Source organism: Pseudorca crassidens, chromosome 3 (assembly GCF_039906515.1).
Source record: "Pseudorca crassidens isolate mPseCra1 chromosome 3, mPseCra1.hap1, whole genome shotgun sequence".
Taxonomy (NCBI): Eukaryota; Metazoa; Chordata; class Mammalia; order Artiodactyla; family Delphinidae; genus Pseudorca; species Pseudorca crassidens.
Window position 1 is genome coordinate 173,934,920 of NC_090298.1, and position 72,089 is coordinate 174,007,008.

Here is a 72,089-nt window from a genome sequence, read left to right on the forward strand (position 1 = left end):
CCGCTACAGCTAGTTTCTCACTGGTTCCCCCTATTCCCATTCATCCTCCGCACTAACTGCAGACTGTGCGATACCAGAACTTAAAGGCATTGACTCTCCATGTGGGGATATTTTTGGTAAAGCGGCTGGAATGTCGATCCGGAGCCCCAGGAGAGGAAAAATGAGGTGCGTTTTAGAAACCTTTCCCGATCATATGGTATACCAGTCGCTGGGTTTCCCAAGCATGGTTTAGCTGTAGGAAGATTCCCTTCAACCTGGAGTGTTGGGACCCTTGGAATGAGTAGCATGAAGTATTGCATTAAACTTTTGGCAGTTGCTCACCAAAGCTCATCAATCCTCTCAGCCCCAAGTGTCCAGCCTTATGTCTTATCCAGCTGTGGGTTTATATGTGGTCAATCCAGGTTGCATCACAGCCCCTGAGCGAATTTTGTAAGAATTTTTCTCTCTTTCATTGTTTCAGCGTTTTGTTTTTAAAATTTATTTCTATAATGGGGTTTAGCTCATTTTCACTGCTGTGTTTGTGCCACTCTGCACACACTTGATTCCCTTATGGAGATATATCAATACATGGGTTTTAAGATTCTTATTACTCAGATATATTTCTCTGCGGTGTATAGGGTGTGTTGAGGCCAGTTCATTGAGCAAGGTGTAGATCTTGTCTAATACCTATTTGGTTTATTGAACGGTATCTGTGCTAATTTCAAACTCTGGTTTTATGCATCACCCCACCTCTCCTTTCCCCTTAAGCTGAAATAAGTGTGTTTTCTAAATGTGAGACACTGTTCTGTTCTGTAATTCATTTCTTGTGCAGCCATATTTACCCTCCCTCTATAAGTGATATCTTATGATATGTTTCTTTTTCTGTTTGACTTATTTCAAGTAGTATTATCGGACCTAAATCCACTCTTTATCCTTCTACTAGCCTTATTACATTGATTTCATGGTGAAGAGATATTCCATTGTACATAAGTACCACATCTTCTTTATCCATTGTTCTCTTTCCTGGGATATTTAAGGTATACTGAAGTTGAGGTTCTTGTAAACAGAGTAGCCCTAAACTGTGGTGTGCTTGTGTCTTGTTGATTTTTAGACTTCCCTAGATATACTCCCATGATTGGAAGTGTCCTATGCTCTGTAGCTCTGTTTTTTAGATGATTTAGGAACCACCATACACTTCTCCAGAGTGGCTCTCGGCAGTTCACACACTGCCCATCAGCGTATAAAGGCTCCCTGTTCTCCATGGCCTGTCCTGCATTTCTGGTTTTTACAATTTTTTAGGATGGCCCTTTTGACCAGTGGGAAATGAGACTTCTTTGTTGTGCACATTTGCATTGCTTGCTTGCTTCGTTGCCCATAAAGTGCGTATGCGTTTTTTCCTGGATATAATCAGGAAAAAACGCATACGCCCTTTTGGGCCAACTGCATCATTGTCGAAATTCTGCCGCTTTTCATGTGCTTTAAAGACGAGTCCCATCTATCTCTTGAAATCTGTTTCTTGCAATTCTGTCTTGCATTCAGATCCTCTTCTTTGCCTTACCTCAACATATTTTTGGACGTTAGTTTTCATTTATAACTCTGCAGGTTTGTGAATTGCAGTGACCCTGAGCTCCATTTTTTAAGTTGCTCTTTTGTGAGCTGGCCTCAAACCCGCAGGATTGCTTCAGGCCCTATTTTGGCTCGGGCGAGGCGGGCTGAGCCTTTTTTCAATTCTTATTCTTAATGGGAAATTAGAGTGATATGTGCCCGTCCAAACCCCTACAACTATTCTCTCATTGGTTCCCCGTTCATCCTCCTCACAATTTGCAAAATGTGTGAAACAGAAGTTGAAATGTGCTGATTCTCCAAGTGGGGAGATTCTAAGTAATGTGGCTGGAATGGTGAACAGGAGCACCAGGAGAGGATAAATGAGCTGCATTTTAGACACATCTCCCGATCACATGGTGTACAGTCCTCTGGGTTTTCCATGCATGTTTTAGCTGTAGGAAGATCCCTTGAACCTGCATATTTGGGACCCATTGAATGGGTACCAGGTAGTATTACTTTAAAGGGTGTGCATTTCCTCACCCAACCTCACATTTCTCTTAGCGCAAACAGTTTCCAGCCTTATGTCTCATCCTGCTGTGGGTCTAGATGTGTTCAATCCATGTTGCATCACCGGCCCTGAGGAAAAGTTGTAAGAGGTTTTCTCTGTCTCTCTGTCGTTTATTTTTTTCAATTTATTACTATATTGGTTACAGCTGATTTTCAAAGCTCTGTTTCTTGCTGCTGTACATCCACTTGATTCACGTACAGAGAGACATCAGTAAATTCTTTTTCAGATTCTTACCAGTCGTATATATTCTTTTCCGGTGACTTGAGTGTGCTGAGTGCAGTTCTTTTAGCTACCGTGTAGGCCTTGTTGATTATCAGTTTGGTATTTGGAATGGTATCTTTGCTAATTTCAACCTCCTGGGTGATGCCTCACCCCTCCCCACCTTTCCCGTTTAGCAGCCTTATGCGTGTTTTCTACATATTTGACTATGTTTTTGTTTTGTAATTTATTTCATGTGTAGCCATTTTGGATTCCACCTTTAAGTGATATCTTATGATATGTGTCTTTTTCTTTTTGAATTCTGTCACTTAGAAAGATCATACGTAACTCCTCCAGAGTTGTTACAACTGGCCATATTTCATTGATTTCCAGGCTGAATAATATTCCACTCTACCTAAGTACCACATCTCTACCCATTTTTTCCCTCCAGAGACATTTAAGTTATATCCTAGTTGAGGATCTTTTAAACAGAGAGGGGGTAAACATTGGGGTGACTGTGTCCTCTCGATTTTTGTTTTTCTCAAGATATACGCCCATGAGTGCAAGTGCCCTATGCTCTGTAGCTCATTTTTTAGATGCTTTAGTAAACACAATACACTTCTCCAGAATGGCCGTTGGCAATATACATTTCCACTATAAGTCTCACAGGGCTCCCTCTTCTCCTTGCCCTGTCCTGCATTTCTGTTGTTTACGCTTTATGAGGATGGCTCTTCTGACTGATGCGAAGTGATATCTTTTGTAGTATTGACTTCCAGTGCCCACCTGTTTGGTTGGCTAAAAAAGTGTATGCCCTTTTCTTGAATATATACAGAAAAAAACGCATACACCCTTTTTGGCCAACTGCAATGTTGGCAATGTTCAGCTCCTTTTCTTGTGCTTAATGGCGAGTCCTTTCTACCTCCTCAAATCCCTTTCCTGCCATTCTCCCTTGCTTACAAGTCCTTTTCTCTGACTTTCCTCAAGACATTTTTCAGTGATGGATATTTTCAACTCTGCAGTTTTGTGAATTTTACTGCCCCTGAGTTCCATTGTTCAACTTGTGTTTATGGGAACTGCCCACAAAGCAGCGGGATTTCCTCAAGCCCTATACTGTTTCCATGGGCAACCCTAGCCTTTGGTCAATTCGTCTTCCTGATTGGAAATTAGAGTGACATGTGCCTGTCTGAACACCTAGGACTTGTCTCTCATTGTTCCTCATCCTTCCGCTTCATCCTCTGGACAAATTCCAAACTGTACGCAACAGGATGTTGACAGTGCTGACATCTCCAAGTGGGGAGACTGTTAGTAAAGACGCTGGAGGGGTGAACCCGAGCACCAGGAGATGAGGAGATGAGATGCCTTTTCCAAACTCTTCCCGATCAGACGGTATACCATCCTCTGGGTGTGACAGACATGTTTTAGCAGTAGGAAGAGTCCCATTCATGTAAGGAGAACACCAGGCTTTTTCAAAATCAGTGTCTCCCCGAAACCCAAACTGGGGAAGTTTTTAAGCTACGGCTACACATATGTTCATTAAGGGCCTTGGGAAGTAGGCAGAGTCCAAACTTTAGATGATTGAAGTCTTCAGGGTCAGAAGCACTCACCACCAGCTTCCCTTAGGTTACACTTTAACTGTCATTGATAGATGATGTCAATAAAAATATCTATTCTTTTTCAGATTATTTCCCCTTATAGGTTATTGCAAAATGTTGAGTGTAGTTCCCTGTGCTATACAGTAGTTCCTTGTTGATGATCTATTTTATACATAGCAGTGTGTATGTGTTAATCCCAAACTGTTAATTTATCCCTCCTCCCACCTTTCCCCTTTGGTAATAATAAATTATAAGATTTTATACTTCTCAGAAATGGGGGAGCTGAAAGAGAGGTATCATTTTCAATGGAAAAGCATTTAAAACAAGATTGAAGCTTTAACCAAGATTATTAGATGTACATCCTTGGAAAGAAATCACTTCGTTTCTCTAATATTGACCTGACAAATAAGACAAACCTTTTCACTGAACTTGCTTATAATAAAGTGATGGAAATATCAAATGGAAGTGTTAGAAACATCTTATTTTACCCGAGCCTTATACACTGTTCTATGTTAACTACAGTTTGGCTCACACATCTGTTCATTGAGGTTACAATAGTCTCAATTTCTGTTACTGATCCTCCAGAGTGGACCCCAACAAGTGTCCCCCTGCCCAGTGTCATTGGGGCCAACAGATCGAGACTGAGTTTGGTTCACAAGCAAAGGAAACTTTATATTTTGATCAGAGAATGGAGAGGTGAGAGCATGCACTACCCCGTGGGCTGTGGGCTGGGCTGCTGTGTAGAGATCCTGTCAGAGTCAGTGGGAGGGAGGGGGCGGAGCTCTCGAGGGCCAGGTTGGCTGCAGCTCAGGCTCTATATCGCGGAGTCTGCACTGGGCCCCAGGAGCTGAGGTGTCGACCCAGCCATTCTGCACTAGGAAATCTGGTCTGAAGTGCCGGGTGTGGAACCTCTGCATGCGGGACCCTAGGAGCACGTGAAATTAGACAAAGCACAAAGGATAAAAAAGGTTAGACTTGACTTTATTGCCCAGATTCTATTTTTATCTCCCAGGGATTTTTAATGGGCTTTGCTGGGGACAAACCCCTCCTCTGCCTTTTGTCCCGTTCCTCATTCTTGGAGTGCTGAGGGTGCAGACACTTCTTCTGTAACTGCTGAGTGCTGAGTTGGGAACCCTAATACCCGGGGGCGAGGGTCAGAGCTTCTCCCCAGCAGCCTCCAGGTGACGTTGATTGTCCCCAGGTCCCCTGCCTCCCTGCTCGTCCACCTGAGCACCAGCATTGGAAGTGTTATAGATTCTAATGACCTTTAAGGGTCCAGGAAAGAGATGTGCAGAGACGCTGTGGGGGCCGGTTTCACCCCACCCCACATTTGTTCGGCCACCTTAGGCTGACCGTTTCTGCCAGCCTAGATGCTCTGACCAGTAGTCTGCGCTTTCTTCAATTAGGCCCCTGAATTAACGTACAAACAGCACCAGGTGTCAGAGCCCTGCCCGCTCAACTCCCAGACAGTCCAGGGTCAGTGGTGATCAAGGACCATGATGACCACTGAGTCAACAGCCTTTTGAAGTAAACAGGAGTCCAGCTGGTCTTATTGGCCACCATCATCACGGTGTCTGTAGGCTTTTCTATGGTGACAGTGTGATATACGGTTCCCCCGCCAAGATTATTAGCTCCCTTCTGGGTGCAGTAAGTCCTGCAAACAGTAGTCTACTCTTTTGGGACACACTCTTGTTGTTTTATGAGAGAAACTCCAGGTCAAGTGATGTTCACACGAATCGTCATGGTGCCCTGTTGCCCCCGGTTATCTCTCTGGATGTTGGAGTTGGAGGGCCTCCTCACTCGAGGTCGGTGTGCCCACGGAGCGAACCCTGCAACTTCAGGGCATGGTTGGTGGTTAGGATCACCACGTGGGGTCCTTTTCCCTTAGGAGGGAGGTGGCCTTTTGGGCTGCTGATTTCCAGGTTTTTAGATACCGCCAGTATCTTGGCCAGATGCGGCAGTGGGCCAAGCCCCTTGGTGACCGTAGTTTATCCTACCTGGATGGCATTCTTGCATTGTTCCATTTCAAGTGGTCCCAGTTTTTGCACTAATTCTCCAATGGCGATTCACCTTTCACCGGGAATGTAAAGGTCAAAGGGTTTAGCTAAATTAGGGAGTTCCAGGGCAAGGGTCTGAATTGACTGCTCTTTCCATTCTTGAAAGGCCACTTCTGGATTCTATTCAAAAGGATCATCATCTTTTCCTTTCAGTGTTTCATATAGAGGCCCAGCTAGTAGACTGTAGTTAGGGATCCAGAAGCAGCAAACCCTGGCCTCCCCAGGAACCCCTAAGCTGTCTTCTAGTTTTAGAAAGGGGTAAGGCTGCAAATGGTTTCTTCCCTTTCCTGGGATGGGCTTCTCCGACCTTCTGTGAGAATGAAGCCCAGGCAGGTCACCGCAGTCTGTGATATTCGAGCTTTTTCTTGGACAACTTCTATCCTTTATTGGCTTGGTAGTTCAGAGGCCTCCTTAGTAGGGCTGGCGATCAGAATGTCGTCTGCGTACTGAAGGAGGGTTTCCTTTTCCAGAGGTAGAACTTTTAGGTCTTTAGCTAAGCTTTCCCCAAAGATGGTGTGGGAATTTTTGCACCCTTGGGGCAAGACGGCCCGGAAGTATTGTTTTAGTTGTATGTTGAGTCCTGCCACTCACAAGCCAAAATTTCTTGTGACTCTGGGACTAATGGAATACAAAAGAAGGCATCATTGAAGACTAATACAGAATACCATGTCCTGGTGGTTGGTAGAATGACCAGCAGGGTGTAGGAATTAGGAGCAACTGGAGGTATATCCTTGGTGGCTTCACTGACTGTCCTGACATCCTTTACCAGGTCCCCAGCAGCCCATGGGGCTCTCGTGGTCAGACCAATCCCAGAATATGGAGCTCACCTGGGCAGGTACCCCACCCCCACCCCAGCCCACGGGGCTCTCATGGTCAGGCCCTTCCCAGGATACAGAGCTACCCTTGCAGGTACCGTGGCAGGGCTGGGCACACAGGAACCGTGCACATAGCCCTCATTGCAGAGCACCCCCAGCTCACCTGTCACTCAGAGCTGACACAGAGCACCTCAGAGCAGGACTTGAACTAACAAACAGCAGCTGCGACAGGTCTGTGACCCTGGGCATCACTCTGTGCGGCCTCCCTCCACCTGGTCTTCCAGAGACTTCCACTGCACCCGGGGCACCAGGCCTCTGTCTCCAACCACCACCCACCCCTCCTCTCCCTGACTCCTGGGTTCCTCTCATAAGGAGAGGGTTTTCTTGAAGTTGTCTCCCACTCATGGGCCAGATAAAATGATTAGAAAACAAGCCAAAGCTGCAGACCCTTGTCTATCCTGACTCTCAGGAGCCCACACCTGTTCCTTGGACCTGGCCGGTTCAGCAAGTTCCATTTTCTGCAACTGTGAGCCCCTGAGGGGTGATGATTGGCTGACCTGGGCAGCCTTACCGTGCGGGCCAGCCCTCCCCAGGTGTGCCTGGGTTGAGATCAATATAAATACCACTCCAGGCAGCAAGAGCCCCTGCAGCCGTGCCTGACGCCATTTTCTCTGCCCTGTCAGCAGTCTCGGGGCTGGGCTGGTGGGAGGGAGTGAGAGGCCACGGCTTTGTGGGTGGCCCAGTGTGAGTGGGGCTCTGCTGGACTTTCTGCAGCAGTTGCCAGGCTGCCACCTGCTAAAGAAGAGGATGTGTCACCCATACCTGCTGCTGGAATTTCTCCCTGGGCAGAGGTGAGGAAGGAAAAAAGCAGTGGGGGCAGGGACAGGACGGGTATCTCAGGCAGGGAAATGGAAATCTTCCAGAAGAGCACCCAGGGCCAGGACCATCCTGGCTGGCCTGCAGGCACCAAGTCGGCCGGCATGCTGTCACTCGTGTGGCTCTATGGCCCTTCCTCTAGGCTTTCAAGTCCTTGTATATATTCAGGTGTTTTACCTGGGACGGGTGGGAATAGTTCAGCAGCAACTGGCCTGGGGCTCAGCTCACGTTTACTCACAGATGCCTCGGCACAGTGCCCCAGCTTTGCAATGAGGACGCTTGTTGCGTGGGGGCTGCTGGCTGAATGGGAGACGATTCCCCACCACTGGCCAACTTCAGAATTGTTTACAACTGGAGCAAGTGCCCTGATACGGTTTTCCTCTGTGGAACTGGTGGGTTCTGTGTTTTTTTTCTCTTTTTCGTTTTTGGTTCAAGGTAGATTTTATTCTTCTTTTTTGTATTTACAGATATAAGCATGGAAATAATTTATTCATATAAATACATGTATGTGAAGGGAATAATTGTTTTTTCTGTTTTATTTTTTAAATTTTATTTCTTTTTAATTTTGAATTTTATTTTATATTTTTATACAGCAGGTTCTTATTGGTTATCTATTTTATACATATAAATGTATACATGCCAATCCCAGTCTCTCAACTCCTCCCACCACCACCCCCCCAACAGCTTTCCCCCCTTGTTGTCCATACATTTGTTGTCTACATCTGTTGCTCTATTTATGCCTTGCAAAATGGTTAATCTGTACAGTTTTTCTAGGTTCCACATATATGCATGAATATACAAGATTTGTTTTTCTCTTTCTGACTTACTTCACTCTGTATGACAGTCTCTAGATCCATCGACGTCTCTACAAATGACCCAATTTCATTCCTTTTCATGGCTTAGTAATATTCCATTTTATATATGTACCACAGCTTTATGCATTCGTCTGTCTGTGGGCATTTAGGTTGCTTCCATTATCTCAATATTGTAAATAGTGATGCAATGAACATTGCGGTGAATGTCTCGTTTTGATTTATGGTTTTGTCTGGGTATATGTCCAGTACTGGGATTGCTGTATCATATGGTAATTCTATTGTTAGTTTCTTAAGAAACTCCATATTGTTCTCCGTAGTGACTGTATCAATTTATATTCCCAACAATAGTGGAAGAGGGTTCCTTTTCTCCACACCCTTTCCAGCATTATTGTTTGTAGATTTTCTCATGATGCCCATTCTATCAGGTGTGAGGTGATACCTCATTGTTGAGTCCATTTTGTTGAGCAAGGGGTAGGTCTTGTCTATTACATATTTGGCTTATTGAATGGTATCTGTGCTAATTTCAAACTCTGGTTTTATGCAGCACCCCAACTCACTTTCCCCCTTAAGCAAGCATAAGTTGGTTTTCTAAACTTGAGACCCTGTTCTGTTTTGTAATTCAGTTCATGTGTAGCCAAGTTCACATTCCGTGTATTAGTGATATCTTATGATGTTTCTTTTTCTGTGTGACTTATTTCAGTTAGAATCATCATACCTGAATCCACTCATTATGCTGCTACGGGCCTGATGACATAGATTTCATGGCTGAGTGATTTTGCTTTGTACATAAGTACCAGAACTTCTTTATCCATTTTTCACTTTCTGCGATATTGAACTTGTACCGTAAACGAGGTTCTTGTAAACAGAGGCGTCCCAAACTTTGGGGGGGCTGTGTCTTTTTGATTTTAATTTCCCTAAGCTATAGGACCATAAGTGGAAGTGCCCTAGGCTCTGTTGCTTTGTGTTTTAGATGTTTCAGGAAACACCATACACTTCTCCCTAGTGGCTGTTGGCAATTTACATCCCGCCCATCAGCATAACAAGGCTCCCAGTTCTCCATGGCCTGTCCTGCCTTTCTGGATTTTACACTTTTCTCAGATGGCCCTTTTGACCAGGGGGAAGTGAGATTTCATTGTAGTGCAGATTTCCTTTGCAAGCTTGCTTGGTTGGCCAAAAAGGGCGTATGTCAGGAAAAAACGCACACGCCCTTTTTGGCCAAGTGCATCATTGTGGACGTTCTCCCTCTTTTCCTATGCTTTCAATGCAATTCCACTCTACCTCCTGAAATCGGTTTCCTGCAATTCTGCCCCGCTTTCAAGTCCTCTTGGCAGCCTTACTTCAGTATATTTTTGGACGATAGCTGTCATTTATAAGTCTGCAGGTTTGTGAATTACAGTGCCCCTGGGCTCCTTTCTTCAACTCGCTTTCTTGTGAGCTGGCCGCAACACCGCATGATTGCTTCAAGCCCTAATCTGGTTCCGGCACGGCACACTGAGCCTTTGGTTAATTCCTCTTTCTGGTGGGAAATGAGAGTTAAATATGCCCATCCAGACACCTCCAGCTAGTCTCTCATTGGTTCTCCCTATTCCTGTTCATCTTCCGCAGAAATTGCAAACTGGGCCAAACAGGAGGTTAAAGGGACTGACTCTCCAAGTGGGGAGAGTGTTAGTAAAGCGTCTGGAATGTTGCACCCGAGTACCAGGGTACGAAAACTGAGACATATTTGAACACGTCTCCCCATCACATGGTTGATCATACTCTAGGTTCCACATGCATGTTTTAGCTGAAGGAAGAATACCTTAAACCTGGGTAGTTGAAACCCGTGGAATGGGTACCATGCAATATGACTTCAAAGGGTCTTCATTTGCTCACCGAACCTCTCCAATCCTATCACTGCTGCGTTTATGCCCCTGTACACATGCTTGATTCTCTTTCGGAGACATAGCAATCCATAGGTTTTAAGATACTTACTAGTCAGGTACATTCTTAGGCGTTTAATATGCGGTGTTGAGTCCATTTCGTTGAGCAAGGAGTAGCTCTTGTCTATTCCATATTTGGCTTAAGGAACTTTATCTGTGCTCATTTCAATCTCTGGTTTTATGCAGCACCCCAACTCACCTTTCCCCTTAAGCAAGCATAAGTTGGTTTTCTAAATTTGAGACCCTGTTCTGTTTTGGAATTCAGTTCCTGTGTAGCCAAGTTTACATTCCGTGTATTAGTGATATCTTATGATGTTTCTTTTTCTGTGTGCCTTATTTCAGTTGGAATCATCGTACCTGAATCCACTCATTATGCTGCTACGGGCCTGATGACATAGATTTCATTGCTGAGTGATACTGCATTGTACGTAAGTACCACAAGTTCTTTATCCATTTTTCACTTTCTGTGATATTGAACTTGTATGGTAAACGAGGTTCTTGTAAACAGAGGCGTCCCAAACTTTGGGGTGGCTGTGTCTTTTTGATTTCAATTTCCCTAAGCTATAGGACCATAAGTGGAAGTGCCCTAGGCTCTGTTGCTTTGTTTTTTAGATGTTTCAGGAAACACCATACACTTCTCCCGAGTGTCTGTTGGCAATTTACATCCCGCCCATCAGCATAACAAGGCTCCCAGTTCTCCATGGCCTGTCCTGCCTTTCTGGATTTTACACTTTTTTCAGATGGCCCTTTTGACCTGGGGGAAGTGAGACTTCATTGTAGTGCAGATTTCCTTTGCAAGCTTGCTTGGTTGGCCAAAAAGGGCGTATGCGTTTTTTCCTGAATATATTCAGGAAAAAACGCATACGCCCTTTTTGGCCAAGTGCATCATTGTGGACGTTCTGCCTCTTTTCCTATGTTTTCAATGCAATTCCAGTCTACCTCCTGAAATCGGTTTCCTGCAATTCTGCCCCGCTTTCAAGTCCTCTTGGCAGCCTTACTTCAGTATATTTTTGGATGATAGCTGTCATTTATAACTCTGCAGGTTTGTGAATTACAGTGCCCCTGAGCTCCTTTCTTCAACTCGCTTTCTTGTGACCTGGCCGCAACACCGCAGGATGACTTCAGGCCCTAATCTGGTTCCGGCTCGGCACGCTGAGCCTTTGGTTAATTCCTCTTCCTGGTGGGAAATGAGAGTTAAATTTGCCCGTCCAGACACCTCCAGCTAGTCTCTCATTGGTTCTCCCTATTCCTGTTCATCTTCCGCAGAAATTGCAAACTGGGCCAAACAGGAGGTTAAAGGGACTGACTCTCCAAGTCGGGAGAGTGTTAGTAAAGCGTCTGGAATGTTGCACCCGAGTACCAGGGTACGAAAACTGAGACATATTTGAACACGTCTCCCGATCACATGGTTGATCATACTCTAGGTTCCACATGCATGTTTTAGCTGAAGGAAGAATACCTTAAACCTGGGTAGTTGAAACCCGTGGAATGGGTACCATGCAATATGATTTCAAAGGGTCTTCATTTGCTCACAGAACCTCTCCAATCCTATCACTGCTGCGTTTATGTCACTGTACACATGCTTGATTCTCTTTCGGAGACATAGCAATCCATAGGTTTTAAGATACTTACTAGTCAGGTACATTCTTAGGCGTTTAATATGCGGTGTTGAGTCCATTTCGTTGAGCAAGGAGTAGCTCTTGTCTATTCCATATTTGGCTTAAGGAACTTTATCTGTGCTCATTTCAATCTCTGGTTTTATGCAGCACCCCAACTCACCTTTACCCTTAAGCAAGCATAAGTTGGTTTTCTAAATTTGAGACCCTGTTCTGTTCTGGAATTCAGTTCCTGTGTAGCCAAGTTTACATTCCGTGTATTAGTGATATCTTATGATGTTTCTTTTTCTGTGTGACTTATTTCAGTTAGAATCATCATACCTGAATCCACTCATTGTGCTGCTAAGGGCCTGATGACATAGATTTCATTGCTGAGTGATATTGCTTTGTAAGTAAATACCACAACTTCTTTATCCATTTTTCACTTTCTGCGATGTTGAACTTGTACTGTAAACGAGGTTCTTGTAAACAGAGGCGTCCCAAACTTTGAGAATGGCTGTGTCTTTTTGATTTTAATTTCCCTAAGCTATAGGACCATAAGTGGAAGTGCCCTAGGCTCTGTTGCTCTGTTTTTTAGATGTTTCAGGAAACACCATACACTTCTCCCGAGTGTCTGTTGGCAATTTACATCCCGCCCATCAGCATAACAAGGCTCCCAGTTCTCCATGGCCTGTCCTGCCTTTCTGGATTTTACACTTTTTTCAGATGGCCCTTTTGACCGGGGGGAAGTGAGACTTCATTGTAGTGCAGATTTCCTTTGCAAGCTTGCTTAGTTGGCCAAAAAGGGCGTATGCGTTTTTTCCTGAATATATTCAGGAAAAAACGCATACGCGCTTTTTGGCCAAGTGCATCATTGTGGACGTTCTGCCTCTTTTCCTATGCTTTCAATGCAATTCCAGTCTACCTCCTGAAATCGGTTTCCTGCAATTCTGCCCCGCTTTCAAGTCCTCTTGGCAGCCTTACTTCAGTATATTTTTGGACGATAGCTGTCATTTATAACTCTGCAGGTTTGTGAATTACAGTGCCCATGAGCTCCTTTCTTCAACTCGCTTTCTTGTGACCTGGCCGCAACACCGCAGGATGGCTTCAGGCCCTAATCTGGTTCCGGCACGGCACGCTGAGCCTTTGGTTATTTCCTCTTCCTGGTGGGAAATGAGAGTTAAATTTGCCCGTCCAGACACCTCCAGCTAGTCTCTCATTGGTTCTCGATATTCCTGTTCATCTTCCGCAGAAATTGCAAACTGGGCCAAACAGGAGGTTAAAGGCGCTGACTCTCCAAGTGGGGAGAGTGTTAGTAAAGCGTCTGGAATGTTGCACCCGAGTACCAGGGGAGGAAAACTGAGACATATTTGAACACGTCTCCCGTTCACACGGTTAATCATACTCTGGGTTCCACATGCATGTTTTAGCTGAAGGAAGAATACCTTAAACCTCTAGAGTTGAGACCTGTGTAATGGGTACCATGCAATATGACTTCAAAGGGTCTTCATTTGCTCACCAAACCTCTCCAATCCTATCACTGCTGCGTTTATGCCCCTGTACACATGCTTGATTCTCTTTCGGAGACATAGCAATCTATAGGTTTTAAGATACTTACTAGTCAGGTACATTCTTAGGCGTTTAATATGCGGTGTTGAGTCCATTTCGTTGAGCAAGGAGTAGCTCTTGTCTATTCCATATTTGGCTTAAGGAACTTTATCTGTGCTCATTTCAATCTCTGGTTTTATGCAGCACCCCAACTCACCTTTACCCTTAAGCAAGCATAAGTTGGTTTTCTAAATTTGAGACCCTGTTCTGTTCTGTAATTCAGTTCCTGTGTAGCCAAGTTTACATTCCGTGTATTAGTGATATCTTATGATGTTTCTTTTTCTGTGTGACTTATTTCAGTTAGAATCATCATACCTGAATCCACTCATTGTGCTGCTAAGGGCCTGATGACATAGATTTCATTGCTGAGTGATATTGCTTTGTAAGTAAATACCACAACTTCTTTATCCATTTTTCACTTTCTGCGATGTTGAACTTGTACTGTAAACGAGGTTCTTGTAAACAGAGGCGTCCCAAACTTTGGGGTGGCTGTTTCTTTTTGATTTTAATTTCCTTAAGCTATAGGACCATAAGTGGAAGTGCCCTAGGCTCTGTTGCTTTGTTTTTTAGATGTTTCAGGAAACACCATACACTTCTCCCGAGTGGCTGTTGGCAATTTACATCCCGCCCATCAGCATAACAAGGCTCCCAGTTCTCCATGGCCTGTCCTGCCTTTCTGGATTTTACACTTTTTTCAGATGGCCCTTTTGACCAGGGGGAAGTGAGACTTCATTGTAGTTCAGATTTCCTTTGCAAGCTTGCTTGGTTGGCCAAAAAGGGCGTATGCGTTTTTTCCTGAATATATTCAGGAAAAAACGCATACGCCCTTTTTGGCCAAGTGCATCATGGTGGACGTTCTGCCTCTTTTCCTATGCTTTCAATGCAATTCCAGTCTACCTCCTGAAATCGGTTTCCTGCAATTCTGCCCCGCTTTCAAGTCCTCTTGGCAGCCTTACTTCAGTATATTTTTGGACCATAGCTGTCATTTATAACTCTGCAGGTTTGTGAATTACAGTGCCCATGAGCTCCTTTCTTCAACTCGCTTTCTTGTGACCTGGCCGCAACACCGCAGGATGGCTTCAGGCCCTAATCTGGTTCCGGCACGGCACGCTGAGCCTTTGGTTATTTCCTCTTCCTGGTGGGAAATGAGAGTTAAATTTGCCCGTCCAGACACCTCCAGCTAGTCTCTCATTGGTTCTCCCTATTCCTGTTCATCTTCCGCAGAAATTGCAAACTGGGCCAAACAGGAGGTTAAAGGCGCTGACTCTCCAAGTGGGGAGAGTGTTAGTAAAGCGTCTGGAATGTTGCACCCGAGTACCAGGGGAGGAAAACTGAGACATATTTGAACACGTCTCCCGTTCACACGGTTAATCATACTCTGGGTTCCACATGCATGTTTTAGCTGAAGGAAGAATACCTTAAACCTGGAGAGTTGAGACCTGTGTAATGGGTACCATGCAATATGACTTCCAAGGGTCTTCATTTGCTCACCGAACCTCTCCAATCCTATCACTGCTGCGTTTATGCCCCTGTACACACGCTTGATTCTCTTTCGGAGACATAGCAATCCATAGGTTTTAAGATACTTACTAGTCAGGTACATTCTTAGGCGTTTAATATTGGGTGTTGAGTCCATTTCGTTGAGCAAGGAGTAGCTCTTGTCTATTCCATATTTGGCTTAAGGAACTTTATCTGTGCTCATTTCAATCTCTGGTTTTATGCAGCACCCCAACTCACCTTTCCCCTTAAGCAAGCATAAGTTGGTTTTCTAAATTTGAGACCCTGTTCTGTTTTGGAATTCAGTTCCTGTGTAGCCAAGTTTACATTCCGTGTATTAGTGATATCTTATGATGTTTCTTTTTCTGTGTGACTTATTTCAGTTAGAATCATCGTACCTGAATCCACTCATTATGCTGCTACGGGCCTGATGACATAGATTTCATTGCTGAGTGATACTGCATTGTACGTAAGTACCACAAGTTCTTTATCCATTTTTCACTTTCTGTGATATTGAACTTGTATGGTAAACGAGGTTCTTGTAAACAGAGCCGTCCCAAACTTTGGGGTGGCTGTGTCTTTTTGATTTTAATTTCCCTAAGCTATAGGACCATAAGTGGAAGTGCCCTAGGCTCTGTTGCTTTGTTTTTTAGATGTTTCAGGAAACACCATACACTTCTCCCGAGTGTCTGTTGGCAATTTACATCCCGCCCATCAGCATAACAAGGCTCCCAGTTCTCCATGGCCTGTCCTGCCTTTCTGGATTTTACACTTTTTTCAGATGGCCCTTTTGACCGGGGGGAAGTGAGACTTCATTGTAGTGCAGATTTCCTTTGCAAGCTTGCTTGGTTGGCCAAAAAGGGCGTATGCGTTTTTTCCTGAATATATTCAGGAAAAAACGCATACGCCCTTTTTGGCCAAGTGCATCATGGTGGACGTTCTGCCTCTTTTCCTATGCTTTCAATGCAATTCCAGTCTACCTCCTGAAATCGGTTTCCTGCAATTCTGCCCCGCTTTCAAGTCCTCTTGGCAGCCTTACTTCAGTATATTTTTGGACGATAGCTGTCATTTATAACTCTGCAGGTTTGTGAATTACAGTGCCCATGAGCTCCTTTCTTCAACTCGCTTTCTTGTGACCTGGCCGCAACACCGCAGGATGGCTTCAGGCCCTAATCTGGTTCCGGCACGGCACGCTGAGCCTTTGGTTATTTCCTCTTCCTGGTGGGAAATGAGAGTTAAATTTGCCCGTCCAGACACCTCCAGCTAGTCTCTCATTGGTTCTCCCTATTCCTGTTCATCTTCCGCAGAAATTGCAAACTGGGCCAAACAGGAGGTTAAAGGCGCTGACTCTCCAAGTGGGGAGAGTGTTAGTAAAGCATCTGGAAGGTTGCACCCGAGTACCAGGGGAGGAAAACTGAGACATATTTGAACACGTCTCCCGTTCACACGGTTAATCATACTCTGGGTTCCACATGCATGTTTTAGCTGAAGGAAGAATACCTTAAACCTGGAGAGTTGAGACCTGTGTAATGGGTACCATGCAATATGACTTCCAAGGGTCTTCATTTGCTCACCGAACCTCTCCAATCCTATCACTGCTGCGTTTATGCCCCTGTACACACGCTTGATTCTCTTTCGGAGACATAGCAATCCATAGGTTTTAAGATACTTACTAGTCAGGTACATTCTTAGGCGTTTAATATTGGGTGTTGAGTCCATTTCGTTGAGCAAGGAGTAGCTCTTGTCTATTCCATATTTGGCTTAAGGAACTTTAATCTGTGCTCATTTCAATCTCTGGTTTTATGCAGCACCCCAACTCACCTTTCCCCTTAAGCAAGCATAAGTTGGTTTTCTAAATTTGAGACCCTGTTCTGTTTTGGAATTCAGTTCCTGTGTAGCCAAGTTTACATTCCGTGTATTAGTGATATCTTATGATGTTTCTTTTTCTGTGTGACTTATTTCAGTTAGAATCATCGTACCTGAATCCACTCATTATGCTGCTACGGGCCTGATGACATAGATTTCATTGCTGAGTGATACTGCATTGTACGTAAGTACCACAAGTTCTTTATCCATTTTTCACTTTCTGTGATATTGAACTTGTATGGTAAACGAGGTTCTTGTAAACAGAGCCGTCCCAAACTTTGGGGTGGCTGTGTCTTTTTTATTTTAATTTCCCTAAGCTATAGGACCATAAGTGGAAGTGCCCTAGGCTCTGTTGCTTTGTTTTTTAGATGTTTCAGGAAACACCATACACTTCTCCCGAGTGTCTGTTGGCAATTTACATCCCGCCCATCAGCATAACAAGGCTCCCAGTTCTCCATGGCCTGTCCTGCCTTTCTGGATTTTACACTTTTTTCAGATGGCCCTTTTGACCGGGGGGAAGTGAGACTTCATTGTAGTGCAGATTTCCTTTGCAAGCTTGCTTGGTTGGCCAAAAAGGGCGTATGCGTGTTTTCCTGAATATATTCAGGAAAAAACGCATACGCCCTTTTTGGCCAAGTGCATCATGGTGGACGTTCTGCCTCTTTTCCTATGCTTTCAATGCAATTCCAGTCTACCTCCTGAAATCGGTTTCCTGCAATTCTGCCCCGCTTTCAAGTCCTCTTGGCAGCCTTACTTCAGTATATTTTTGGACGATAGCTGTCATTTATAACTCTGCAGGTTTGTGAATTACAGTGCCCATGAGCTCCTTTCTTCAACTCGCTTTCTTGTGACCTGGCCGCAACACCGCAGGATGGCTTCAGGCCCTAATCTGGTTCCGGCACGGCACGCTGAGCCTTTGGTTATTTCCTCTTCCTGGTGGGAAATGAGAGTTAAATTTGCCCGTCCAGACACCTCCAGCTAGTCTCTCATTGGTTCTCCCTATTCCTGTTCATCTTCCGCAGAAATTGCAAACTGGGCCAAACAGGAGGTTAAAGGCGCTGACTCTCCAAGTGGGGAGAGTGTTAGTAAAGCGTCTGGAAGGTTGCACCCGAGTACCAGGGGAGGAAAACTGAGACATATTTGAACACGTCTCCCGTTCACACGGTTAATCATACTCTGGGTTCCACATGCATGTTTTAGCTGAAGGAAGAATACCTTAAACCTGGAGAGTTGAGACCTGTGTAAAGGGTACCATGCAATATGACTTCCAAGGGTCTTCATTTGCTCACCGAACCTCTCCAATCCTATCACTGCTGCGTTTATGTCCCTGTACACACGCTTGATTCTCTTTCGGAGACATAGCAATCCATAGGTTTTAAGATACTTACTAGTCAGGTACATTCTTAGGCGTTTAATATGCGGTGTTGAGTCCATTTCGTTGAGCAAGGAGTAGCTCTTGTCTATTCCATATTTGGCTTAAGGAACTTTAATCTGTGCTCATTTCAATCTCTGGTTTTATGCAGCACCCCAACTCACCTTTCCCCTTAAGCAAGCATAAGTTGGTTTTCTAAATTTGAGACCCTGTTCTGTTCTGTAATTCAGTTCCTGTGTAGCCAAGTTTACATTCCGTGTATTAGTGATATCTTATGATGTTTCTTTTTCTGTGTGACTTATTTCAGTTAGAATCATCATACCTGAATCCACTCATTGTGCTGCTAAGGGCCTGATGACATAGATTTCATTGCTGAGTGATATTGCTTTGTAAGTAAATACCACAACTTCTTTATCCATTTTTCACTTTCTGCGATGTTGAACTTGTACTGTAAACGAGGTTCTTGTAAACAGAGGCGTCCCAAACTTTGAGAATGGCTGTGTCTTTTTGATTTTAATTTCCCTAAGCTATAGGACCATAAGTGGAAGTGCCCTAGGCTCTGTTGCTCTGTTTTTTAGATGTTTCAGGAAACACCATACACTTCTCCCGAGTGTCTGTTGGCAATTTACATCCCGCCCATCAGCATAACAAGGCTCCCAGTTCTCCATGGCCTGTCCTGCCTTTCTGGATTTTACACTTTTTTCAGATGGCCCTTTTGACCGGGGGGAAGTGAGACTTCATTGTAGTGCAGATTTCCTTTGCAAGCTTGCTTAGTTGGCCAAAAAGGGCGTATGCGTTTTTTCCTGAATATATTCAGGAAAAAACGCATACGCGCTTTTTGGCCAAGTGCATCATTGTGGACGTTCTGCCTCTTTTCCTATGCTTTCAATGCAATTCCAGTCTACCTCCTGAAATCGGTTTCCTGCAATTCTGCCCCGCTTTCAAGTCCTCTTGGCAGCCTTACTTCAGTATATTTTTGGACGATAGCTGTCATTTATAACTCTGCAGGTTTGTGAATTACAGTGCCCATGAGCTCCTTTCTTCAACTCGCTTTCTTGTGACCTGGCCGCAACACCGCAGGATGGCTTCAGGCCCTAATCTGGTTCCGGCACGGCACGCTGAGCCTTTGGTTATTTCCTCTTCCTGGTGGGAAATGAGAGTTAAATTTGCCCGTCCAGACACCTCCAGCTAGTCTCTCATTGGTTCTCGATATTCCTGTTCATCTTCCGCAGAAATTGCAAACTGGGCCAAACAGGAGGTTAAAGGCGCTGACTCTCCAAGTGGGGAGAGTGTTAGTAAAGCGTCTGGAATGTTGCACCCGAGTACCAGGGGAGGAAAACTGAGACATATTTGAACACGTCTCCCGTTCACACGGTTAATCATACTCTGGGTTCCACATGCATGTTTTAGCTGAAGGAAGAATACCTTAAACCTCTAGAGTTGAGACCTGTGTAATGGGTACCATGCAATATGACTTCAAAGGGTCTTCATTTGCTCACCAAACCTCTCCAATCCTATCACTGCTGCGTTTATGCCCCTGTACACATGCTTGATTGTCTTTCGGAGACATAGCAATCTATAGGTTTTAAGATACTTACTAGTCAGGTACATTCTTAGGCGTTTAATATGCGGTGTTGAGTCCATTTCGTTGAGCAAGGAGTAGCTCTTGTCTATTCCATATTTGGCTTAAGGAACTTTATCTGTGCTCATTTCAATCTCTGGTTTTATGCAGCACCCCAACTCACCTTTACCCTTAAGCAAGCATAAGTTGGTTTTCTAAATTTGAGACCCTGTTCTGTTCTGTAATTCAGTTCCTGTGTAGCCAAGTTTACATTCCGTGTATTAGTGATATCTTATGATGTTTCTTTTTCTGTGTGACTTATTTCAGTTAGAATCATCATACCTGAATCCACTCATTGTGCTGCTAAGGGCCTGATGACATAGATTTCATTGCTGAGTGATATTGCTTTGTAAGTAAATACCACAACTTCTTTATCCATTTTTCACTTTCTGCGATGTTGAACTTGTACTGTAAACGAGGTTCTTGTAAACAGAGGCGTCCCAAACTTTGGGGTGGCTGTTTCTTTTTGATTTTAATTTCCTTAAGCTATAGGACCATAAGTGGAAGTGCCCTAGGCTCTGTTGCTTTGTTTTTTAGATGTTTCAGGAAACACCATACACTTTTCCCGAGTGGCTGTTGGCAATTTACATCCCGCCCATCAGCATAACAAGGCTCCCAGTTCTCCATGGCCTGTCCTGCCTTTCTGGATTTTACACTTTTTTCAGATGGCCCTTTTGACCAGGGGGAAGTGAGACTTCATTGTAGTGCAGATTTCCTTTGCAAGCTTGCTTGGTTGGCCAAAAAGGGCGTATGCGTTTTTTCCTGAATATATTCAGGAAAAAACGCATACGCCCTTTTTGGCCAAGTGCATCATGGTGGACGTTCTGCCTCTTTTCCTATGCTTTCAATGCAATTCCAGTCTACCTCCTGAAATCGGTTTCCTGCAATTCTGCCCCGCTTTCAAGTCCTCTTGGCAGCCTTACTTCAGTATATTTTTGGACCATAGCTGTCATTTATAACTCTGCAGGTTTGTGAATTACAGTGCCCATGAGCTCCTTTCTTCAACTCGCTTTCTTGTGACCTGGCCGCAACACCGCAGGATGGCTTCAGGCCCTAATCTGGTTCCGGCACGGCACGCTGAGCCTTTGGTTATTTCCTCTTCCTGGTGGGAAATGAGAGTTAAATTTGCCCGTCCAGACACCTCCAGCTAGTCTCTCATTGGTTCTCGATATTCCTGTTCATCTTCCGCAGAAATTGCAAACTGGGCCAAACAGGAGGTTAAAGGCGCTGACTCTCCAAGTGGGGAGAGTGTTAGTAAAGCGTCTGGAATGTTGCACCCGAGTACCAGGGGAGGAAAACTGAGACATATTTGAACACGTCTCCCGTTCACACGGTTAATCATACTCTGGGTTCCACATGCATGTTTTAGCTGAAGGAAGAATACCTTAAACCTCTAGAGTTGAGACCTGTGTAATGGGTACCATGCAATATGACTTCAAAGGGTCTTCATTTGCTCACCAAACCTCTCCAATCCTATCACTGCTGCGTTTATGCCCCTGTACACATGCTTGATTATCTTTCGGAGACATAGCAATCTATAGGTTTTAAGATACTTACTAGTCAGGTACATTCTTAGGCGTTTAATATGCGGTGTTGAGTCCATTTCGTTGAGCAAGGAGTAGCTCTTGTCTATTCCATATTTGGCTTAAGGAACTTTATCTGTGCTCATTTCAATCTCTGGTTTTATGCAGCACCCCAACTCACCTTTACCCTTAAGCAAGCATAAGTTGGTTTTCTAAATTTGAGACCCTGTTCTGTTTTGGAATTCAGTTCCTGTGTAGCCAAGTTTACATTCCGTGTATTAGTGATATCTTATGATGTTTCTTTTTCTGTGTGACTTATTTCAGTTAGAATCATCGTACCTGAATCCACTCATTATGCTGCTACGGGCCTGATGACATAGATTTCATTGCTGAGTGATACTGCATTGTACGTAAGTACCACAAGTTCTTTATCCATTTTTCACTTTCTGTGATATTGAACTTGTATGGTAAACGAGGTTCTTGTAAACAGAGCCGTCCCAAACTTTGGGGTGGCTGTGTCTTTTTGATTTTAATTTCCCTAAGCTATAGGACCATAAGTGGAAGTGCCCTAGGCTCTGTTGCTTTGTTTTTTAGATGTTTCAGGAAACACCATACACTTCTCCCGAGTGTCTGTTGGCAATTTACATCCCGCCCATCAGCATAACAAGGCTCCCAGTTCTCCATGGCCTGTCCTGCCTTTCTGGATTTTACACTTTTTTCAGATGGCCCTTTTGACCGGGGGGAAGTGAGACTTCATTGTAGTGCAGATTTCCTTTGCAAGCTTGCTTGGTTGGCCAAAAAGGGCGTATGCGTTTTTTCCTGAATATATTCAGGAAAAAACGCATACGCCCTTTTTGGCCAAGTGCATCATGGTGGACGTTCTGCCTCTTTTCCTATGCTTTCAATGCAATTCCAGTCTACCTCCTGAAATCGGTTTCCTGCAATTCTGCCCCGCTTTCAAGTCCTCTTGGCAGCCTTACTTCAGTATATTTTTGGACGATAGCTGTCATTTATAACTCTGCAGGTTTGTGAATTACAGTGCCCATGAGCTCCTTTCTTCAACTCGCTTTCTTGTGACCTGGCCGCAACACCGCAGGATGGCTTCAGGCCCTAATCTGGTTCCGGCACGGCACGCTGAGCCTTTGGTTATTTCCTCTTCCTGGTGGGAAATGAGAGTTAAATTTGCCCGTCCAGACACCTCCAGCTAGTCTCTCATTGGTTCTCGCTATTCCTGTTCATCTTCCGCAGAAATTGCAAACTGGGCCAAACAGGAGGTTAAAGGCGCTGACTCTCCAAGTGGGGAGAGTGTTAGTAAAGCGTCTGGAAGGTTGCACCCGAGTACCAGGGGAGGAAAACTGAGACATATTTGAACACGTCTCCCGTTCACACGGTTAATCATACTCTGGGTTCCACATGCATGTTTTAGCTGAAGGAAGAATACCTTAAACCTGGAGAGTTGAGACCTGTGTAATGGGTACCATGCAATATGACTTCCAAGGGTCTTCATTTGCTCACCGAACCTCTCCAATCCTATCACTGCTGCGTTTATGTCCCTGTACACACGCTTGATTCTCTTTCGGAGACATAGCAATCCATAGGTTTTAAGATAGTTACTAGTCAGGTACATTCTTAGGCGTTTAATATGCGGTGTTGAGTCCATTTCGTTGAGCAAGGAGTAGCTCTTGTCTATTCCATATTTGGCTTAAGGAACTTTAATCTGTGCTCATTTCAATCTCTGGTTTTATGCAGCACCCCAACTCACCTTTCCCCTTAAGCAAGCATAAGTTGGTTTTCTAAATTTGAGACCCTGTTCTGTTCTGTAATTCAGTTCCTGTGTAGCCAAGTTTACATTCCGTGTATTAGTGATATCTTATGATGTTTCTTTTTCTGTGTGACTTATTTCAGTTAGAATCATCATACCTGAATCCACTCATTGTGCTGCTAAGGGCCTGATGACATAGATTTCATTGCTGAGTGATATTGCTTTGTAAGTAAATACCACAACTTCTTTATCCATTTTTCACTTTCTGTGATGTTGAACTTGTACTGTAAACGAGGTTCTTGTAAACAGAGGCGTCCCAAACTTTGTGGTGGCTGTTTCTTTTTGATTTTAATTTCCTTAAGCTATAGGACCATAAGTGGAAGTGCCCTAGGCTCTGTTGCTCTGTTTTTTAGATGTTTCAGGAAACACCATACACTTCTCCTGAGTGGCTGTTGGCAATTTACATCCCGCCCATCAGCATAACAAGGCTCCCAGTTCTCCATGGCCTGTCCTGCCTTTCTGGATTTTACACTTTTTTCAGATGGCCCTTTTGACCGGGGGGAAGTGAGACTTCATTGTAGTGCAGATTTCCTTTGCAAGCTTGCTTGGTTGGCCAAAAAGGGCGTATGCGTTTTTTCCTGAATATATTCAGGAAAAAACGCATACGCCCTTTTTGGCCAAGTGCATCATGGTGGACGTTCTGCCTCTTTTCCTATGCTTTCAATGCAATTCCAGTCTACCTCCTGAAATCGGTTTCCTGCAATTCTGCCCCGCTTTCAAGTCCTCTTGGCAGCCTTACTTCAGTATATTTTTGGACGATAGCTGTCATTTATAACTCTGCAGGTTTGTGAATTACAGTGCCCATGAGCTCCTTTCTTCAACTCGCTTTCTTGTGACCTGGCCGCAACACCGCAGGATGGCTTCAGGCCCTAATCTGGTTCCGGCACGGCACGCTGAGCCTTTGGTTATTTCCTCTTCCTGGTGGGAAATGAGAGTTAAATTTGCCCGTCCAGACACCTCCAGCTAGTCTCTCATTGGTTCTCCCTATTCCTGTTCATCTTCCGCAGAAATTGCAAACTGGGCCAAACAGGAGGTTAAAGGCGCTGACTCTCCAAGTGGGGAGAGTGTTAGTAAAGCGTCTGGAAGGTTGCACCCGAGTACCAGGGGAGGAAAACTGAGACATATTTGAACACGTCTCCCGTTCACACGGTTAATCATACTCTGGGTTCCACATGCATGTTTTAGCTGAAGGAAGAATACCTTAAACCTGGAGAGTTGAGACCTGTGTAATGGGTACCATGCAATATGACTTCCAAGGGTCTTCATTTGCTCACCGAACTTCTCCAATCCTATCACTGCTGCGTTTATGTCCCTGTACACACGCTTGATTCTCTTTCGGAGACATAGCAATCCATAGGTTTTAAGATACTTACTAGTCAGGTACATTCTTAGGCGTTTAATATGCGGTGTTGAGTCCATTTCGTTGAGCAAGGAGTAGCTCTTGTCTATTCCATATTTGGCTTAAGGAACTTTAATCTGTGCTCATTTCAATCTCTGGTTTTATGCAGCACCCCAACTCACCTTTCCCCTTAAGCAAGCATAAGTTGGTTTTCTAAATTTGAGACCCTGTTCTGTTTTGGAATTCAGTTCCTGTGTAGCCAAGTTTACATTCCGTGTATTAGTGATATCTTATGATGTTTCTTTTTCTGTGTGACTTATTTCAGTTAGAATCATCGTACCTGAATCCACTCATTATGCTGCTACGGGCCTGATGACATAGATTTCATTGCTGAGTGATACTGCATTGTACGTAAGTACCACAAGTTCTTTATCCATTTTTCACTTTCTGTGACATTGAACTTGTATGGTAAACGAGGTTCTTGTAAACAGAGCCGTCCCAAACTTTGGGGTGGCTGTGTCTTTTTGATTTTAATTTCCCTAAGCTATAGGACCATAAGTGGAAGTGCCCTAGGCTCTGTTGCTTTGTTTTTTAGATGTTTCAGGAAACACCATACACTTCTCCCGAGTGTCTGTTGGCAATTTACATCCCACCCATCAGCATAACAAGGCTCCCAGTTCTCCATGGCCTGTCCTGCCTTTCTGGATTTTACACTTTTTTCAGATGGCCCTTTTGACCGGGGGGAAGTGAGACTTCACTGTAGTGCAGATTTCCTTTGCAAGCTTGGTTGGTTGGCCAAAAAGGGCGTATGCGTTTTTTCCTGAATATATTCAGGAAAAAACGCATACGCCCTTTTTGGCCAAGTGCATCATTGTGGACGTTCTGCCTCTTTTCCTATGTTTTCAATGCAATTCCAGTCTACCTCCTGAAATCGGTTTCCTGCAATTCTGCCCCGCTTTCAAGTCCTCTTGGCAGCCTTACTTCAGTATATTTTTGGACGATAGCTGTCATTTATAAGTCTGCAGGTTTGTGAATTACAGTGCCCCTGAGCTCCTTTCTTCAACTCGCTTTCTTGTGACCTGGCCGCAACACCGCAGGATGGCTTCAGGCCCTAATCTGGTTCCGGCTCGGCACGCTGAGCCTTTGGTTAATTCCTCTTCCTGGTGGGAAATGAGAGTTAAATTTGCCCGTCCAGACACCTCCAGCTAGTCTCTCATTGGTTCTCGATATTCCTGTTCATCTTCCGCAGAAATTGCAAACTGGGCCAAACAGGAGGTTAAAGGGACTGACTCTCCAAGTGGGGAGAGTGTTAGTAAAGCGTCTGGAATGTTGCACCCGAGTACCAGGGTACGAAAACTGAGACATATTTGAACACGTCTCCCGATCACATGGTTGATCATACTCTAGGTTCCACATGCATGTTTTAGCTGAAGGAAGAATACCTTAAACCTGGGTAGTTGAAACCCGTGGAATGGGTACCATGCAATATGACTTCAAAGGGTCTTCATTTGCTCACAGAACCTCTACAATCCTATCACTGCTGCGTTTATGCCCCTGTACACATGCTTGATTCTCTTTCGGAGACATAGCAATCCATAGGTTTTAAGATACTTACTAGTCAGGTACATTCTTAGGCGTTTAATATGCGGTGTTGAGTCCATTTCGTTGAGCAAGGAGTAGCTCTTGTCTATTCCATATTTGGCTTAAGGAACTTTATCTGTGCTCATTTCAATCTCTGGTTTTATGCAGCACCCCAACTCACCTTTACCCTTAAGCAAGCATAAGTTGGTTTTCTAAATTTGAGACCCTGTTCTGTTCTGTAATTCAGTTCCTGTGTAGCCAAGTTTACATTCCGTGTATTAGTGATATCTTATGATGTTTCTTTTTCTGTGTGACTTATTTCAGTTAGAATCATCATACCTGAATCCACTCATTGTGCTGCTAAGGGCCTGATGACATAGATTTCATTGCTGAGTGATATTGCTTTGTAAGTAAATACCACAACTTCTTTATCCATTTTTCACTTTCTGCGATGTTGAACTTGTACTGTAAACGAGGTTCTTGTAAACAGAGGCGTCCCAAACTTTGGGGTGGCTGTTTCTTTTTGATTTTAATTTCCCTAAGCTATAGGACCATAAGTGGAAGTGCCCTAGGCTCTGTTGCTCTGTTTTTTAGATGTTTCAGGAAACACCATACACTTCTCCCGAGTGGCTGTTGGCAATTTACATCCCGCCCATCAGCATAACAAGGCTCCCAGTTCTCCATGGCCTGTCCTGCCTTTCTGGATTTTACACTTTTTTCAGATGGCCCTTTTGACCAGGGGGAAGTGAGACTTCATTGTAGTGCAGATTTCCTTTGCAAGCTTGCTTGGTTGGCCAAAAAGGGTGTATGCGTTTTTTCCTGAATATATTCAGGAAAAAACGCATACGCCCTTTTTGGCCAAGTGCATCATGGTGGACGTTCTGCCTCTTTTCCTATGCTTTCAATGCAATTCCAGTCTACCTCCTGAAATCGGTTTCCTGCAATTCTGCCCCGCTTTCAAGTCCTCTTGGCAGCCATACTTCAGTATATTTTTGGACGATAGCTGTCATTTATAACTCTGCAGGTTTGTGAATTACAGTGCCCCTGAGCTCCTTTCTTCAACTCGCTTTCTTGTGACCTGGCCGCAACACCGCAGGATGGCTTCAGGCCCTAATCTGGTTCCGGCACGGCACGCTGAGCCTTTGGTTATTTCCTCTTCCTGGTGGGAAATGAGAGTTAAATTTGCCCGTCCAGACACCTCCAGCTAGTCTCTCATTGTTTCTCCCTATTCCTGTTCATCTTCCGTAGAAATTGCAAACTGGGCCAAACAGGAGGTTAAAGGCGCTGACTCTCCAAGTGGGGAGAGTGTTAGTAAAGCGTCTGGAATGTTGCACCCGAGTACCAGGGGAGGAAAACTGAGACATATTTGAACACGTCTCCCGTTCACACGGTTGATCATACTCTGGGTTTCACATGCATGTTTTAGCTGAAGGAAGAATACCTTAAACCTGGAGAGTTGAGACCCGTGTAATGGGTACCATGCAATATGACTTCAAAGGGTCTTCATTTGCTCACCGAACCTCTCCAATCCTATCACTGCTGCGTTTATGCCCCTGTACACACGCTTGATTCTCTTTCGGAGACATAGCAATCCATAGGTTTTAAGATACTTACTAGTCAGGTACATTCTTCGGCGTTTAATATGGGGTGTTGAGTCCATTTCGTTGAACAAGGAGTAGCTCTTGTCTATTCCATATTTGGCTTAAGGAACTTTATCTGTGCTCATTTCAATCTCTGGTTTTATGCAGCACCCCAACTCACCTTTCCCCTTAAGCAAGCATAAGTTGTTTTTCTAAATTTGAGACCCTGTTCTGTTTTGGAATTCAGTTCCTGTGTAGCCAAGTTTACATTCCGTGTATTAGTGATATCTTATGATGTTTCTTTTTCTGTGTGACTTATTTCAGTTAGAATCATCGTACCTGAATCCACTCATTATGCTGCTACGGGCCTGATGACATAGATTTCATTGCTGAGTGATACTGCATTGTACGTAAGTACCACAAGTTCTTTATCCATTTTTCACTTTCTGTGATATTGAACTTGTACTGTAAACGAGGTTCTTGTAAACAGAGGCGTCCCAAATATTGGGGGTGGCTGTGTCTTTTTGATTTTAATTTCCCTAAGCTATAGGACCATAAGTGGAAGTGCCCTAGGCTCTGTTGCTTTGTTTTTTAGATGTTTCAGGAAACACCATACACTTCTCCCGAGTGTCTGTTGGCAATTTACATCCCGCCCATCAGCATAAAAAGGCTCCCAGTTCTCCATGGCCTGTCCTGCCTTTCTGGATTTTACACTTTTTTCAGATGGCCCTTTTGACCGGGGGGAAGTGAGACTTCATTGTAGTGCAGATTTCCTTTGCAAGCTTGCTTGGTTGGCCAAAAAGGGCGTATGCGTTTTTTCCTGAATATATTCAGGAAAAAACGCATACGCCCTTTTTGGCCAAGTGCATCATGGTGGACGTTCTGCCTCTTTTCCTATGCTTTCAATGCAATTCCAGTCTACCTCCTGAAATCGGTTTCCTGCAATTCTGCCCCGCTTTCAAGTCCTCTTGGCAGCCTTACTTCAGTATATTTTTGGACGATAGCTGTCATTTATAACTCTGCAGGTTTGTGAATTACAGTGCCCCTGAGCTCCTTTCTTCAACTCGCTTTCTTGTGACCTGGCCGCAATACCGCAGGATGGCTTCAGGCCCTAATCTGGTTCCGGCTTGGCACGCTGAGCCTTTGGTTAATTCCTCTCCCTGGTGGGAAATGAGAGTTAAATTTGCCCGTCCAGACACCTCCAGCTAGTCTCTCATTGGTTCTCGATATTCCTGTTCATCTTCCACAGAAATTGCAAACTGGGCCAAACAGGAGGTTAAAGGGACTGACTCTCCAAGTGGGGAGAGTGTTAGTAAAGCGTCTGGAATGTTGCACCCGAGTACCAGGGTACGGAAACTGAGACATATTTGAACACGTCTCCCGATCACATGGTTGATCATACTCTAGGTTCCACATGCATGTTTTAGCTGAAGGAAGAATACCTTAAACCTGGGTAGTTGAAACCCGTGGAATGGGTACCATGCAATATGACTTCAAAGGGTCTTCATTTGCTCACGGAACCTCTACAATCCTATCACTGCTGTGTTTTTGCCCCTGTACACATGCTTGATTCTCTTTCAGAGACATAGCAATCCATAGGTTTTAAGATACTTACTAGTCAGGTACATTCTTAGGCGTTTAATATGCGGTGTTGCGTCCATTTCGTTGAGCAAGGAGTAGCTCTTGTCTATTCCATATTTGGCTTAAGGAACTTTATCTGTGCTCATTTCAATCTCTGGTTTTATGCAGCACCCCAACTCACCTTTCCCCTTAAGCAAGCATAAGTTGGTTTTCTAAATTTGAGACCCTGTTCTGTTCTGTAATTCAGTTCCTGTGTAGCCAAGTTTACATTCCGTGTATTAGTGATATCTTATGATGTTTCTTTTTCTGTGTGACTTATTTCAGTTAGAATCATCATACCTGAATCCACTCATTGTGCTGCTAAGGGCCTGATGACATAGATTTCATTGCTGAGTGATATTGCTTTGTAAGTAAATACCACAACTTCTTTATCCATTTTTCACTTTCTGCGATGTTGAACTTGTACTGTAAACGAGGTTCTTGTAAACAGAGGCGTCCCAAACTTTGAGGTGGCTGTTTCTTTTTGATTTTAATTTCCTTAAGCTATAGGACCATAAGTGGAAGTGCCCTAGGCTCTGTTGCTCTGTTTTTTAGATGTTTCAGGAAACACCATACACTTCTCCTGAGTGGCTGTTGGCAATTTACATCCCGCCCATCAGCATAACAAGGCTCCCAGTTCTCCATGGCCTGTCCTGCCTTTCTGGATTTTACACTTTTTTCAGATGGCCCTTTTGACCGGGGGGAAGTGAGACTTCATTGTAGTGCAGATTTCCTTTGCAAGCTTGCTTGGTTGGCCAAAAAGGGCGTATGCGTTTTTTCCTGAATATATTCAGGAAAAAACGCATACGCCCTTTTTGGCCAAGTGCATCATGGTGGACGTTCTGCCTCTTTTCCTATGCTTTCAATGCAATTCCAGTCTACCTCCTGAAATCGGTTTCCTGCAATTCTGCCCCGCTTTCAAGTCCTCTTGGCAGCCTTACTTCAGTATATTTTTGGACGATAGCTGTCATTTATAACTCTGCAGGTTTGTGAATTACAGTGCCCATGAGCTACTTTCTTCAACTCGCTTTCTTGTGACCTGGCCGCAACACCGCAGGATGGCTTCAGGCCCTAATCTGGTTCCGGCACGGCACGCTGAGCCTTTGGTTATTTCCTCTTCCTGGTGGGAAATGAGAGTTAAATTTGCCCGTCCAGACACCTCCAGCTAGTCTCTCATTGGTTCTCGATATTCCTGTTCATATTCCGCAGAAATTGCAAACTGGGCCAAACAGGAGGTTAAAGGCGCTGACTCTCCAAGTGGGGAGAGTGTTAGTAAAGCGTCTGGAATGTTGCACCCGAGTACCAGGGGAGGAAAACTGAGACATATTTGAACACGTCTCCTGTTCACACGGTTAATCATACTCTGGGTTCCACATGCATGTATTAGCTGAAGGAAGAATACCTTAAACCTGGAGAGTTGAGACCTGTGTAATGGGTACCATGCAATATGACTTCCAAGGGTCTTCATTTGCTCACCGAACCTCTCCAATCCTATCACTGCTGCGTTTATGCCCCTGTACACACGCTTGATTCTCTTTCGGAGACATAGCAATCCATAGGTTTTAAGATACTTACTAGTCAGGTACATTCTTAGGCGTTTAATATTGGGTGTTGAGTCCATTTCGTTGAGCAAGGAGTAGCTCTTGTCTATTCCATATTTGGCTTAAGGAACTTTATCTGTGCTCATTTCAATCTCTGGTTTTATGCAGCACCCCAACTCACCTTTCCCCTTAAGCAAGCATAAGTTGGTTTTCTAAATTTGAGACCCTGTTCTGTTTTGGAATTCAGTTCCTGTGTAGCCAAGTTTACATTCCGTGTATTAGTGATATCTTATGATGTTTCTTTTTCTGTGTGACTTATTTCAGTTAGAATCATCGTACCTGAATCCACTCATTATGCTGCTACGGGCCTGATGACATAGATTTCATTGCTGAGTGATACTGCATTGTACGTAAGTACCACAAGTTCTTTATCCATTTTTCACTTTCTGTGATATTGAACTTGTATGGTAAACGAGGTTCTTGTAAACAGAGCCGTCCCAAACTTTGGGGTGGCTGTGTCTTTTTGATTTTAATTTCCCTAAGCTATAGGACCATAAGTGGAAGTGCCCTAGGCTCTGTTGCTTTGTTTTTTAGATGTTTCAGGAAACACCATACACTTCTCCCGAGTGTCTGTTGGCAATTTACATCCCACCCATCAGCATAACAAGGCTCCCAGTTCTCCATGGCCTGTCCTGCCTTTCTGGATTTTACACTTTTTTCAGATGGCCCTTTTGACCGGGGGGAAGTGAGACTTCACTGTAGTGCAGATTTCCTTTGCAAGCTTGGTTGGTTGGACAAAAAGGGCGTATGCGTTTTTTCCTGAATATATTCAGGAAAAAACGCATACGCCCTTTTTGGCCAAGTGCATCATTGTGGACGTTCTGCCTCTTTTCCTATGTTTTCAATGCAATTCCAGTCTACCTCCTGAAATCGGTTTCCTGCAATTCTGCCCCGCTTTCAAGTCCTCTTGGCAGCCTTACTTCAGTATATTTTTGGATGATAGCTGTCATTTATAACTCTGCAGGTTTGTGAATTACAGTGCCCCTGAGCTCCTTTCTTCAACTCGCTTTCTTGTGACCTGGCCGCAACACCGCAGGATGGCTTCAGGCCCTAATCTGGTTCCGGCTCGGCACGCTGAGCCTTTGGTTAATTCCTCTTCCTGGTGGGAAATGAGAGTTAAATTTGCCCGTCCAGACACCTCCAGCTAGTCTCTCATTGGTTCTCGATATTCCTGTTCATCTTCCACAGAAATTGCAAACTGGGCCAAACAGGAGGTTAAAGGGACTGACTCTCCAAGTGGGGAGAGTGTTAGTAAAGCGTCTGGAATGTTGCACCCGAGTACCAGGGTACGGAAACTGAGACATATTTGAACACGTCTCCCGATCACATGGTTGATCATACTCTAGGTTCCACATGCATGTTTTAGCTGAAGGAAGAATACCTTAAACCTGGGTAGTTGAAACCCGTGGAATGGGTACCATGCAATATGACTTCAAAGGGTCTTCATTTGCTCACGGAACCTCTACAATCCTATCACTGCTGTGTTTTTGCCCCTGTACACATGCTTGATTCTCTTTCAGAGACATAGCAATCCATAGGTTTTAAGATACTTACTAGTCAGGTACATTCTTAGGCGTTTAATATGCGGTGTTGCGTCCATTTCGTTGAGCAAGGAGTAGCTCTTGTCTATTCCATATTTGGCTTAAGGAACTTTATCTGTGCTCATTTCAATCTCTGGTTTTATGCAGCACCCCAACTCACCTTTCCCCTTAAGCAAGCATAAGTTGGTTTTCTAAATTTGAGACCCTGTTCTGTTCTGTAATTCAGTTCCTGTGTAGCCAAGTTTACATTCCGTGTATTAGTGATATCTTATGATGTTTCTTTTTCTGTGTGACTTATTTCAGTTAGAATCATCATACCTGAATCCACTCATTGTGCTGCTAAGGGCCTGATGACATAGATTTCATTGCTGAGTGATATTGCTTTGTAAGTAAATACCACAACTTCTTTATCCATTTTTCACTTTCTGCGATGTTGAACTTGTACTGTAAACGAGGTTCTTGTAAACAGAGGCGTCCCAAACTTTGAGGTGGCTGTTTCTTTTTGATTTTAATTTCCTTAAGCTATAGGACCATAAGTGGAAGTGCCCTAGGCTCTGTTGCTCTGTTTTTTAGATGTTTCAGGAAACACCATACACTTCTCCTGAGTGGCTGTTGGCAATTTACATCCCGCCCATCAGCATAACAAGGCTCCCAGTTCTCCATGGCCTGTCCTGCCTTTCTGGATTTTACACTTTTTTCAGATGGCCCTTTTGACCGGGGGGAAGTGAGACTTCATTGTAGTGCAGATTTCCTTTGCAAGCTTGCTTGGTTGGCCAAAAAGGGCGTATGCGTTTTTTCCTGAATATATTCAGGAAAAAACGCATACGCCCTTTTTGGCCAAGTGCATCATGGTGGACGTTCTGCCTCTTTTCCTATGCTTTCAATGCAATTCCAGTCTACCTCCTGAAATCGGTTTCCTGCAATTCTGCCCCGCTTTCAAGTCCTCTTGGCAGCCTTACTTCAGTATATTTTTGGACGATAGCTGTCATTTATAACTCTGCAGGTTTGTGAATTACAGTGCCCATGAGCTACTTTCTTCAACTCGCTTTCTTGTGACCTGGCCGCAACACCGCAGGATGGCTTCAGGCCCTAATCTGGTTCCGGCACGGCACGCTGAGCCTTTGGTTATTTCCTCTTCCTGGTGGGAAATGAGAGTTAAATTTGCCCGTCCAGACACCTCCAGCTAGTCTCTCATTGGTTCTCGATATTCCTGTTCATATTCCGCAGAAATTGCAAACTGGGCCAAACAGGAGGTTAAAGGCGCTGACTCTCCAAGTGGGGAGAGTGTTAGTAAAGCGTCTGGAATGTTGCACCCGAGTACCAGGGGAGGAAAACTGAGACATATTTGAACACGTCTCCTGTTCACACGGTTAATCATACTCTGGGTTCCACATGCATGTATTAGCTGAAGGAAGAATACCTTAAACCTGGAGAGTTGAGACCTGTGTAATGGGTACCATGCAATATGACTTCCAAGGGTCTTCATTTGCTCACCGAACCTCTCCAATCCTATCACTGCTGCGTTTATGCCCCTGTACACACGCTTGATTCTCTTTCGGAGACATAGCAATCCATAGGTTTTAAGATACTTACTAGTCAGGTACATTCTTAGGCGTTTAATATTGGGTGTTGAGTCCATTTCGTTGAGCAAGGAGTAGCTCTTGTCTATTCCATATTTGGCTTAAGGAACTTTATCTGTGCTCATTTCAATCTCTGGTTTTATGCAGCACCCCAACTCACCTTTCCCCTTAAGCAAGCATAAGTTGGTTTTCTAAATTTGAGACCCTGTTCTGTTTTGGAATTCAGTTCCTGTGTAGCCAAGTTTACATTCCGTGTATTAGTGATATCTTATGATGTTTCTTTTTCTGTGTGACTTATTTCAGTTAGAATCATCGTACCTGAATCCACTCATTATGCTGCTACGGGCCTGATGACATAGATTTCATTGCTGAGTGATACTGCATTGTACGTAAGTACCACAAGTTCTTTATCCATTTTTCACTTTCTGTGATATTGAACTTGTATGGTAAACGAGGTTCTTGTAAACAGAGCCGTCCCAAACTTTGGGGTGGCTGTGTCTTTTTGATTTTAATTTCCCTAAGCTATAGGACCATAAGTGGAAGTGCCCTAGGCTCTGTTGCTTTGTTTTTTAGATGTTTCAGGAAACACCATACACTTCTCCCGAGTGTCTGTTGGCAATTTACATCCCACCCATCAGCATAACAAGGCTCCCAGTTCTCCATGGCCTGTCCTGCCTTTCTGGATTTTACACTTTTTTCAGATGGCCCTTTTGACCGGGGGGAAGTGAGACTTCACTGTAGTGCAGATTTCCTTTGCAAGCTTGGTTGGTTGGACAAAAAGGGCGTATGCGTTTTTTCCTGAATATATTCAGGAAAAAACGCATACGCCCTTTTTGGCCAAGTGCATCATTGTGGACGTTCTGCCTCTTTTCCTATGTTTTCAATGCAATTCCAGTCTACCTCCTGAAATCGGTTTCCTGCAATTCTGCCCCGCTTTCAAGTCCTCTTGGCAGCCTTACTTCAGTATATTTTTGGATGATAGCTGTCATTTATAACTCTGCAGGTTTGTGAATTACAGTGCCCCTGAGCTCCTTTCTTCAACTCGCTTTCTTGTGACCTGGCCGCAACACCGCAGGATGGCTTCAGGCCCTAATCTGGTTCCGGCTCGGCACGCTGAGCCTTTGGTTAATTCCTCTTCCTGGTGGGAAATGAGAGTTAAATTTGCCCGTCCAGACACCTCCAGCTAGTCTCTCATTGGTTCTCGATATTCCTGTTCATCTTCCGCAGAAATTGCAAACTGGGCCAAACAGGAGGTTAAAGGCACTGACTCTCCAAGTGGGGAGAGTGTTAGTAAAGCGTCTGGAATGTTGCACCCGAGTACCAGGGTACGGAAACTGAGACATATTTGAACACGTCTCCCGATCACATGGTTGATCATACTCTAGGTTCCACATGCATGTTTTAGCTGAAGGAAGAATACCTTAAACCTGGGTAGTTGAAACCCGTGGAATGGGTACCATGCAATATGACTTCAAAGGGTCTTCATTTGCTCACAGAACCTCTACAATCCTATCACTGCTGCGTTTATGCCCCTGTACACATGCTTGATTCTCTTTCGGAGACATAGCAATCCATAGGTTTTAAGTTACTTACTAGTCAGGTACATTCTTAGGCGTTTAATATGCGGTGTTGAGTCCATTTCGTTGAGCAAGGAGTAGCTCTTGTCTATTCCATATTTGGCTTAAGGAACTTTATCTGTGCTCATTTCAATCTCTGGTTTTATGCAGCACCCCAACTCACCTTTACCCTTAAGCAAGCATAAGTTGGTTTTCTAAATTTGAGACCCTGTTCTGTTCTGTAATTCAGTTCCTGTGTAGCCAAGTTTACATTCCGTGTATTAGTGATATCTTATGATGTTTCTTTTTCTGTGTGACTTATTTCAGTTAGAATCATCATACCTGAATCCACTCATTGTGCTGCTAAGGGCCTGATGACATAGATTTCTTTGCTGAGTGATATTGCTTTGTAAGTAAATACCACAACTTCTTTATCCATTTTTCACTTTCTGCGATGTTGAACTTGTAGTGTAAACGAGGTTCTTGTAAACAGAGGCGTCCCAAACTTTGGGGTGGCTGTTTCTTTTTGATTTTAATTTCCCTAAGCTATAGGACCATAAGTGGAAGTGCCCTAGGCTCTGTTGCTCTGTTTTTTAGATGTTTCAGGAAACACCATACACTTCTCCCGAGTGGCTGTTGGCAATTTACATCCCGCCCATCAGCATAACAAGGCTCCCAGTTCTCCATGGCCTGTCCTGCCTTTCTGGATTTTACACTTTTTTCAGATGGCCCTTTTGACCGGGGGGAAGTGAGACTTCATTGTAGTGCAGATTTCCTTTGCAAGCTTGCTTGGTTGGCCAAAAAGGGCGTATGCGTTTTTTCCTGAATATATTCAGGAAAAAACGCATACGCCCTTTTTGGCCAAGTGCATCATGGTGGACGTTCTGCCTCTTTTCCTATGCTTTCAATGCAATTCCAGTCTACCTCCTGAAATCGGTTTCCTGCAATTCTGCCCCGCTTTCAAGTCCTCTTGGCAGCCATACTTCAGTATATTATTGGACGATAGCTGTCATTTATAACTCTGCAGGTTTGTGAATTACAGTGCCCCTGAGCTCCTTTCTTCAACTCGCTTTCTTGTGACCTGGCCGCAACACCGCATGATGGCTTCAGGCCCTAATCTGGTTCCGGCACGGCACGCTGAGCCTTTGGTTATTTCCTCTTCCTGGTGGGAAATGAGAGTTAAATTTGCCCGTCCAGACACCTCCAGCTAGTCTCTCATTGGTTCTCCCTATTCCTGTTCATCTTCCGCAGAAATTGCAAACTGGGCCAAACAGGAGGTTAAAGGCGCTGACTCTCCAAGTGGGGAGAGTGTTAGTAAAGCGTCTGGAATGTTGCACCCGAGTACCAGGGGAGGAAAACTGAGACATATTTGAACACGTCTCCCATTCACACGGTTGATCATGCTCTGGGTTCCACATGCATGTTTTAGCTGAAGGAAGAATACCTTAAACCTGGAGAGTTGAGACCCGTGTAATGGGTACCATGCAATATGACTTCAAAGGGTCTTCATTTGCTCACCGAACCTCTCCAATCCTATCACTGCTGCGTTTATGCCCCTGTACACACGCTTGATTCTCTTTCGGAGACATAGCAATCCATAGGTTTTAAGATACTTACTAGTCAGGTACATTCTTAGGCGTTTAATATGCGGTGTTGAGTCCATTTCGTTGAGCAAGGAGTAGCTCTTGTCTATTCCATATTTGGCTTAAGGAACTTTATCTGTGCTCATTTCAATCTCTGGTTTTATGCAGCACCCCAACTCACCTTTCCCCTTAAGCAAGCATAAGTTGCTTTTCTAAATTTGAGACCCTGTTCTGTTCTGTAATTCAGTTCCTGTGTAGCCAAGTTTACATTCCGTGTATTACTGATATCTTATGATGTTTCTTTTTCTGTGTGACTTATTTCAGTTAGAATCATCATACCTGAATCCACTCATTGTGCTGCTAAGGGCCTGATGACATAGATTTCATTGCTGAGTGATATTGCTTTGTAAGTAAATACCACAACTTCTTTATCAATTTTTCACTTTCTGCGATGTTGAACTTGTACTGTAAACGAGGTTCTTGTAAACAGAGCCATCCCAAACTTTGGGGGTGGCTGTGTCTTTTTGATTTTAATTTCCCTAAGCTATAGGACCATAAATGGAAGTGCCCTAGGCTCTGTTGCTTTGTTTTTTAGATGTTTCAGGAAACACCATACACTTCTCCTGAGTGGCTGTTGGCAATTTACATCCCGCCCATCAGCATAACAAGGCTCCCAGTTCTCCATGGCCTGTCCTGCCTTTCTGGATTTTACACTTTTTTCAGATGGCCCTTTTGAGGAGGGGGAAGTGAGACTTCATTGTAGTGCAGATTTCCTTTGCAAGCTTGCTTGGTTGGCCAAAAAGGGCGTATGCCTTTTTTCCTGAATAAATTCAGGAAAAAAGGCATACGCCCTTTTTGGCCAAGTGAATCATTGTGGACGTTCTGCCTCTTTTCCTATGCTTTAAATGCAATTCCAGTCTACCTCCTGAAATCGTTTTCCTGCAATTCTGCCTTGCTTTCAATGCCTCTTCATAGCCTTACCTCAATATATTTTTTGAAAATAGTTGGCCTTTATAACTCTGCAGGTTTTTGAATTGCAGTGGCCCTTAGCTCCATTTTTCAGCTCTTATTTTTGTGATCTTGCCTCATAACCACAGGATTCCTTCAGGCCCTATTCTTCTTCTGGGGCACCTTGCTGTGCCTTTGGTTTATTCTTCTTACTGATGTGAAATTAGAGTGACATGTGCCCTTTGAAACCGCTACAGCTAGTTTCTCACTGGTTCCCCCTATTCCCATTCATCCTCCGCACTAACTGCAGACTGTGCGATACCAGAACTTAAAGGCATTGACTCTCCATGTGGGGATATTTTTGGTAAAGCGGCTGGAATGTCGATCCGGAGCCCCAGGAGAGGAAAAATGAGGTGCGTTTTAGAAACCTTTCCCGATCATATGGTATACCAGTCGCTGGGTTTCCCAAGCATGGTTTAGCTGTAGGAAGATTCCCTTCAACCTGGAGTGTTGGGACCCTTGGAATGAGTAGCATGAAGTATTGCATTAAACTTTTGGCAGTTGCTCACCAAAGCTCATCAATCCTCTCAGCCCCAAGTGTCCAGCCTTATGTCTTATCCAGCTGTGGGTTTATATGTGGTCAATCCAGGTTGCATCACAGCCCCTGAGCGAATTTTGTAAGAATTTTTCTCTCTTTCATTGTTTCAGCGTTTTGTTTTTAAAATTTATTTCTATAATGGGGTTTAGCTCATTTTCACTGCTGTGTTTGTGCCACTCTGCACACACTTGATTCCCTTATGGAGATATATCAATACATGGGTTTTAAGATTCTTATTACTCAGATATATTTCTCTGCGGTGTATAGGGTGTGTTGAGGCCAGTTCATTGAGCAAGGTGTAGATCTTGTCTAATACCTATTTGGTTTATTGAACGGTATCTGTGCTAATTTCAAACTCTGGTTTTATGCATCACCCCACCTCTCCTTTCCCCTTAAGCTGAAATAAGTGTGTTTTCTAAATGTGAGACACTGTTCTGTTCTGTAATTCATTTCTTGTGCAGCCATATTTACCCTCCCTCTATAAGTGATATCTTATGATATGTTTCTTTTTCTGTTTGACTTATTTCAAGTAGTATTATCGGACCTAAATCCACTCTTTATCCTTCTACTAGCCTTATTACATTGATTTCATGGTGAAGAGATATTCCATTGTACATAAGTACCACATCTTCTTTATCCATTGTTCTCTTTCCTGGGATATTTAAGGTATACTGAAGTTGAGGTTCTTGTAAACAGAGTAGCCCTAAACTGTGGTGTGCTTGTGTCTTGTTGATTTTTAGACTTCCCTAGATATACTCCCATGATTGGAAGTGTCCTATGCTCTGTAGCTCTGTTTTTTAGATGATTTAGGAACCACCATACACTTCTCCAGAGTGGCTCTCGGCAGTTCACACACTGCCCATCAGCGTATAAAGGCTCCCTGTTATCCATGGCCTGTCCTGCATTTCTGGTTTTTACAATTTTTTAGGATGGCCCTTTTGACCAGTGGGAAATGAGACTTCTTTGTTGTGCACATTTGCATTGCTTGCTTGCTTCGTTGCCCATAAAGTGCGTATGCGTTTTTTCCTGGATATAATCAGGAAAAAACGCATACGCCCTTTTGGGCCAACTGCATCATTGTCGAAATTCTGCCGCTTTTCATGTGCTTTAAAGACGAGTCCCATCTATCTCTTGAAATCTGTTTCTTGCAATTCTGTCTTGCATTCAGATCCTCTTCTTTGCCTTACCTCAACATATTTTTGGACGTTAGTTTTCATTTATAACTCTGCAGGTTTGTGAATTGCAGTGACCCTGAGCTCCATTTTTTAAGTTGCTCTTTTGTGAGCTGGCCTCAAACCCGCAGGATTGCTTCAGGCCCTATTTTGGCTCGGGCGAGGCGGGCTGAGCCTTTTTTCAATTCTTATTCTTAATGGGAAATTAGAGTGATATGTGCCCGTCCAAACCCCTACAACTATTCTCTCATTGGTTCCCCGTTCATCCTCCTCACAATTTGCAAAATGTGTGAAACAGAAGTTGAAATGTGCTGATTCTCCAAGTGGGGAGATTCTAAGTAACGTGGCTGGAATGGTGAACAGGAGCACCAGGAGAGGATAAATGAGCTGCATTTTAGACACATCTCCCGATCACATGGTGTACAGTCCTCTGGGTTTTCCATGCATGTTTTAGCTGTAGGAAGATCCCTTGAACCTGCATATTTGGGACCCATTGAATGGGTACCAGGTAGTATTACTTTAAAGGGTGTGCATTTCCTCACCCAACCTCACATTTCTCTTAGCGCAAACAGTTTCCAGCCTTATGTCTCATCCTGCTGTGGGTCTAGATGTGTTCAATCCATGTTGCATCACCGGCCCTGAGGAAAAGTTGTAAGAGGTTTTCTCTGTCTCTCTGTCGTTTATTTTTTTCAATTTATTACTATATTGGTTACAGCTGATTTTCAAAGCTCTGTTTCTTGCTGCTGTACATCCACTTGATTCACGTACAGAGAGACATCAATAAATTCTTTTTCAGATTCTTACCAGTCGTATATATTCTTTTCCGGTGACTTGAGTGTACTGAGTGCAGTTCTTTTAGCTACTGTGTAGGCCTTGTTGATTATCAGTTTGGTATTTGGAATGGTATCTTTGCTAATTTCAACCTCCTGGGTGATGCGTCACCCCTCCCCACCTTTCCCGTTTAGCAGCCTTATGCGTGTTTTCTACATATTTGACTATGTTTTTGTTTTGTAATTTATTTCATGTGTAGCCATTTTGGATTCCACCTTTAAGTGATATCTTATGATATGTGTCTTTTTCTTTTTGAATTCTGTCACTTAGAAAGATCATACGTAACTCCTCCAGAGTTGTTACAACTGGCCATATTTCATTGATTTCCAGGCTGAATAATATTCCACTCTACCTAAGTACCACATCTCTACCCATTTTTTCCCTCCAGAGACATTTAAGTTATATCCTAGTTGAGGATCTTTTAAACAGAGAGGGGGTAAACATTGGGGTGACTGTGTCCTCTCGATTTTTGTTTTTCTCAAGATATACGCCCATGAGTGCAAGTGCCCTATGCTCTGTAGCTCATTTTTTAGATGCTTTAGTAAACACAATACACTTCTCCAGAATGGCCGTTGGCAATATACATTTCCACTATAAGTCTCACAGGGCTCCCTCTTCTCCTTGCCCTGTCCTGCATTTCTGTTGTTTACGCTTTATGAGGATGGCTCTTCTGACTGATGCGAAGTGATATCTTTTGTAGTATTGACTTCCAGTGCCCACCTGTTTGGTTGGCTAAAAAAGTGTATGCCCTTTTCTTGAATATATACAGAAAAAAACGCATACACCCTTTTTGGCCAACTGCAATGTTGGCAATGTTCAGCTCCTTTTCTTGTGCTTAATGGCGAGTCCTTTCTACCTCCTCAAATCCCTTTCCTGCCATTCTCCCTTGCTTACAAGTCCTTTTCTCTGACTTTCCTCAAGACATTTTTCAGTGATGGATATTTTCAACTCTGCAGTTTTGTGAATTTTACTGCCCCTGAGTTCCATTGTTCAACTTGTGTTTATGGGAACTGGCCACAAAGCAGCGGGATTTCCTCAAGCCCTATACTGTTTCCATGGGCAACCCTAGCCTTTGGTCAATTCGTCTTCCTGATTGGAAATTAGAGTGACATGTGCCTGTCTGAACACCTAGGACTTGTCTCTCATTGTTCCTCATCCTTCCGCTTCATCCTCTGGACAAATTCCAAACTGTACGCAACAGGATGTTGACAGTGCTGACATCTCCAAGTGGGGAGACTGTTAGTAAAGACGCTGGAGGGGTGAACCCGAGCACCAGGAGATGAGGAGATGAGATGCCTTTTCCAAACTCTTCCCGATCAGACGGTATACCATCCTCTGGGTGTGACAGACATGTTTTAGCAGTAGGAAGAGTCCCATTCATGTAAGGAGAACACCAGGGCTTTTTCAAAATCAGTGTCTCCCCGAAACCCAAACTGGGGAAGTTTTTAAGCTACGGCTACACATATGTTCATTAAGGGCCTTGGGAAGTAGGCAGAGTCCAAACTTTAGATGATTGAAGTCTTCAGGGTCAGAAGCACTCACCACCAGCTTCCCTTAGGTTACACTTTAACTGTCATTGATAGATGATGTCAATAAAAATATCTATTCTTTTTCAGATTATTTCCCCTTATAGGTTATTGCAAAATGTTGAGTGTAGTTCCCTGTGCTATACAGTAGTTCCTTGTTGATGATCTATTTTATACATAGCAGTGTGTATGTGTTAATCCCAAACTGTTAATTTATCCCTCCTCCCACCTTTCCCCTTTGGTAATAATAAATTATAAGATTTTATACTTCTCAGAAATGGGGGAGCTGAAAGAGAGGTATCATTTTCAATGGAAAAGCATTTAAAACAAGATTGAAGCTTTAACCAAGATTATTAGATGTACATCCTTGGAAAGAAATCACTTCGTTTCTCTAATATTGACCTGACAAATAAGACAAACCTTTTCACTGAACTTGCTTATAATAAAGTGATGGAAATATCAAATGGAAGTGTTAGAAACATCTTATTTTACCCGAGCCTTATACACTGTTCTATGTTAACTACAGTTTGGCTCACACATCTGTTCATTGAGGTTACAATAGTCTCAATTTCTGTTACTGATCCTCCAGAGTGGACCCCAACAAGTGTCCCCCTGCCCAGTGTCATTGGGGCCAACAGATCGAGACTGAGTTTGGTTCACAAGCAAAGGAAACTTTATATTTTGATCAGAGAATGGAGAGGTGAGAGCATGCACTACCCCGTGGGCTGTGGGCTGGGCTGCTGTGTAGAGATCCTGTCAGAGTCAGTGGGAGGGAGGGGGCGGAGCTCTCGAGGGCCAGGTTGGCTGCAGCTCAGGCTCTATATCGCGGAGTCTGCACTGGGCCCCAGGAGCTGAGGTGTCGACCCAGCCATTCTGCACTAGGAAATCTGGTCTGAAGTGCCGGGTGTGGAACCTCTGCATGCGGGACCCTAGGAGCACGTGAAATTAGACAAAGCACAAAGGATAAAAAAGGTTAGACTTGACTTTATTGCCCAGATTCTATTTTTATCTCCCAGGGATTTTTAATGGGCTTTGCTGGGGACAAACCCCTCCTCTGCCTTTTGTCCCGTTCCTCATTCTTGGAGTGCTGAGGGTGCAGACACTTCTTCTGTAACTGCTGAGTGCTGAGTTGGGAACCCTAATACCCGGGGGCGAGGGTCAGAGCTTCTCCCCAGCAGCCTCCAGGTGACGTTGATTGTCCCCAGGTCCCCTGCCTCCCTGCTCGTCCACCTGAGCACCAGCATTGGAAGTGTTATAGATTCTAATGACCTTTAAGGGTCCAGGAAAGAGATGTGCAGAGACGCTGTGGGGGCCGGTTTCACCCCACCCCACATTTGTTCGGCCACCTTAGGCTGACCGTTTCTGCCAGCCTAGATGCTCTGACCAGTAGTCTGCGCTTTCTTCAATTAGGCCCCTGAATTAACGTACAAACAGCACCAGGTGTCAGAGCCCTGCCCGCTCAACTCCCAGACAGTCCAGGGTCAGTGGTGATCAAGGACCATGATGACCACTGAGTCAACAGCCTTTTGAAGTAAACAGGAGTCCAGCCGGTCTTATTGGCCACCATCATCACGGTGTCTGTAGGCTTTTCTATGGTGACAGTGTGATATACGGTTCCCCCGCCAAGATTATTAGCTCCCTTCTGGGTGCAGTAAGTCCTGCAAACAGTAGTCTACTCTTTTGGGACACACTCTTGTTGTTTTATGAGAGAAACTCCAGGTCAAGTGATGTTCACACGAATCGTCATGGTGCCCTGTTGCCCCCGGTTATCTCTCTGGATGTTGGAGTTGGAGGGCCTCCTCACTCGAGGTCGGTGTGCCCACGGAGCGAACCCTGCAACTTCAGGGCATGGTTGGTGGTTAGGATCACCACGTGGGGTCCTTTTCCCTTAGGAGGGAGGTGGCCTTTTGGGCTGCTGATTTCCAGGTTTTTAGATACCGCCAGTATCTTGGCCAGATGCGGCAGTGGGCCAAGCCCCTTGGTGACCGTAGTTTATCCTACCTGGATGGCATTCTTGCATTGTTCCATTTCAAGTGGTCCCAGTTTTTGCACTAATTCTCCAATGGCGATTCACCTTTCACCGGGAATGTAAAGGTCAAAGGGTTTAGCTAAATTAGGGAGTTCCAGGGCAAGGGTCTGAATTGACTGCTCTTTCCATTCTTGAAAGGCCACTTCTGGATTCTATTCAAAAGGATCATCATCTTTTCCTTTCAGTGTTTCATATAGAGGCCCAGCTAGTAGACTGTAGTTAGGGATCCAGAAGCAGCAAACCCTGGCCTCCCCAGGAACCCCTAAGCTGTCTTCTAGTTTTAGAAAGGGGTAAGGCTGCAAATGGTTTCTTCCCTTTCCTGGGATGGGCTTCTCCGACCTTCTGTGAGAATGAAGCCCAGGCAGGTCACCGCAGTCTGTGATATTCGAGCTTTTTCTTGGACAACTTCTATCCTTTATTGGCTTGGTAGTTCAGAGGCCTCCTTAGTAGGGCTGGCGATCAGAATGTCGTCTGCGTACTGAAGGAGGGTTTCCTTTTCCAGAGGTAGAACTTTTAGGTCTTTAGCTAAGCTTTCCCCAAAGATGGTGTGGGAATTTTTGCACCCTTGGGGCAAGACGGCCCGGAAGTATTGTTTTAGTTGTATGTTGAGTCCTGCCACTCACAAGCCAAAATTTCTTGTGACTCTGGGACTAATGGAATACAAAAGAAGGCATCATTGAAGACTAATACAGAATACCATGTCCTGGTGGTTGGTAGAATGACCAGCAGGGTGTAGGAATTAGGAGCAACTGGAGGTATATCCTCGGTGGCTTCACTGACTGTCCTGACATCCTTTACCAGGTCCCCAGCAGCCCATGGGGCTCTCGTGGTCAGACCAATCCCAGAATATGGAGCTCACCTGGGCAGGTACCCCACCCCCACCCCAGCCCACGGGGCTCTCATGGTCAGGCCCTTCCCAGGATACAGAGCTACCCTTGCAGGTACCGTGGCAGGGCTGGGCACACAGGAACCGTGCACATAGCCCTCATTGCAGAGCACCCCCAGCTCACCTGTCGCTCAGAGCTGACACAGAGCACCTCAGAGCAGGACTTGAACTAACAAACAGCAGCTGCGACAGGTCTGTGACCCTGGGCATCACTCTGTGTGGCCTCCCTCCACCTGGTCTTCCAGAGACTTCCACTGCACCCGGGGCACCAGGCCTCTGTCTCCAACCACCACCCACCCCTCCTCTCCCTGACTCCTGGGTTCCTCTCATAAGGAGAGGGTTTTCTTGAAGTTGTCTCCCACTCATGGGCCAGATAAAATGATTAGAAAACAAGCCAAAGCTGCAGCCCCTTGTCTATCCTGACTCTCAGGAGCCCACACCTGTTCCTTGGACCTGGCCGGTTCAGCAAGTTCCATTTTCTGCAACTGTGAGCCCCTGAGGGGTGATGATTGGCTGACCTGGGCAGCCTTACCGTGCGGGCCAGCCCTCCCCAGGTGTGCCTGGGTTGAGATCAATATAAATACCACTCCAGGCAGCAAGAGCCCCTGCAGCCGTGCCTGACGCCATTTTCTCTGCCCTGTCAGCAGTCTCGGGGCTGGGCTGGTGGGAGGGAGTGAGAGGCCACGGCTTTGTGGGTGGCCCAGTGTGAGTGGGGCTCTGCTGGACTTTCTGCAGCAGTTGCCAGGCTGCCACCTGCTAAAGAAGAGGATGTGTCACCCATACCTGCTGCTGGAATTTCTCCCTGGGCAGAGGTGAGGAAGGAAAAAAGCAGTGGGGGCAGGGACAGGACGGGTATCTCAGGCAGGGAAATGGAAATCTTCCAGAAGAGCACCCAGGGCCAGGACCATCCTGGCTGGCCTGCAGGCACCAAGTCGGCCGGCATGCTGTCACTCGTGTGGCTCTATGGCCCTTCCTCTAGGCTTTCAAGTCCTTGTATATATTCAGGTGTTTTACCTGGGACGGGTGGGAATAGTTCAGCAGCAACTGGCCTGGGGCTCAGCTCACGTTTACTCACAGATGCCTCGGCACGGTGCCCCAGCTTTGCAATGAGGACGCTTGTTGCGTGGGGGCTGCTGGCTGAATGGGAGACGATTCCCCACCACTGGCCAACTTCAGAATTGTTTACAACTGGAGCAAGTGCCCTGATACGGTTTTCCTCTGTGGAACTGGTGGGTTCTGTGTTTTTTTTCTCTTTTTCGTTTTTGGTTCAAGGTAGATTTTATTCCTCTTTTTTGTATTTACAGATATAAGCATGGAAATAATTTATTCATATAAATACATGTATGTGAAGGGAATAATTGTTTTTTCTGTTTTATTTTTTAAATTTTATTTCTTTTTAATTTTGAATTTTATTTTATATTTTTATACAGCAGGTTCTTATTGGTTATCTATTTTATACATATAAATGTATACATGCCAATCCCAGTCTCTCAACTCCTCCCACCACCACCCCCCCAACAGCTTTCCCCCCTTGTTGTCCATACATTTGTTGTCTACATCTGTTGCTCTATTTATGCCTTGCAAAATGGTTAATCTGTACAGTTTTTCTAGGTTCCACATATATGCATGAATATACAAGATTTGTTTTTCTCTTTCTGACTTACTTCACTCTGTATGACAGTCTCTAGATCCATCGACGTCTCTACAAATGACCCAATTTCATTCCTTTTCATGGCTTAGTAATATTCCATTTTATATATGTACCACAGCTTTATGCATTCGTCTGTCTGTGGGCATTTAGGTTGCTTCCATTATCTCAATATTGTAAATAGTGATGCAATGAACATTGCGGTGAATGTCTCGTTTTGATTTATGGTTTTGTCTGGGTATATGTCCAGTACTGGGATTGCTGTATCATATGGTAATTCTATTGTTAGTTTCTTAAGAAACTCCATATTGTTCTCCGTAGTGACTGTATCAATTTATATTCCCAACAATAGTGGAAGAGGGTTCCTTTTCTCCACACCCTTTCCAGCATTATTGTTTGTAGATTTTCTCATGATGCCCATTCTATCAGGTGTGAGGTGATACCTCATTGTTGAGTCCATTTTGTTGAGCAAGGGGTAGGTCTTGTCTATTACATATTTGGCTTATTGAATGGTATCTGTGCTAATTTCAAACTCTGGTTTTATGCAGCACCCCAACTCACTTTCCCCCTTAAGCAAGCATAAGTTGGTTTTCTAAACTTGAGACCCTGTTCTGTTTTGTAATTCAGTTCATGTGTAGCCAAGTTCACATTCCGTGTATTAGTGATATCTTATGATGTTTCTTTTTCTGTGTGACTTATTTCAGTTAGAATCATCATACCTGAATCCACTCATTATGCTGCTACGGGCCTGATGACATAGATTTCATGGCTGAGTGATTTTGCATTGTACATAAGTACCACAACTTCTTTATCCATTTTTCACTTTCTGCGATATTGAACTTGTACCGTAAACGAGGTTCTTGTAAACAGAGGCGTCCCAAACTTTGGGGGGGCTGTGTCTTTTTGATTTTAATTTCCCTAAGCTATAGGACCATAAGTGGAAGTGCCCTAGGCTCTGTTGCTTTGTGTTTTAGATGTTTCAGGAAACACCATACACTTCTCCCTAGTGGCTGTTGGCAATTTACATCCCGCCCATCAGCATAACAAGGCTCCCAGTTCTCCATGGCCTGTCCTGCCTTTCTGGATTTTACACTTTTCTCAGATGGCCCTTTTGACCAGGGGGAAGTGAGATTTCATTGTAGTGCAGATTTCCTTTGCAAGCTTGCTTGGTTGGCCAAAAAGGGCGTATGTCAGGAAAAAACGCACACGCCCTTTTTGGCCAAGTGCATCATTGTGGACGTTCTCCCTCTTTTCCTATGCTTTCAGTGCAATTCCAGTCTACCTCCTGAAATCGGTTTCCTGCAATTCTTCCCCGCTTTCAAGTCCTCTTGGCAACCTTACTTCAGTATATTTTTGGACGATAGCTGTCATTTATAACTCTGCAGGTTTGTGAATTACAGTGCCCCTGAGCTCCTTTCTTCAACTCGCTTTCTTGTGAGCTGGCCGCAACACCGCAGGATGGCTTCAGGCCCTAATCTGGTTCCGGCACGACATGCTGAGCCTTTGGTTAATTCCTCTTCCTGGTGGGAAATGAGAGTTAAATTTGCCCGTCCAGACACCTCCAGCTAGTCTCTCATTGGTTCTCGCTATTCCTGTTCATCGTCCGCAGAAATTGCAAACTGGGCCAAACAGGAGGTTAAAGGCACTGACTCTCCAAGTGGGGAGAGTGTTAGTAAAGCGTCTGGAACGTTGCACCCGAGTACCAGGGGACGAGAACTGAGACATATTGGAAAACGTCTCCCAATCATATGGTTGATCATACTCTGGGTTCCACATGCATGTTTTAGCTGAAGGAAGAATCCCTGAAACCTGGAGAGTTGAGAACCGTGGAATGGGTACCATGCAATATGACTTCAAAGGGTCTTCATTTGCTCACCGAAACTCTCCAATCCTATCACTGCTGCATTTATGACCCTGTACACACGCTTGATTCTCTTTCAGAGACATAGCAATCCATAGGTTTTAAGATACTTACTAGTCAGGTACATTCTTAGGCATTTAATATGGGGTGTTGAGTCCATTTCATTGAGCAAGGAGTAGCTCTTGTCTATTCCATATTTGGCTTAAGGAACTTTATCTGTGCTCATTTCAATCTCTGGTTTTATGCAGCACCCCAACTCACCTATCCCCTTAAGCAAGCATAAGTTGGTTTTCTAAATTTGAGACCCTGTTCTGTTTTGTAATTCAGTTCCTGTGTAGCCAAGTTTACATTCCGTGTATTAGTGATATCTTATGATGTATCTTTTTCTGTGTGACTTATTTCAGTTAGAATCATCATACCTGAATCCACTCATTATGCTGCTACGGGCCTGATGACATAGATTTCATTGCTGAGTTATATTGCATTGTACGTAAGTACCACAACTTCTTTATCTATTTTTCGCTCTTTGCGAAATTGAACTTGTACCGTAAACGAGGTTCTTGTAAACAGAGCCGTCCCAAACTTTGGGGTGGCTGTGTCTTTTTGATTTTAATTTCCCTAAGCTATAGGACCATAAGTGGAAGTGCCCTAGGCTCTGTTGCTTTGTGTTTTAGATGTTCCAGGAAACACCATACACTTCTCCACAGTGGCTGTTGGCAATTTACATCCCGTCCATCAGCATAACAAGGCTCCCAGTTCTCCATGGCCTGTCCTGCCTTTCTGGATTTTACACTTTTTTCAGATGGCCCTTTTGACCGGGGGGAAGTGAGACTTCACTGTAGTGCAGATTTCCTTTGCAAGCTTGCTTGGTTGGCCAAAAAGGGCGTATGCGTTTTTTCCTGAATATATTCAGGAAAAAACGCATACGCCCTTTTTGACCAAGTGCATCATTGTGGACGTTCTGCCTCTTTTCCTATGCTTTCAATGCAATTCCACTCTACCTCCTGAAATCGGTTTCCTGCAATTCTGCCCCGCTTTCAAGTCCTCTTGGCAGCCTTACTTCAGTATATTTTTGGACGATAGCTGTCATTTATAAGTCTGCAGGTTTGTGAATTACAGTGCCCCTGGGCTCCTTTCTTCAACTCGCTTTCTTGTGAGCTGGCCGCAACACCGCATGATTGCTTCAAGCCCTAATCTGGTTCCGGCACGGCACACTGAGCCTTTGGTTAATTCCTCTTTCTGGTGGGAAATGAGAGTTAAATATGCCCGTCCAGACACCTCCAGCTAGTCTCTCATTGGTTCTCCCTATTCCTGTTCATCTTCCGCAGAAATTGCAAACTGGGCCAAACAGGAGGTTAAAGGGACTGACTCTCCAAGTGGGGAGAGTGTTAGTAAAGCGTCTGGAATGTTGCACCCGAGTACCAGGGTACGAAAACTGAGACATATTTGAACACGTCTCCCGATCACATGGTTGATCATACTCTAGGTTCCACATGCATGTTTTAGCTGAAGGAAGAATACCTTAAACCTGGGTAGTTGAAACCCGTGGAATGGGTACCATGCAATATGACTTCAAAGGGTCTTCATTTGCTCACCGAACCTCTCCAATCCTATCACTGCTGCGTTTATGCCCCTGTACACATGCTTGATTCTCTTTCGGAGACATAGCAATCCATAGGTTTTAAGATACTTACTAGTCAGGTACATTCTTAGGCGTTTAATATGCGGTGTTGAGTCCATTTCGTTGAGCAAGGAGTAGCTCTTGTCTATTCCATATTTGGCTTAAGGAACTTTATCTGTGCTCATTTCAATCTCTGGTTTTATGCAGCACCCCAACTCACCTTTCCCCTTAAGCAAGCATAAGTTGGTTTTCTAAATTTGAGACCCTGTTCTGTTTTGGAATTCAGTTCCTGTGTAGCCAAGTTTACATTCCGTGTATTAGTGATATCTTATGATGTTTCTTTTTCTGTGTGCCTTATTTCAGTTAGAATCATCGTACCTGAATCCACTCATTATGCTGCTACGGGCCTGATGACATAGATTTCATTGCTGAGTGATACTGCATTGTACGTAAGTACCACAAGTTCTTTATCCATTTTTCACTTTCTGTGATATTGAACTTGTATGGTAAACGAGGTTCTTGTAAACAGAGGCGTCCCAAATATTGGGGTGGCTGTGTCTTTTTGATTTCAATTTCCCTAAGCTATAGGACCATAAGTGGAAGTGCCCTAGGCTCTGTTGCTTTGTTTTTTAGATGTTTCAGGAAACACCATACACTTCTCCCGAGTGTCTGTTGGCAATTTACATCCCGCCCATCAGCATAACAAGGCTCCCAGTTCTCCATGGCCTGTCCTGCCTTTCTGGATTTTACACTTTTTTCAGATGGCCCTTTTGACCTGGGGGAAGTGAGACTTCATTGTAGTGCAGATTTCCTTTGCAAGCTTGCTTGGTTGGCCAAAAAGGGCATATGCGTTTTTTCCTGAATATATTCAGGAAAAAACGCATACGCCCTTTTTGGCCAAGTGCATCATTGTGGACGTTCTGCCTCTTTTCCTATGCTTTCAATGCAATTCCAGTCTACCTCCTGAAATCGGTTTCCTGCAGTTCTGCCCCGCTTTCAAGTCCTCTTGGCAGCCTTACTTCAGTATATTTTTGGACGATAGCTGTCATTTATAACTCTGCAGGTTTGTGAATTCCTGTGCCCCTGAGCTCCGTTCTTCATTTCGCTTTCTTGTGAGCTGGCCGCAACACCGCAGGATGGCTTCAGGCCCTAATCTGGTTCCAGCAAGGCATGCTGAGCCTTTGGTTAATTCCTCTCCTTGGTGGGAAATGAGAGTTAAATTTGCCCGTCCAGACACCTCCAGCTTGTCTCTCATTGGTTCTCCCTATTCCTGTTCATCTTCCACAGAAATTGCAAACTGGGCCAAAGAGGAGAATAAAGATACTGACTCTCCAAGTCGGGAGAGTGTTAGTAAAGCGTCTGGAATGTTGCACCCGAGTACCAGGGGACGAAAACTGAGACATGTTTGAAAACGTCTCCCGATCACATGGTTGATCATACTCTGGGTTCCACATGCATGTTTTAGCTGAAGGAAGAATCCCTTAAACCTGGAGAGTTGAGACCCTTGGAATGGGTACCATGCAATGTGACTTCAAAGGGTCTTCATTTGCTCACCGAACCTCTCCAATCCTATCACTGATGCGTTTATGCCCCTCTACAAACGCTTGATTCCCTTTCAGAGACATAGCAATCCATAGATTTTAAGATACTTACTAGTCAGGTACATTCTTAGGCGTTTAATATGGGGTGTTGAGTCCATTTCGTTGAGCAAGTAGTAGCTCTTGTCTATTACATATTTGATTAAGGAACTTTATGTGTGCTCATTTCAATCTCTGGTTTTATGCAGCACCCCAACTCACCTTTCCCCTTAAGCAAGCATAAGTTGGTTTTCTAAATTTGAGACCCTGTTCTGTTTTGGAATTCAGTTCCTGTGTAGCCAAGTTTACATTCCGTGTATTAGTGATATCTTATGATGTTTCTTTTTCTGTGTGACTTATTTCAGATAAAATCATCATACCTGAATCCACTCATTATGCTTCTAAGTGTCTGAAGACAGAGATTTCATTGCTGAGTGATATTGCATTGTACGTAAGTACCACAAGTTCTTTATCCATTTTTCGCTCTTTGCGATATTGAACTTGTACCATAAACGAGGTTCTTGTAAACAGAGGCGTCCCAAACTTTGGGGTGGCTGTGTCTTTTTGATTTTAATTTCCCTAAGCTATAGGACCATAAGTGGAAGTGCCCTAGGCTCTGTTGCTTTGTTTTTTAGATGTTTCAGGAAAGACCATACACTTCTCCCGAGTGTCTGTTGGCAATTTACATCCCGCCCATCAGCATAACAAGGCTCCCAGTTCTCCATGGCCTGTCCTGCCTTTCTGGATTTTACACTTTTTTCAGATGGCCCTTTTGACCGGGGGGAAGTGAGACTTCATTGTAGTGCAGATTTCCTTTGCAAGTTTTCTTGGTTGGCCAAAAAGGGCGTATGCTTTTTTTCTTGAATATATTCAGGAAAAAACGCATACGCCCTTTTTGGCCAAGTGCATCATTGTGGACGTTCTGCCTCTTTTCCTATGCTTTCAATGCAATTCCAGTCTACCTCCTGAAATCGGTTTCCTGCAATTCTGCCCCGCTTTCAAGTCCTCTTGGCAGCCTTACTTCAGTATATTTTTGGACGATAGCTGTCATTTATAACTCTGCAGGTTTGTGAATTACAGTGCCCCTGAGCTCCTTTCTTCAACTCGCTTTCTTTTGAGCTGGCCGCAACACCGCAGGATGGCTTCAGGCCCTAATATGGTTCCGGCACGGCACGCTGAGCCTTTGGTTATTTCCTCTTCCTGGTGGGAAATGAGAGTTAAATTTGCCCGTCCAGACACCTCCAGCTAGTCTCTCATTGGTTCTCCCTATTCCTGTTCATCTTCCGCAGAAATTGCAAACTGGGCCAAACAGGAGGTTAAAGGCGCTGACTCTCCAACTGGGGAGAGTGTTAGTAAAGCGTCTGGAATGTTGCACCCGAGTACCAGGGGAGGAAAACTGAGACATATTTGAACACGTCTCCCGTTCACACGGTTGATCATACTCTGGGTTCCACATGCATGTTTTAGCTGAAGGAAGAATACCTTAAACCTTGAGAGTTGAGACCCGTGTAATTGGAACCATGCAATATGACTTCAAAGGGTCTTCATTTGCTCACCGAACCTCTCCTATCCTATCACTGCTGCGTTTATGCCCCTGTACACACGCTTGATTCTCTTTTGGAGACATAGCAATCCATAGGTTTTAAGATACTTACTAGTCAGGTACATTCTTAGGCGTTTAATATGGGGTGTTGAGTCCATTTCGTTGAGCAAGGAGTAGCTCTTGTCTATTCCATATTTGGCTTAAGGAACTTTATCTGTGCTCATTTCAATCTCTGGTTTTATGCAGCACCCCAACTCACCTTTCCCCTTAAGCAAGCATAAGTTGGTTTTCTAAATTTGAGACCCTGTTCTGTTTTGGAATTCAGTTCCTGTGTAGCCAAGTTTACATTCCGTGTATTAGTGATATCTTATGATGTTTCTTTTTCTGTGTGACTTATTTCAGTTAGAATCATCATACCTAAATCCACTCATTATGCTGCTACGGGCCTGATGACAGAGATTTCATTGCTGAGTGATATTGCATTGTACGTAAGTACCATAACTTCTTTATCCATTTTTCATTTTCTGCGATATTGAACTTGTACCGTAAACGAGGTTCTTGTAAACAGAGGCGTCCCAAACTTTGGGCTGGCTGTGTCTTTTTGATTTTAATTTCCCTAAGCTATAGGACCATAAGTGACAGTGCCCTAGGCTCTGTTGCTTTGTTTTTTAGATGTTTCAGGAAACACCATACACTTCTCCCGAGTGTCTGTTGGCAATTTACATCCCGCCCATCAGCATAACAAGGCTCCCAGTTCTCCATGGCCTGTCCTGCCTTTCTGGATTTTACACTTTTTTCAGATGGCCCTTTTGACCTGGGGGAAGTGAGACTTCATTGTAGTGCAGATTTCCTTTGCAAGCTTGCTTGGTTGGCCAAAAAGGGCGTATGCATTTTTTCCTGAATATATTCAGGAAAAAACGCATATCCCCTTTTTGGCCAAGTGCGTCATTGTGGAAGTTCTGCCTCTTTTCCTATGCTTTAAATGCAATTCCAGTCTACCTCCTGAAATCGGTTTCCTGCAATTCTGCCCCGCTTTCAAGTCCTCTTGGCAGCCTTACTTCAGTATATTTTTGGACGATAGCTGTCATTTATAACTCTGCAGGTTTGTGAATTACAGTGCCCCTGAGCTCCTTTCTTCAACTCGCTTTCTTGTGAGCTGGCCGCAACTCCGCAGGATTGCTTCAGGCCCTAATCTGGTTCCGGCACGGCACGCTGAGCCTTTGGTTAATTCCTCTTCCTGGTGGGAAATGAGAGTTAAATTTGCCAGTCCAGACACCTCCAGCTAGTCTCTCATTGGTTCTCCCTATTCCTGTTCATCTTCCGCAGAAATTGCAAACTGGGCCAAACAGGAGGTTAAAGGCACTGACTCTCCAAGTCGGGAGAGTGTTAGTAAAGCGTCTGGAATGTTGCACCAGAGTACCAGGGGACGAAACCTGAGACATATTGGAACACATCTCCCGATCACATTGTTGATCATACTCTGGGTTCCACATGCATGTTTTAGCTGAAGGAAGAATCCCTGAAACCTGGAGAGTTGAGACCCGCGGAATGGGTACCATGCAATATGACTTCAAAGGGTCTTCATTTGCTCACCGAACCTCTCCAATCCTATCACTGCTGCGTTTATTCCCCTGTACACATGCTTGATTCTCTTTCGGAGACATAGCAATCCATAGGTTTTAAGATACTTACTAGTCAGGTACATTCTTAGGCGTTTAATATGCGGTGTTGAGTCCATTTCGTTGAGCAAGGAGTAGCTCTTGTCTATTCCATATTTGGCTTAAGGAACTTTATCTGTGCTCATTTCAATCTCTGGTTTTATGCAGCACCCCAACTCACCTTTCCCCTTAAGCAAGCATAAGTTGGGTTTCTAAATTTGAGACCCTGTTCTGTTCTGTAATTCAGTTCCTGTGTAGCCAAGTTTACATTCCGTGTATTACTGATATCTTATGATGTTTCTTTTTCTGTGTGACTTATTTCAGTTAGAATCATCATACCTGAATCCACTCATTGTGCTTATAAGGGCCTGATGACATAGATTTCATTGCTGAGTGTTACTGCATTGTACGTAAGTACCACAAGTTCTTTATCCATTTTTCACTTTCTGTGATATTGAACTTGAACGGTAAAGGAGGTTCTTGTAAACAGAGGCGTCCCAAACTTTGGGGTGGCTGTGTCTTTTTGATTTTAATTTCCCTAAGCTATAGGACCATAAGTGGAAGTGCCCTAGGCTCTGTTGCTTTGTTTTTTAGATGTTTCAGGAAACACCATACACTTCTCCCGAGTGTCTGTTGGCAATTTACCTCCCGCCCATCAGCATAACAAGGCTCCCAGTTCTCCATGGCCTGTCCTGCCTTTCTGGATTTTACACTTTTTTCAGATGGCCCTTTTGACCGGGGGGAAGTGAGACTTCATTGTAGTGCAGATTTCCTTTGCAAGCTTGCTTGGTTGGCCAAAAAGGGCGTATGCGTTTTTTCCTGAATATATTCAGGAAAAAACGCATACGCCCTTTTTGGCCAAGTGCATCATGGTGGACGTTCTGCCTCTTTTCCTATGCTTTCAATGCAATTCCAGTCTACCTCCTGAAATCGGTTTCCTGCAATTCTGCCCCGCTTTCAAGTCCTCTTGGCAGCCTTACTTCAGTATATTTTTGGACGATAGCTGTCATTTATAACTCTGCAGGTTTGTGAATTACAGTGCCACTGAGCTCCTTTCTTCAACTCGCTTTCTTGTGACCTGGCCGCAACACCGCAGGATGGCTTCAGGCCCTAATCTGGTTCCAGCACGGCACGCTGAGCCTTTGGTTAATTCCTCTTCCTGGTGGGAAATGAGAGTTAAATTTGCCCGTCCAGACACCTCCAGCTAGTCTCTCATTGATTCTCCCTATTCCTGTTCATCTTCCGCAGAAATTGCAAACTGGGCCAAACAGGAGGTTAAAGGCGCTGACTCTCCAAGTGGGGAGAGTGTTAGTAAAGAGTCTGGAATGTTGCACCCGAGTACCAGGGGAGGAAAACTGAGACATATTTGAACACATCTCCCGTTCACACGGTTGATCATACTCTGGGTTCCACATGCATGTTTTAGCTGAAGGAAGAATACCTTAAACCTTGAGAGTTGAGACCCGTGTAATTGGAACCATGCAATATGACTTCAAAGGGTCTTCATTTGCTCACCGAACCTCTCCTATCCTATCACTGCTGCGTTTATGCCCCTGTACACACGCTTGATTCTCTTTTGGAGACATAGCAATCCATAGGTTTTAAGATACTTACTAGTCAGGTACATTCTTACGCATTTAATATGGGGTGTTGAGTCCATTTCGTTGAGCAAGGAGTAGCTCTTGTCTATTCCATATTTGGCTTAAGGAATTTTATCTGTGCTCATTTCAATCTCTGGTTTTATGCAGCACCCCAACTCACCTTTCCCCTTAAGCAAGCATAAGTTGGTTTTCTAAATTTGAGACCCTGTTCTGTTTTGGAATTCAGTTCCTGTGTAGCCAAGTTTACATTCCGTGTATTAGTGATATCTTATGATGTTTCTTTTTCTGTGTGACTTATTTCAGTTAGAATCATTGTACCTGAATCCACTCATTATGCTGCTACGGGCCTGATGACATAGATTTCATTGCTGAGTGATACTGCATTGTACGTAAGTACCACAAGTTCTTTATCCATTTTTCACTTTCTGCAATGTTGAACTTGTACTGTAAACGAGGTTCTTGTAAACAGAGGTGTCCCAAACTTTGCGGTGGCTGTGTCTTTTTGATTTTAATTTCCCTAAGCTATAGGACCATAAGTGGAAGTGCCCTAGGCTCTGTTGCTTTGTTTTTTAGATGTTTCAGGAAACACCATACACTTCTCCCGAGTGTCTGTTGGCAATTTACATCCCGCCCATCAGCATAACAAGGCTCCCAGTTCTCCATGGCCTGTCCTGCCTTTCTGGATTTTACACTTTTTTCAGATGGCCCTTTTGACCGGGGGGAAGTGAGACTTCATTGTAGTGCAGATTTCCTTTGCACGTTTGCTTGCTTGGCCAAAAAGGGCGTATGCGTTTTTTCCTGAATATATTCAGGAAAAAACGCATACGCCCTTTTTGGCCAAGTGCATCATTGTGGACGTTCTGCCTCTTTTCCTATGCTTTCAATGCAATTCCAGTCTACCTCCTGAAATCGGTTTCCTGCAATTCTGCCCCGCTTTCAAGTCCTCTTGGCAGCCTTACTTCAGTATATTTTTGGACGATAGCTGTCATTTATAACTCTGCAGGTTTGTGAATTACAGTGCCCCTGAGCTCCTTTCTTCAACTCGCTTTCTTGTGACCTGGCCGCAACACCGCTGGATGGCTTCAGTCCCTAATCTGGTTCCGGCACGGCACGCTGAGCCTTTGGTTAATTCCTCTTCCTGGTGGGAAATGAGAGTTAAATTTGGCCGTCCAGACACCTCCAGCTAGTCTCTCATTGGTTCTCGCTATTCCTGTTCATCTTCCGCAGAAATTGCAAACTGGGCCAAACAGGAGGTTAAAGGGACTGACTCTCCAAGTCGGGAGAGTGTTAGTAAAGCGTCTGGAATGTTGCACCCGAGTACCAGGGTACGAAAACTGAGACATATTTGAACACGTCTCCCGATCACATGGTTGATCATACTCTAGGTTCCACATGCATGTTTTAGCTGAAGGAAGAATACCTTAAACCTGGGTAGTTGAAACCCGTGGAATGGGTACCATGCAATATGACTTCAAAGGGTCTTCATTTGCTCACCGAACCTCTCCAATCCTATTACTGCTGCGTTTATGCCCCTGTACACATGCTTGATTCTCTTTCGGAGACATGGCAATCCATAGGTTTTAAGATACTTACTAGTCAGGTACATTCTTAGGCGTTTAATATGCGGTGTTGAGTCCATTTCGTTGAGCAAGGAGTAGCTCTTGTCTATTCCATATTTGGCTTAAGGAACTTTATCTGTGCTCATTTCAATCTCTGGTTTTATGCAGCACCCCAACTCACCTTTACCCTTAAGCAAGCATAAGTTGGTTTCCTAAATTTGAGACACTGTTCTGTTCTGTAATTCAGTTCCTGTGTAGCCAAGTTTACATTCCGTGTATTACTGATATCTTATGATGTTTCTTTTTCTGTGTGACTTATTTCAGTTAGAATCATCATACCTGAATCCACTCATTGTGATGCTAAGGGCCTAATGACATAGATTTCATTGCTGAGTGATATTGCTTTGTAAGTAAATACCACAACTTCTTTATCCATTTTTCACTTTCTGCGATGTTGAACTTGTACTGTAAACGAGGTTCTTGTAAACAGAGGCGTCCCAAACTTTGGGGTGGCTGTGTCTTTTTGATTTTAATTTCCCTAAGCTATAGGACCATAAGTGGAAGTGCCCTAGGCTCTGTTGCTTTGTTTTTCAGATGTTTCAGGAAACACCATACACTTCTCCCGAGTGTCTGTTGGCAATTTACATCCCGCCCATCAGCATAACAAGGCTCCCAGTTCTCCATGGCCTGTCCTGCCTTTCTGGATTTTACACTTTTTTCAGATGGCCCTTTTGACCGGGGGGAAGTGAGACTTCATTGTAGTGCAGATTTCCTTTGCAAGTTTGCTTGGTTGGCCAAAAAGGCGTATACGCCCTTTTTGGCCAAGTGCATCATTGTGGACGTTCTGCCTCTTTTCCTATGCTTTCAATGCAATTCCAGTCAACCTCCTGAAATCGGTTTCCTGCAGTTCTGCCCCGCTTTCAAGTCCTCTTGGCAGCCTTACTTCAGTATATTTTTGGACGATAGCTGTCATTTATAACTCTGCAGGTTTGTGAATTCCTGTGCCCCTGAGCTCCGTTCTTCATTTCGCTTTCTTGTGAGCTGGCCGCAACACCGCAGGATTGCTTCAGGCCCTAATCTGGTTCCAGCAAGGCACGCTGAGCCTTTGGTTAATTCCTCTCCTTGGTGGGAAATGAGAGTTAAATTTGCCCGTCCAGACACCTCCAGCTTGTCTCTCATTGGTTCTCCCTATTCCTGTTCATCTTCCACAGAAATTGCAAACTGGGCCAAAGAGGAGAATAAAGATACTGACTCTCCAAGTAGGGAGAGTGTTAGTAAAGCGTCTGGAATGTTGCACCCGAGTACCAGGGGACGAAAACTGAGACATGTTTGAAAACGTCTCCCGATCACATGGTTGATCATACTCTGGGTTCCACATGCATGTTTTAGCTGAAGGAAGAATCCCTTAAACCTGGAGAGTTGAGACCCGTGGAATGGGTACCATGCAATGTGATTTCAAAGGGTCTTCATTTGCTCACCGAAACTCTCCAATCCTATCACTGATGCGTTTATGCCCCTCTACAAACGCTTGATTCCCTTTCAGAGACATAGCAATCCATAGGTTTTAAGATACTTACTAGTCAGGTACATTCTTAGGCGTTTAATATGGGGTGTTGAGTCCATTTCGTTGAGCAAGGAGTAGCTCTTGTCTATTACATATTTGATTAAGGAACTTTATCTGTGCTCATTTCAATCTCTGGTTTTATGCAGCACCCCAACTCACCTTTCCCCTTAAGCAAGCATAAGTTGGTTTTCTAAATTTGAGACCCTGTTCTGTTTTGGAATTCAGTTCCTGTGTAGCCAAGTTTACATTCCGTGTATTAGTGATATCTTATGATGTTTCTTTTTCTGTGTGACTTATTTCAGATAAAATCATCATACCTCAATCCACTCATTATGCTTCTAAGTGTCTGAAGACAGAGATTTCATTGCTGAGTGATATTGCATTGTACGTAAGTACCACAAGTTCTTTATCCATTTTTCGCTCTTTGCGATATTGAACTTGTACCATAAACGAGGTTCTTGTAAACAGAGCCGTCCCAAACTTTGCGGTGGCTGTGTCTTTTTGATTTTAATTTCCCTAAGCTATAGGACCATAAGTGGAAGTGCCCTAGGCTCTGTTGCTTTGTTTTTCAGATGTTTCAGGAAACACCATACACTTCTCCCGAGTGGCTGTTGGCAATTTACATCCCGCCCATCAGCATAACAAGGCTCCCAGTTCTCCATGGCCTGTCCTGCCTTTCTGGATTTTACACTTTTTTCAGATGGCCCTTTTGACCGGGGGGAAGTGAGACTTCATTGTAGTGCAGATTTCCTTTGCAAGCTTGCTTGGATGGCCAAAAAGGGCGTATGCGTTCAGGAAAATACGCATATGCCCTTTTTGGCGAAGTGCATCATTGTGGACGTTCTGCCTCTTTTCCTATGCTTTCAATGCAATTCCAGTCTACCTCCTGAAATCGGTTTCCTGCAATTCTGCCCCGCTTTCAAGTCCTCTTGGCAGCCTTATTTCAGTATATTTTTGGATGATAGCTGTCATTTATAACTCTGCAGGTTTGTGAATTACAGTGCCCCTGAGCTCCTTTCTTCAACTCGCTTTCTTGTGAGCTGGCCGCAACACCACAGGATGGCTTCAGGCCCTAATCTGGTTCCGGCACGGCACGCTGAGCCTTTGGTTATTTCCTCTTCCTGGTGGAAAATGAGAGTTAAATTTGCCCGTCCAGACACCTCCAGCTAGTCTCTCATTGGTTCTCCCTATTCCTGTTCATCTTCCGCAGAAATTGCAAGCTGGGCCAAACAGGAGGTTAAAGGCGCTGACTCTCCAAGTGGGGAGAGTGTTAGTAATGCGTCTGGAATGTTGCACCCGAGTATCAGGGGAGGAAAACTGAGACATATATGAACATGTCTCCCGATCACACGGTTGATCATACTCTGGGCTCCACATGCATGTTTTAGCTGAAGGAAGAATACCTTAAACCTGGAGAGTTGAGACCCGTGTAATGGGTACCATGCAATATGACTTCAAAGGTTCTTCATTTGCTCACCGATCCTCTCCAATCCTATCACTGCTGCGTTTATGCCCCTGTACACACGCTTGATTCTCTTTTGGAGACATAGCAATCCATAGGTTTTAAGATACTTACTAGTCAGGTACATTCTTAGGCGTTTAATATGGGGTGTTGAGTCCATTTCGTCGAGCAAGGAGTAGCTCTTGTCTATTCCATATTTGGCTTAAGGAACTTTATCTGTGCTCATTTCAATCTCTGGTTTTATGCAGCACCCCAACTCACCTTTCCCCTTAAGCAAGCATAAGTTGCTTTTCTAAATTTGAGACTCTGTTCTGTTTTGGAATTCAGTTCCTGTGTAGCCAAGTTTACATTCCGTGTATTAGTGATATCTTATGATGTTTCTTTTTCTGTGTGACTTATTTCAGTTAGAATCATCGTACCTGAATCCACTCATTATGCTGCTACGGGCCTGATGACATAGATTTCATTGCTGAGTGATACTGCATTGTACGTAAGTACCACAAGTTCTTTATCCATTTTTCACTTTCTGCGATGTTGAACTTGTACTGTAAACGAGGTTCTTGTAAACAGAGGTGTCCCAAACTTTGGGGTGGCTGTGTCTTTTTGATTTTAATTTCCCTAAGCTATAGGACCATAAGTGGAAGTGCCCTAGGCTCTGTTTCTTTGTGTTTTAGATGTTTCAGGAAACACCATACACTTCTCCTGAGTGTCTGTTGGCAATTTACATCCCGCTCATCAGCATAACAAGGCTCCCAGTTCTCCATGGCATGTCCTGCCTTTCTGGATTTTACACATTTTTCAGATGGCCCTTTTGACCGGGGGGAAGTGAGACTTCATTGTAGTGCAGATTTCCTTTGCACGTTTGCTTGCTTGGCCAAAAAGGGCGTATGCCTTTTTTTCCTGAATATATTCAGGAAAAAACGCATACGATCTTTTTGGCCAAGTGCATCATTGTGGACGTTCTGCCTCTTTTCCTATGCTTTCAATGCAATTCCAGTCTACCTCCTGAAATCGGTTTCCTGCAATTCTGCCCTGCTTTCAAGTCCTCTTGGCAGCCTTACTGCAGTATATTTTTGGACGATAGCTGTCATTTATAACTCTGCAGGTTTGTGAATTACAGTGCCCCTGAGCTCCTTTCTTCAACTCGCTTTCTTTTGAGCTGGCCGCAACACCGCAGGATGGCTTCAGCCCCTAATGTTGTTCCGGCACGGCACGCTGAGCCTTTGGTTATTTCCTCTTCCTGGTGGGAAATGAGAGTTAAATTTGCCCGTCCAGACACCTCCAGCTAGTCTCTCATTGGTTCTCCCTATTCCTGTTCATCTTCCGCAGAAATTGCAAACTGAGCCAAACAGGAGGTTAAAGGCGCTGAATCTCCAAGTCGGGAGAGTGTTAGTAAAGCGTCTGGAATGTTGCACCCGAGTACCAGGGGAGGAAACCTGAGACATATTTGAACACGTCTCCCGTTCACATGGTTGATCATACTCTGGGTTCCACATGCATGTTTTAGCTGAAGGAAGAATACCTTAAACCTGGAGAGTTGAGACCCGTGGAATGTGTACCATGCAATATGACTTCAAAGGGTCTTCATTTGCTCACCGAACCTCTCCAATCCTATCACTGCTGCGTTTATGCCCCTGTACACACGCTTGATTCTCTTTTGGAGACATAGCAATCCATAGGTTTTAAGATACTTACTAGTCAGGTACATTCTTAGGCGTTTAATATGGGGTGTTGAGTCCATTTCGTTGAGCAAGGAGTAGCTCTTGTCTATTCCATATTTGGCTTAAGGAACTTTATCTGTGCTCATTTCAATCTCTGGTTTTATGCAGCACCCCAACTCACCTTTCCCCTTAAGCAAGCATAAGTTGGTTTTCTAAATTTGAGACCCTGTTCTGTTTTGGAATTCAGTTCCTGTGTAGCCAAGTTTACATTCCGTGTATTAGTGATATCTTATGATGTTTCTTTTTCTGTGTGACTTATTTCAGTTAGAATCATCGTACCTGAATCCACTCATTATGCTGCTACGGGCCTGATGACATAGATTTCATTGCTGAGTGATACTGCATTGTACGTAAGTACCACAAGTTCTTTATCCATTTTTCACTTTCTGCGATGTTGAACTTGTACTGTAAACGAGGTTCTTGTAAACAGAGGTGTCCCAAACTTTGGGGTGGCTGTGTCTTTTTGATTTTAATTTCCCTAAGCTATAGGACCATAAGTGGAAGTGCCCTAGGCTCTGTTTCTTTGTGTTTTAGATGTTTCAGGAAACACCATACACTTCTCCCGAGTGTCTGTTGGCAATTTACATCCCACCCATCAGCATAACAAGGCTCCCAGTTCTCCATGGCCTGTCCTGCCTTTCTGGATTTTACACTTTTTTCAGATGGCCCTTTTGACCTGGGGGAAGTGAGACTTCATTGTAGTGCAGATTTCCTTTGCACGTTTGCTTGCTTGGCCAAAAAGGGCGTATGCGTTTTTTCCTGAATATATTCAGGAAAAAACGCATACGCCCTTTTTGGCCAAGTGCATCATTGTGGACGTTCTGCCTCTTTTCCTATGCTTTCAATGCAATTCCAGTCTACCTCCTGAAATTGGTTTCCTGCAATTCTGCCCTGCTTTCAAGTCCTCTTGGCAGCCTTACTTCAGTATATTTTTGGACGATAGCTGTCATTTATAACTCTGCAGGTTTGTGAATTACAGTGCCCCTGAGCTCCTTTCTTCAACTCGCTTTCTTGTGACCTGGCCGCAACACCGCTGGATGGCTTCAGTCCCTAATCTGGTTCCGGCACGGCACGCTGAGCCTTTGGTTAATTCCTCTTCCTGGTGGGAAATGAGAGTTAAATTTGCTAGTCCAGACACCTCCAGCTAGTCTCTCATTGGTTCTCCCTATTCCTGTTCATCTTCCGCAGAAATTGCAAGCTGGGCCAAACAGGAGGTTAAAGGCGCTGACTCTCCAAGTGGGGAGAGTGTTAGTAATGCGTCTGGAATGTTGCACCCGAGTATCAGGGGAGGAAAACTGAGACATATATGAACATGTCTCCCGATCACACGGTTGATCATACTCTGGGCTCCACATGCATGTTTTAGCTGAAGGAAGAATACCTTAAACCTGGAGAGTTGAGACCCGTGGAATGGGTACCATGCAATATGACTTCAAAGGGTCTTCATTTGCTCACCCATCCTCTCCTATCCTATCACTGCTGCGTTTATGCCCCTGTACACACGCTTGATTCTCTTTTGGAGACATAGCAATCCATAGGTTTTAAGATACTTACTAGTCAGGTACATTCTTAGGCGTTTAATATGGGGTGTTGAGTCCATTTCGTTGAGCAAGGAGTAGCTCTTGTCTATTCCATATTTGGCTTAAGGAACTTTATCTGTGCTCATTTCAATCTCTGGTTTTATGCAGCACCCCAACTCACCTTTCCCATTAAGCAAGCATAAGTTGCTTTTCTAAATTTGAGACTCTGTTCTGTTTTGGAATTCAGTTCCTGTGTAGCCAAGTTTACATTCCGTGTATTAGTGATATCTTATGATGTTTCTTTTTCTGTGTGACTTATTTCAGTTAGAATCATCGTACCTGAATCCACTCATTATGCTGCTACGGGCCTGATGACATAGATTTCATTGCTGAGTGATACTGCATTGTACGTAAGTACCACAAGTTCTTTATCCATTTTTCACTTTCTGTGATATTGAACTTGTATGGTAAACGAGGTTCTTGTAAACAGAGCCGTCCCAAACTTTGGGGTGGCTGTGTCTTTTTGATTTTAATTTCCCTAAGCTATAGGACCATAAGTGGAAGTGCCCTAGGCTCTGTTGCTTTGTTTTTTAGATGTTTCAGGAAACACCATACACTTCTCCCGAGTGTCTGTTGGCAATTTACATCCCGCCCATCAGCATAAGAAGGCTCCCAGTTCTCCATGGCCTGTCCTGCCTTTCTGGATTTTACACTTTTTTCAGATGGCCCTTTTGACCGGGGGGAAGTGAGACTTCATTGTAGTGCAGATTTCCTTTGCAAGCTTGCTTGGTTGGCCAAAAAGGGCGTATGCGTTTTTTCCTGAATATATTCAGGAAAAAAGGCATACGCCCTTTTTGGCCAAGTGCATCATTGTGGACGTTCTGCCTCTTTTCCTATGCTTTCAATGCAATTCCAGTCTACCTCCTGAAATCGGTTTCCTGCAATTCTGCCCCGCTTTCAAGTCCTCTTGGCAGCCTTACTTCAGTATATTTTTGGACGATAGCTGTCATTTATAACTCTGCAGGTTTGTGAATTACAGTGCCCCTGAGCTCCTTTCTTCAACTCACTTCCTTTTGAGCTGGCCGCAACTCCGCAGGATGGCTTCAGGCCCTAATCTGGTTCCGGCACGGCACGCTGAGCCTTTGGTTATTTCCTCTTCCTGGTGGGAAATGAGAGTTAAATTTGCCAGTCCAGACACCTCCAGCTAGTCCCTCATTGGTTCTCCCTATTCCTGTTCATCTTCCGCAGAAATTGCAAACTGGGCCAAACAGGAGGTTAAAGGCACTGACTCTCCAAGTCGGGAGAGTGTTAGTAAAGCGTCTGGAATGTTGCACCCGAGTACCAGGGGACGAGAACTGAGACATATTTGAACACGTCTCCCGATCACACGGTTGATCATACTCTAGGTTCCACATGCATGTTTTAGCTGAAGGAAGAATCCCTTAAACCTGGATAGTTGAGACCCGTGGAATGGGTACCATGCAATATGACTTCAAAGGGTCTTCATTTGCTCACCGAACCTCTCCAATCCTATCACTACTGCGTTTATGCCCCTGTACACATGCTTGATTCTCTTTTGGAGACATAGCAATCCATAGGTTTTAAGATACTTACCAGTCAGGTACATTCTTAGGCGTTTAATATGGGGTGTTGAGTCCATTTCGTTGAGCAAGGAGTAGCTCTTGTCTATTCCATGTTTGGCTTAAGGAACTTTATCTGTGCTCATTTCAATCTCTGGTTTTATGCAGCACCCCAACTCACCTTTCCCCTTAAGCAAGCATAAGTTGGTTTTCTAAATTTGAGACCCTGTTCTGTTTTGTAATTCTGTTCCTGTGTAGCCAAGTTTACATTCCGTGTATTAGTGATATCTTACGATGTTTCATTTTCTGTGTGACTTATTTCAGTTAGAATCATCATACCTGAATCCACTCTTTATGCTGCTACGGGCCTGATGACATAGATTTCATTTCTGAGTGATATTGCATTGTATGTAAGTACCACAACTTCTTTATCCATTTTTCACTTTATGCGATATTGAACTTCTACCGTAAATGAGGTTCTTGTAAACGGAGCCGTCCCAAATTTTGGGGTGGTTGTGTCTTTTTGATTTTAATTTCCCTAAGCTATAGGACCATAAGTGGAAGTGCCCTAGGCTCTGTTGCTTTATTTTTTAGATGTTTCAGGAAACACCATACACTTCTCCCGAGTGGCTGTTGGCAATTTACCTCCCGTCCATCAGCATAACAAGGCTCCCAGTTCTCCATGGCCTGTCCTGCCTTTCTGGATTTTACACTTTTTTCAGATGGCCCTTTTGACCAGGGGGAAGTGAGACTTCATTGTAGTTCAGATTTCCTTTGCAAGCTTGCTTGGTTGGCCAAAAAGGGCGTATGCCTTTTTTCCTGAATAAATTCGGGAAAAAAGGCATACGCCCTTTTTGGCCAAGTGAATCATTGTGGACGTTCTGCCTCTTTTCCTATGCTTTAAATGCAATTCCAGTCTACCTCCTGAAATCGTTTTCCTGCAATTCTGCCTTGCTTTCAATGCCTCTTCATAGCCTTACCTCAATATATTTTTTGAAAATAGTTGGCCTTTATAACTCTGCAGGTTTTTGAATTGCAGTGGCCCTTAGCTCCATTTTTCAGCTCTTATTTTTGTGATCTTGCCTCATAACCACAGGATTCCTTCAGGCCCTATTCTTCTTCTGGGGCACCTTGCTGTGCCTTTGGTTTATTCTTCTTACTGATGTGAAATTAGAGTGACATGTGCCCATTGAAACCGCTACAGCTAGTTTCTCACTGGTTCCCCCTATTCCCATTCATCCTCCGCACTAACTGCAGACTGTGCGATACCAGAACTTAAAGGCATTGACTCTCCATGTGGGGATATTTTTGGTAAAGCGGCTGGAATGTCGATCCGGAGCCCCAGGAGAGGAAAAATGAGGTGCGTTTTAGAAACCTTTCCCGATCATATGGTATACCAGTCGCTGGGTTTCCCAAGCATGGTTTAGCTGTAGGAAGATTCCCTTCAACCTGGAGTGTTGGGACCCTTGGAATGAGTAGCATGAAGTATTGCATTAAACTTTTGGCAGTTGCTCACCAAAGCTCATCAATCCTCTCAGCCCCAAGTGTCCAGCCTTATGTCTTATCCAGCTGTGGGTTTATATGTGGTCAATCCAGGTTGCATCACAGCCCCTGAGCGAATTTTGTAAGAATTTTTCTCTCTTTCATTGTTTCTGCGTTTTGTTTTTAAAATTTATTTCTATAATGGGGTTTAGCTCATTTTCACTGCTGTGTTTGTGCCGCTCTGCACACACTTGATTCCCTTATGGAGATATATCAATACATGGGTTTTAAGATTCTTATTACTCAGATATATTTCTCTGCGGTGTATAGGGTGTGTTGAGGCCAGTTCATTGAGCAAGGTGTAGATCTTGTCTAATATCTATTTGGTTTATTGAACGGTATCTGTGCTAATTTCAAACTCTGGTTTTATGCATCCCCCCACCTCTCCTTTCCCCTTAAGCTGAAATAAGTGTGTTTTCTAAATGTGAGACACTGTTCTGTTCTGTAATTCATTTCTTGTGCAGCCATATTTACCCTCCCTCTATAAGTGATATCTTATGATATGTTTCTTTTTCTGTTTGACTTATTTCAAGTAGTATTATCGGACCTAAATCCACTCTTTATCCTTCTACTAGCCTTATTACATTGATTTCATGGTGAAGAGATATTCCATTGTACATAAGTACCACATCTTCTTTATCCATTGTTCTCTTTCCTGGGATATTTAAGGTATACTGAAGTTGAGGTTCTTGTAAACAGAGTAGCCCTAAACTGTGGTGTGCTTGTGTCTTGTTGATTTTTAGACTTCCCTAGATATACTCCCATGATTGGAAGTGTCCTATGCTCTGTAGCTCTGTTTTTTAGATGATTTAGGAACCACCATACACTTCTCCAGAGTGGCTCTCGGCAGTTCACACACTGCCCATCAGCGTATAAAGGCTCCCTGTTCTCCATGGCCTGTCCTGCATTTCTGGTTTTTACAATTTTTTAGGATGGCCCTTTTGACCAGTGGGAAATGAGACTTCTTTGTTGTGCACATTTGCATTGCTTGCTTGCTTCGTTGCCCATAAAGTGCGTATGCGTTTTTTCCTGGATATAATCAGGAAAAAACGCATACGCCCTTTTGGGCCAACTGCATCATTGTCGAAATTCTGCCGCTTTTCATGTGCTTTAAAGACGAGTCCAATCTATCTCTTGAAATCTGTTTCTTGCAATTCTGTCTTGCATTCAGATCCTCTTCTTTGCCTTACCTCAACATATTTTTGGACGTTAGTTTTCATTTATAACTCTGCAGGTTTGTGAATTGCAGTGACCCTGAGCTCCATTTTTTAAGTTGCTCTTTTGTGAGCTGGCCTCAAACCCGCAGGATTGCTTCAGGCCCTATTTTGGCTCGGGCGAGGCGGGCTGAGCCTTTTTTCAATTCTTATTCTTAATGGGAAATTAGAGTGATATGTGCCCGTCCAAACCCCTACAACTATTCTCTCATTGGTTCCCCGTTCATCCTCCTCACAATTTGCAAAATGTGTGAAACAGAAGTTTAAATGTGCTGATTCTCCAAGTGGGGAGATTCTAAGTAACGTGGCTGGAATGGTGAACAGGAGCACCAGGAGAGGATAAATGAGCTGCATTTTAGACACATCTCCCGATCACATGGTGTACAGTCCTCTGGGTTTTCCATGCATGTTTTAGCTGTAGGAAGATCCCTTGAACCTGCATATTTGGGACCCATTGAATGGGTACCAGGTAGTATTACTTTAAAGGGTGTGCATTTCCTCACCCAACCTCACATTTCTCTTAGCGCAAACAGTTTCCAGCCTTATGTCTCATCCTGCTGTGGGTCTAGATGTGTTCAATCCATGTTGCATCACCGGCCCTGAGGAAAAGTTGTAAGAGGTTTTCTCTGTCTCTCTGTCGTTTATTTTTTTCAATTTATTACTATATTGGTTACAGCTGATTTTCAAATCTCTGTTTCTTGCTGCTGTACATCCACTTGATTCACGTACAGAGAGACATCAATAAATTCTTTTTCAGATTCTTACCAGTCGTATATATTCTTTTCCGGTGACTTGAGTGTGCTGAGTGCAGTTCTTTTAGCTACCGTGTAGGCCTTGTTGATTATCAGTTTGGTATTTGGAATGGTATCTTTGCTAATTTCAACCTCCTGGGTGATGCCTCACCCCTCCCCACCTTTCCCGTTTAGCAGCCTTATGCGTGTTTTCTACATATTTGACTATGTTTTTGTTTTGTAATTTATTTCATGTGTAGCCATTTTGGATTCCACCTTTAAGTGATATCTTATGTGTCTTTTTCTTTTTGAATTATATCACTTAGAAAGATCATACGTAACTCCTCCGGAGTTGTTACAACTGGCCATATTTCATTGATTTCCAGGCTGAATAATATTCCACTCTACCTAAGTACCACATCTCTACCCATTTTTTCCCTCCAGAGACATTTAAGTTATATCCTAGTTGAGGATCTTTTAAACAGAGAGGGGGTAAACATTGGGGTGACTGTGTCCTCTCGATTTTTGTTTTTCTCAAGATATACGCCCATGAGTGCAAGTGCCCTATGCTCTGTAGCTCATTTTTTAGATGCTTTAGTAAACACAATACACTTCTCCAGAATGGCCGTTGGCAATATACATTTCCACTATAAGTCTCACAGGGCTCCCTCTTCTCCTTGCCCTGTCCTGCATTTCTGTTGTTTACGCTTTATGAGGATGGCTCTTCTGACTGATGCGAAGTGATATCTTTTGTAGTATTGACTTCCAGTGCCCACCTGTTTGGTTGGCTAAAAAAGTGTATGCCCTTTTCTTGAATATATACAGAAAAAAACGCATACACCCTTTTTGGCCAACTGCAATGTTGGCAATGTTCAGCTCCTTTTCTTGTGCTTAATGGCGAGTCCTTTCTACCTCCTCAAATCCCTTTCCTGCCATTCTCCCTTGCTTACAAGTCCTTTTCTCTGACTTTCCTCAAGACATTTTTCAGTGATGGATATTTTCAACTCTGCAGTTTCGTGAATTTTACTGCCCCTGAGTTCCATTGTTCAACTTGTGTTTATGGGAACTGGCCACAAAGCAGCGGGATTTCCTCAAGCCCTATACTGTTTCCATGGGCAACCCTAGCCTTTGGTCAATTTGTCTTCCTGATTGGAAATTAGAGTGACATGTGCCTGTCTGAACACCTAGGACTTGTCTCTCATTGTTCCTCATCCTTCCGCTTCATCCTCTGGACAAATTCCAAACTGTACGCAACAGGATGTTGACAGTGCTGACATCTCCAAGTGGGGAGACTGTTAGTAAAGACGCTGGAGGGGTGAACCCGAGCACCAGGAGATGAGGAGATGAGATGCCTTTTCCAAACTCTTCCCGATCAGACGGTATACCATCCTCTGGGTGTGACAGACATGTTTTAGCAGTAGGAAGAGTCCCATTCATGTAAGGAGAACACCAGGGCTTTTTCAAAATCAGTGTCTCCCCGAAACCCAAACTGGGGAATTTTTTAAGCTACGGCTACACATATGTTCATTAAGGGCCTTGGGAAGTAGGCAGAGTCCAAACTTTAGATGATTGAAGTCTTCAGGGTCAGAAGCACTCACCACCAGCTTCCCTTAGGTTACACTTTAACTGTCATTGATAGATGATGTCAATAAAAATATCTATTCTTTTTCAGATTATTTCCCCTTATAGGTTATTGCAAAATGTTGAGTGTAGTTCCCTGTGCTATACAGTAGTTCCTTGTTGATGATCTATTTTATACATAGCAGTGTGTATGTGTTAATCCCAAACTGTTAATTTATCCCTCCTCCCACCTTTCCCCTTTGGTAATAATAAATTATAAGATTTTATACTTCTCAGAAATGGGGGAGCTGAAAGAGAGGTATCATTTTCAATGGAAAAGCATTTAAAACAAGATTGAAGCTTTAACCAAGATTATTAGATGTACATCCTTGGAAAGAAATCACTTCGTTTCTCTAATATTGACCTGACAAATAAGACAAACCTTTTCACTGAACTTGCTTATAATAAAGTGATGGAAATATCAAATGGAAGTGTTAGAAACATCTTATTTTACCCGAGCCTTATACACTGTTCTATGTTAACTACAGTTTGGCTCACACATCTGTTCATTGAGGTTACAATAGTCTCAATTTCTGTTACTGATCCTCCAGAGTGGACCCCAACAAGTGTCCCCCTGCCCAGTGTCATTGGGGCCAACAGATCGAGACTGAGTTTGGTTCACAAGCAAAGGAAACTTTATATTTTGATCAGAGAATGGAGAGGTGAGAGCATGCACTACCCCGTGGGCTGTGGGCTGGGCTGCTGTGTAGAGATCCTGTCAGAGTCAGTGGGAGGGAGGGGGCGGAGCTCTCGAGGGCCAGGTTGGCTGCAGCTCAGGCTCTATATCGCGGAGTCTGCACTGGGCCCCAGGAGCTGAGGTGTCGACCC